General features: G+C 43.9%; 1 long non-coding RNA gene, 1 other non-coding gene and 1 pseudogene across 2 annotated transcripts; 1 reads left to right on the top strand and 2 right to left on the bottom strand.

Annotated features, from left to right (window-relative positions):
- The first annotated feature begins 1,493 nt into the window (after positions 1-1,493).
- LOC128579250 (small nucleolar RNA SNORA70) lies at positions 1,494-1,627 on the top strand. Its single transcript, XR_008378107.1, has one exon. It is a non-coding gene; the product is annotated as a small nucleolar RNA SNORA70 (small nucleolar RNA).
- A 23,137-nt stretch (positions 1,628-24,764) lies between these two features.
- LOC128579248 (uncharacterized) lies at positions 24,765-33,420 on the bottom strand. The gene is made up of 2 exons (XR_008378105.1): positions 33,126-33,420; positions 24,765-24,920 (listed from the first exon to the last, which is right to left on the bottom strand). It is a non-coding gene; the product is annotated as an uncharacterized LOC128579248 (long non-coding RNA).
- An 836-nt stretch (positions 33,421-34,256) lies between these two features.
- Positions 34,257-51,235, bottom strand: LOC128579247 (neurotrophin receptor-interacting factor homolog; annotated as a pseudogene).
- Positions 51,236-72,089: the final 20,854 nt, after the last annotated feature.

The raw sequence follows: 72,089 nt of genomic DNA, 5'->3' as shown, positions 1-72,089 counted from the left end.
TTATTTACCATCTATTACACTATCTCACAAAGCACCACTGCTGTAGTGGTGATATAGCCCTGATCACACAAACTTTTCAGCCTTCGTAGAGTTTGCCTGTTAATACATTCGTGTAAAATGAATCAAGTTGGCAGATTTCAAAACAGGACAGTTAACTGACAGAATGGAGTTTGCAGTATGGACACCATGAACTTTCAAATAGAAATCATTTTACACCTAAACCAAGACACATTGCTGTGCCAGTTTGCAGATGCCCCAATTTGCTCTTATTTTCAAAGACATTTTATGGTTTATAAATATTATGATCAGACAATAAAGTGGTCTTCCAACAATTGTTCTAGAACAACAGCTGACAGTTATATAGTCTTTTTTTAGTTATATAGTTTTTAATAAGTGGTATTAATGTAGATACATGTTCTATGGAATTTTTAATCTATGATTCATTTAAATATTACAGCAGCCCTGGGAGGCAGGCGCTACTATTATTCCTATGTTCAGATGAAAAAAAGTGAGGGTAAGTAACTTGTCCAACGTCAAACTGATGACTTGGGTGTCAGGAGTCACCCTCAGGCTATTTTGTGCTTAATCTGTTCCTAAATTTGGAACACACTATGTGCAATGCAAACAAAATATTTCCAGAATCTTTTGAGCAGTGCTAAAGACAGTGGGAGGTGCCTTTGACTCAGGGACCCAACACAAAGAGTCACAGGCACACAACCTCTGTTTCCTGCCCTCAGTCATGATGATAGGCCCAGTCTGGACACATAGGGGCACCAGAGCTTGTCTGTGTGACAGAAAAAGAGATGAACCAAAGCATAATCTTTTCTGATCTGTTTATTAGCCTGAAAACCCTCTGGATCATGTTGGTACTTACAAGGGTACTGCAGCAAAGACCCAGTGTACGAGGCTTAGGGCCTGTTTGGATGCTGATGTCAAGCTGAGGTAGCTTATGGCAGTTGTCACAGAGAGAGACCATGGAGGGTGGCCAGCAGCTAATGAGCAGCATCACACAGGATACAGATCCTTGGTGGGGTGCACAGAACCTGTCTGACCTATGGGCTTGCAGGGCTCATAACTTGATGATCTCAGAACACACGTGCTGTGAGGGCAGAGGGACCACCTACTGTTAACCAAGCTCCCCACGAAGGAGAGACTCAGTATCAAGGTGCTCGTTACAAAAGGGAGATACTGCTTTGTAGTGACAAGGATCTGGTGCCTCTTACCGAAGTGTGTGAGAGCCACGTTAATCATCAGTGGTTGTTGGTGGTCACCAAGAGACATATTTTCCAGAGTGTAGTAAGGCATCATTGCCACCCCACAATCCAGAAACAATGTTCCAGGAGCCTGACAGTTCCCACACGCAGGCCCAGGGGTGGATAAACCGGCCCTTTGTGCCCCAAACTGATGCAGAAAGTGCTCCTCCATGCAGACGGACTGGTGACTACCACTGTTTAGATGATCCTCAATGCTCTTTGGTGAAAAGCAAGAGAGAACTGCAGCTAATTAAGCCAACCATGCTCCTTTCTTCATGGAGGCCTGGTGTGCAATGGCTGCAAACAGCAGCCTCCTTGGTAGTGTATACAGCCTGTTGCTTTATAGGTTCCTCTAAGGGACTTCGGAGACATTCCTTTCCAATACATGTTCATGTGTTAGAACTTGTGCTGTCCACAATCTAGGGTCCAGACAGGTATGTGTGGTACCTTTGGAAAGTCCCACGGCACTGTGGCCAGGGTTCACACTGGTCAAGTAATCATGTCCCTCTGCACCAAACTACAGAATAAGGAACATGTGACTGAGGCCCTTTGCAGGGCCAAGTTCAAGTTCTCTGGCCTCTACTTCACATCTCCAGGAAGTGGGGTTTTACTGAGTTTACATCTAAATTTGATAAATTTGAAGACATGATGGCTGAGAAGCAGGTCATCCCAGATATCTGTGGGGTCAAATACATTCCAAGTCATAGCCCTGGACAAGTGGTGAGCCTTGCACTCACGAGGACTTCTACTGTGTTGCCTGTCATTTGTGCCTACCAATAATAAATCCTAGTTCCTGTCCAAGAAAAGGAAGAGAGAAATTGACCCTGCTCAAATAATTGGCATGTTGGATATTTAGGCTGCTGTACATGGACAGGTCTGGAGGGCCCCAAAACAGGGAGCTCAGGAGTGGTCTCACAGCCTGGCCAGTCTGGTCTGGAAACCACCACAAGTTCTGTTTCTCACTCGGGTTTCAAATGCCAATGAGTATCTAATTTTCAAGCTAATGTCTGACCTTGGCCTAGAGGAGGCCCATACATGAGTCTTCCTAGACTGGCATCCATGAAAAGAGCTAATTCTTCAGTGGAAGTCAGGGTGCTTCTCAGAACTGAAATCAGTGCTGAACTGCTCCAAAGCAATAGAAGCCCACAGCACGTTAACAAAGCTCATGAACCAAAGACCATCAAGAGCAAACTTATAATAAAGAGAAGCTGGGCTCACTGGGCCAGGGGGATGCCCCCAGAGGAACCAGGGGCACTGTGCTAAGAAGGAGTCTGCATGGGCTTATTCAACACCTGGGTGTTGTCTTGGTGATTTCAAGGATTTTAGGAAGAGAGGATCTCTTCTGGATTGGATGTGACTTGGAAGTGGTTGCAATTAATAATTAGATGTCTTAATACTTTTTATCTAGGAGGCAAGATGAAAGTGAGAGTAGAGATTCATTGGTGAAGGAGCCGTCATCACTGATGTTAGGCAGAGAGAGGAATGTTTAGTGATTTTTGTGATTGTTGAGTGTCCTCATCATTGTCTTATTTCAGACATGATCAGAGTGGCCTTGCCTTCTTCCATTCTGGAAGTATCTTCAGTGTCCCTTGTGAACCTTTTGCTCTGGCTGCCAGCTGTGAACTATCAGAGGAGACTCCAGGGAAGGCTGGGACAAATGGAGTTTCTCATTTTCTTAGTCTTTGACAGTCATCAAAATAGATCAGGGCCCCTTGCCCTGATGTTCCTCCTGGGGACTTAGAGAGTCACCAGAGTTTAAGGTGATTTCTGCAGCTAGCTGACCACATCCTTTGGGGCTGCTACCACCAGAAGTAGATAAAGGGGTGCTGGAGCAATGCCCTGCAGGTGTTGACCACATGACGCTCTGGGACTGCAGGGCACTTGGTTCAATTTTATTAATAAGTCTGAGGATGCCTTTAGATTTTACTAACTTGGTCCTTATGCCCCGTGAACCCAGTCTCTGACTGAAGGAATTTTTCCCCCCAAGTAAGAGTGTTGATATACAGAGATTTAGTGGTTTCCAAAACTGAATCATTAAACAACATAGCTGGCCCACAATTTAATGGTCAACAAGTATCCTTCATGCATCGATGCAACTTCTTCCTCTCATTGCTGATGGCCCAAATTCTCCTGAAAACCTTAATCTTGGGATGACGAACTGGGACATATGTATGGTCAGAGTCCTTGTAGGTGAGGGGCCTCACTGCCAGTGGAAGGGGCAAAGGAAAGAAAGGAGACACTGGGCCACTTTCCTTTGAATTATTTTGCTTCTCATGTTGTGACTGCTTGAGCTCTCTGTGTAGGCTCCAAATTATCACTGTCTCTTCTGACTGTTTCATGAAAACACCCCTGGGCCAGTTCCATAATGACCAGAGGAAACGCGGGTTCCTGCAGCAGGCTTCACCCCCTAACGCCCTGGGCGCTGTGCAGTGTGCTGTTGGCTGCTGTTTCCTGCTCCTCCCTTGTTCCTTCTGTCTCTGTTCACCCTCCTAGGCTCTTGGTGAATTTGTCTTGGTGGAAAGAGATGTCAAGATTAAGAAGAAAGGAAAGATTTACGGCCTCAATTATGGCTAGGCTTAGTATTTTGATGCTGTCACCACTGAATATGTGCAGAAAAAGAAATTCACTGAGGTGAGTGAAGCTAGTCCAGGCTACCAGCACAGAGCCTGCTATCACCGTGGGGTCCTGTTATGTGGCGGCTTAGGGAACCTGGCTGGAAGAAGTTGATGCCATTGTTTATAGCCCTGGTCACTGTAAGTGTGACAGACTCTGTCTTACTTCATAAGCAATCAATATTTTTTATAGCTAAAATTTACCTACCAAAGGTAATGCTTGCCTTTACAAATGAGTTTTTTTTGCAGGAGAAATTATTTCTAAAGAAGGTAGAATCTATACTTCCAAAATTCACCAATTCAGTCCAGAACCTCTCGTGTGCTCCAAACTATAGAGTTACTCACTCAGTTGTACTTGTTTTTCTGAATAACAGCACTACCTCATAGGCTATGTTTTAGAAAAGATGAAAGTGAGTTTGAGTTTTGTGCAATTTATATTTTAATTGTTCATTAGGAGTATGGGTGTGAGAGAGAGAAAGAGAGATCAAGTGAGAAACCAAGTGTTGAGTTTGTGCTGAGTGCTTCTTCATGTCTGAGGACACAGCAATGATCATTATTGACCTCATTCTCCTAGGTCTAGGAATAGACAGGAAAGACACGAATGGTATGATCCCTGCCCATAGGTCAGTAATTTTATTTCTATGCCAAGACTAATATGCAAGAAATTACTAAGGAAGAATATAAGAGAATATATAAGTGATACAAAAATTTACAGTATAGATGCAATAAGTAGGATGTCATGTCCCTTTGACTCACTTGGTAGAAGAGATAAAAAGAAACACTTGCAGAACACTGCACAATAGGAGCTTTTGAGTGCTAATGAAAATGGCATGTTTCCTTTGAAAGAATCAAGCTTTGGCTCAGCACCTGTAGCACAGTGGTTACACCACCAGCCACATACACCCAGGCTGGCGGGTTTGAACCCCACGCAGGGGGCAGGGGGACAACAATGACAACTGCATCAAAAAAATAGCCAGATGTTGTGGAAGCTGCCTGTAGCCCCAACTACTCAGGAGGCTAAGGCAAGGGACTTGCTTGAGCCCAAGAGTTAGAGGTTGCTGTGAGCTGTGATGCCACAGGACTCTACCAAGAGCAACATAGTGAGACCCTGTCTCAAAAAAAAAAAAAAAAAAAAAAAAAAAAAAGAGAAAGAAAGAAAGAAACAATCAAGCTTTCAGCCAATTATGTGGAAGGTTTAAAAAATATATGAAGATTGCTGCTCTTCTTTCTCTGGTTAAGTATTTCTTCCTTTTCTTTCTTTCTTTCTTTTTTTTTTTTTTTTTGAGACAGAGTCTCACTATATTTCTAACTTTACCACTCATCTGTCTGGCAGATGTGCTAAAGGAGATCACTCCTTAGAGAGTTGGTTGGATTTTCTGGTGGTTTGTGAATCCAGGGGTGACTCATTAACACCACTAGAGGCCTGGCTTTAAAAATATATCCAAAGCCTGGTCATTTCTTACTGGCTATGCTGTTAGTGCCTCCGAGGGCTAAGGCTGCAAGGGATCTCAGTTCCCACCTTTAGGCTGCTCAGTCACAATATTACAAGCTCCCACCTGATCCTTGCTCTGCGACCCTGAGGGCAGAACTTGACAGGGTACTTTTCTCACAATGGCTCTGTGTGGTCCATGGATGAACACTATTAGCTCAGTCTGGGGCCCCAGACAATACTCAAGTCCTCCACACTCTTGTCCAAATTCTCCCAAGGTAGTTCAATTGAGTGCCAATTCCAAAAAAACCAAAGCAGCTCACAGGTAAGGCCTTTCCAGTTTGCAATCTCACTGCCGCTTTACTTACAGCTGAGAGTAGGATTAGACCGAATGAACACATGCAACCACTTGCCAGTTTTACACTGCTTTTGACCTCCTCCTGGGGTCCAGAAGTCTCTCGCTGACTCCTTGTGTCCTCAAAGGGATGTTTATGGTTATATCCCACAAGTCAGAGATGCCTGGAATCTTGTCTCCCCAGACTCACCATGCCTGGTTGCAAGGAAGCTGTTAGTTGGCCACAATCTTGCCCCTCCTCTCCATTTTAAAATTTTATTACCAAACAGATAGAAATGTTTGATGAAACTTTTCTCCTTTTTCCTCGGGGTACAGACGTTCACCTTTCTGAGCCTATTCCACAGTTCACTGTGACCAGGAGACTGAGCTCCAGCCAATGGAATGTGGGTAGAAAGTGGGAATTCCATTTAGGCCTGACCCATAAAAACCTCTCACCACCATCCTCACTAATCTTTCCCCTTGTGCCTGGTGCAGATGACCATGTACCTAGGAAAGCCAGTTTTAAAGGTGGGGCTACAATAGAAGAAACTGTGATCCCCAAATCACTGCCAATCAGGAACAAAACACCCATTTAGGTTTCGGAGAGAGAGAAATGATCTCTTATGGTGTGAAACCACTGAGGCTATAGAAACCAGGTTACCTGAAAAAATGTGAGACAAGGTTTTTCCAACATTATTTACTGAAAGTTCATCCAGTCACCACTAATTTCAAATATTTATTTATTTATGCTTTGATTCAGTGATTTATTTTAGACAGAGTGTCATTCTCTTTCCCAGGCTAGAGTGCCATGTTATCAGCCTATCTCACAGCAATCTCAAACTCCTGGACTCAAGTGATCCTACTGCCTCAGCATCCAGAATACCTGCTCTGATAATTTTTCTATTTTCCGTAGAGACAGGGTCTTGTTCTTGCTCAGGCTGGACTTGAACTCCTGAATTCAAGTGATCTTGCTGCCTCGACACCCAGAGTGCTAGGATTACAAGCTTGAGCCACTGCTTCCATCCTATGAAATATGGTTACCTTTAGCAGACGCTAGAGCAGCACATAGAAGTATGGTTATGGCACTGTCCTGTGAACTATAAATTTTACTTGAGCCTTAGTTTTCTCATAAATGAACTGAAATCCATGAGAATATCATACATACTCAGCTTTCAATACATGATAATTTTAGTCAACATTGTTTTAATTATCATATGCTAAGCTCCCTTACATATGGGTCTATTCTTGTCCGTGATATATTTGTCTGTTCCATGTTTCCTTATTGTGTTCTAGGTCTTGCTTTTGGATTCAGTTTTCATGTGGTTAGCCTTAGTTCCACCCCAATATTTGGGCAACTGGGCCTCTACTGTGCATCTCAGATGTGATAAGGTCCTGCTTTGGCTTTTCTTTATCCCCTTCCAAGGCAGTGAAGAGTCTATGGGACCTACCCAGACTTCATCTCCTCTCCTTCAAGACTATGGACTGTGGTCAGGACAATCAAGAATTCCCTGTCCAGGGCGGCGCCTGTGGCTCAGTGAGTAGGGCGCCAGCCCCATATGCCGAGGGTGGCGGGTTCAGGCCCAGCCCCGGCCAAACTGCAACAACAAAAAAAAAAAATAGCCGGGCGTTGTGGCGGGCGCCTGTAGTCCCAGCTACTCGGGAGGCTGAGGCAAGAGAATCGCGTAAGCCCAGGAGTTGGAGGTTGCTGTGAGCTGTGTGAGGCCATGGCACTCTACCGAGGGCCATAAAGTGAGACTCTGTCTCTACAAAAAAAAAAAAAAAAAAAAAAAAAAAAAGAAAAAAAAAAAAAAAAAAGAATTCCCTGTCCACCTGGCCCCTAAGCCACTCGCAGAGCATGTGCAGGTCTATTCTCTGGCTTCTACCTCCTCAGGCAGATCACAGTTCTCGGGAGAGCTGAGGGCCAGGCAGAAAAAGCCTGCTTGAGGTGGTTTGGATGGATCTCAGACTTGTAGACTTTGGTTTCTGTATGGGTGGTGCGAGTTCCCTTGCTGAAGATAAAGATGGAGCCAATGTTAGGAAGAAAAAGGGCAGGGAGCAGAGAACATAATTTACAAATCTGCCTTTGCACTCCTAGGTAGCTTCTGCAAAGAGTAAGGAAGCCCTTGGCTGGATTATATACTTGGAAATATGTTGTTGTGTTTTTTTTTTGTTTTTTTTGTGAACATCTGTGGTAGGAAAGCTTCAGAGTCCTCACAACAAACAGATTTTTATTTTGTGATTTCATTTGACTGCTGATATAGCTGGGAATAAATCAGAAACTGGTTAAAGAAAAAGAATCAAGTTTGAAATAATTGCTCTGCTATATTCCAGAATTTGGCTTTCCTGGTGAGAGGCACAAGGCAATCGAATTCTTATCTCTCCCACTTACACATTCCCAGAAGCCTTTAGGATGTCCCCTTTACCTCTGGTATATTGAAATTATGACATTATAGGTGGACACCCAGCTCTGCATCCTTCTCCATTGTTCCTGTTTGACACTGATACACATGTTTTGATTCCGGCTCCTGTCTTGTTTCAGTACAATAACAATTCAGATGTTCTCTGGATAATGGTGTCTTAGTCCTTTAAAAAGCCAATGATAAGAATTAAAACTTCCTCAATTAATTCTCCTCAAAATTGAACTTTACTTTTATCCAGTTTCCCATTAGTGCTCTGAGGAATGCATCGTGTCCCTGGACAATGTCTACTACAAGGTCTTTCTGTGGGTTTGTAACTAATTAGAATATGTGACAGTTAGCTATAGCTGCATAAAAAATAACCACAGAATACAGGGATATTGAACAATGAAGATTTCTTGTGCATCAGCAGGATGGCTAGGAGATTGTTGTCATCTAGCCTTGGCTAGGGCAGCTCAGTGTCACAAATCTCTCATCCTACACAGACTAGATGGCTGGACCCCATATGCCTTCCCAGGAATGACAGAAAGTCAAGGTCAGCAGGCCAAATCGTACCTTCACTTGCATTTGGCTGATTTCCTATTGACCAAAATGCAAAATCGCTTGCATTTTGGCTGATTTCCTATTGACCAAAGCCAGACACATGCTGAACTCGGGGTTGGAAAATTACACCCACGTGCTGAGTAGTAGGGCAGTGCAAAGTTGCATAGCTGAGATGGTGGATACGACAATGGAGAAGAATCAGGCCATTAATTTCATCATAGGCCGAGTAGTGTGTATGCCCTCTTGTAGTACCCATGCTGTCAACACCAAAAACATTTGTGGAAAAGATGGACAACACTGCATATATACAGGCCGAGAGCGAGTGTCAGGGCCCTCCAGGATGTTTCTCCTCCACTTCTGTTCTACCTCCTGCCCTACTGCTATACCTGGTGCTGCCAGTAGGTGCTCAGGTCAGGCTGGTCACAGAGGCTCCTGATGCTGGAACTTAGAACCTGGAGTGCTGAGCGCGCTGCTCAGAACACAGAATGTCAGCGAAAACTGATCCCTTCACCTTGGTAAAGTCTGTAGTCAACACAAACCTCCCAGAGTAGCGGATCCTATTCGAAGAACCTGACTCTGCTGAACTGCCCTCATGGGCAGTTACCTGGACAAATCTGGCCCACAGCAGCCTGCGCCAGCTCAGGATGGCAGGGACCCACAGGAGAGGTGGGACCGCCCACCTGCCCGGACCTCACCTCCCGACTGGTTGACCTATCCTCTCTGGCATGTTTACTCTTTGCTCCCCACTCCTCTGCTCCCGGCCTCCAGGAGGCCTTGCCACGGGGACTGTGGGATGTCCTCAAAACGGTACGTGATGGTACCTCCAAGATGGGATCCACTTCCACAGAATAGGTATTTCCATGTGGGGGTACTTTCCAGGGTGTCCTGGGATGGCTGCCCCAACAAGAAGACCCTGCTACCTGTTTGTGATTTCAGGTGGGTGGGCCGCCTGGGGACTGTGAGGATCCCCCCTCCTGACAGAAAATGGACTCGCTCTGTAGGACCAGAGCAGGTGATCAGCTCAGCACTGTCCTCACCATCACATCACGTCCCAGACCCAAGTGCCAAGGAGACTGTCCCGAGTGCCCTCAAAGACAGGATGAAAAAGACACTGAGGGGAGAAGACCAAATATTTGCTGATGGCCAGGAAAAGAGAAGAAGTTGCCATAACAGAAGTGGGACTGGACATTCAGCCCTTGAGCCCCTGGTGGCCAAAGGAGTCCCCGCTCCTTTGGTGCCTAAGCCTGAGTGTCTGAAGAAAGGTCCCGATTCACAGAGCTCAGAGGACCCCTTGAATAAGAGATCGTGTACATCTTCTGCGAGCTCCTTGGCCAGCACGTACACATGTGGCATCCCCGTCCCTAGACGCAATGCCATTACCAGCTCCTACAGCTCTACCTGAGGCTTCTCAGGGCTCCAGAAGAGAAGCGGGCCCAGTTCCTCACCCTCCTTATCCCGCTCCCAGACACAACAGAGGCCAGCAAAGAAAATAATAGGAGAGGAGCTGTGTCATCATTCCAATTCCTCAACTCCACCTGTCACAGACAAGGAGTCCCAGGGAGAGAAGCCTGCAGAAACAACCATGCGGAAGGAACAAAACTCCTGGAGTTCCCCATCTACACCTCCCAGCTCTGGGCCGTGAAAAGAGAAGTTTCAGCTGCTGCATTGTAGGCGGGGGGAACCTCTAACATTGCCTCCACCTCCCGAGCTTGACTATTCAGTCACTGCTAAAGACCTGGACTTAGAAAAGAAAGCTTCATTCAATTTGTTTAACAAGCTTTTGGCAGACACGAATGAAGCTGCCTCCACCTGCCTCCCTGAAACCCCAGCTACTATGCAGCCTGCATTTACTTTGACCCCATCTCCTTCAGAGACTGCATCCTCCATGGCCTCCCTCCCAGCCCCAAGCACTAATCCACTGCTGGATAGCTGGATGGAAAGGCAGAATCCCCCAGGCCTCCCACCCTTCCCAGAATCTGCTAGATTGGGAACCACTGAGGACCATCTGTCTGCAACAACACTCAGCCTTCTGGCTGGGATGGGCTTTTCACAGTCAGGGCCCCTTCCAGACACCACTACAGACTTAATTTCCACAGTCAAGATGATAGAGGTGGACCCACCAGACACTGATACCAGGTCACCTGTAGCTTTTACAGCGGAGACGTTTACCAAATCCCAAGCCCTATCTGGCCCATCTGCCAGTGCCATGCAAGGATTTCAGTCTGGAAAGCTGAGCACCCCACCTTCTAACCCTCCATCTTCTGTGGCTCCTGCTGTGCCTTCCTCATCTCCCCTGAGCAGTGTGAACCGCACTCTGGCATATGGAAACTCTGCAGCCCTGGCCCGAGCTAAAAAGCCAAAAACAACCTCACTCCAGCCAGGCTTTGGCACTGCTGCTCATTTAGCTTCTGGAGGTTTGCTAACCATATCCTCTGCCTTGGGGACACCTGCTGGCACTCAGCCAGCCTTTTCTACCACCACGGCTGTTTTCTCCCTTGCTAGAGCCTCCACCCCCAGCTTTAGAGCCACAACCCAAACCAGCATCAGAGGCCCCATTAGTTCAATGTCTGGTCCCTTCCCACTGGGGACATCAGCTGCCCCACCTGCCAGTGAAGACGTTGAGATGAGTGAGGATACCTCAGGTGACAGCTCTGCTGCAGCCACCATCCCACCATCCCTGCCTCTGCAACTACAACCAAAACCACCAGAAGTAGGCGCCGTAGATCAGTGTCACGTGCCTTCTCCTTGGCGACATTGGCAGTCCCACCTGCCAGTCAAGACGTTGAGAAGAGTGAGGATACCCCAGACCACACAGCCACCACCTCTGGCTTGACAGCTGCAACCCAAACCACCAGCAGTGGGACCAGTGGCTCAGTGCTTGGCTCCTACACATTGGCAGCCTCAGCAGTTCCAGCTCGCAGCAGGCCCTTGGGAATCAGTGTGGCTACCCCAGGCTCTAGATCCACATCAGGAGAGTTTAGCATCGGAGCAGCACAGAATGGGACCACAAGCACTACCACCAGCTATGGGGGGAGCTTACATCAGAAAAGGCCACCAGCTATGGGGGGAGCTTACATCAGAAAAAGCTTACCCAACCTGACAAGCGAGGTCTTCAAGGTGCCCAGCCCGCCTGTCAAGAAACCTGCAGGCGGAGCCACCTCAAGCCTGGGCACTCCCATCCTGACAAGTGAGGTCTTCAAGGTGCTCAGCCCGCCTGCCAAGAAACCTGCACCTGGAGCCATCTTAAGGCCAGGCACACCCATCCCGACAAGCGAGGTCTTTCAGGTGCCCAGCCCGCCTGCCAAGAAACCAGCAGGCGGAGCCACCTCAAGCCTGGGCACACCCATCCCGACAAGTGAGCTCTTCAAGGTGCCCAGCCCGCCTATCAAGAAACCTGCACCTGGAGCCAATTCAAGGCCGGGCACACCCCATCCCGACAAGCGAGGTCTTCAAAGTGCCCAGCCCGCCTGTCAAGAAACGTACAGGTGAAGCCATCTCAAGGCCAGGCACACCCATCCCAACAAGCGAGGTCTTCAAGGTGCCCAGCCCACCTGCCAAAAAACCTGCACCTTGAGCCACCTCAAGGCTGGGCACACCCATCCTGACAAGCGAAGTCTTTCAGGTGCCCAGCCCGCCTGCCAAGAAACCTGTACCTGGATCCACCTCAAGGCCGGACACACCCATCCTGACAGGTGAGGTCTTCAAGGTGCCCAGCCCGCCTGTCAAGAAACCTCCATGTGGAGCCACCTCCAGTGCCACCTTCCATCAGAACACCGCCAGCACTGGAGTGGGCTCATCGGGCAGCAGCATCTCTGTTGGAGCGTCCTCAACACCCACCCAAGGCTTTGTTGGAGGTGGGCTTGTCATGTCTCCAGCCCCTGCATTTCCCATTAATGCAGGGTCCAAGGATACAGGTGCTCGGCGGCAACTGCATATCAGAAGGAGGCTCACCTCTAACAAGTTGCCTTTGTCCCTTGACTCTGGTCCCCCAGCATCTTTCCCAAATCTGGACCATGGAACCTATTAGGAAGAGGCTTTTACCCTTCAAGTTAGTACCTGCCTTGTGGGAAGGGAAGGCTGGTTACAGCAGGGCAGAGCCAGGGACCTTTACTTAGACAATCTCACTGGTGAGGCTGCAGAACATTCTGTACATTCAGTTCACTCACTTCCCTAATTCTTGCTTAGTGTGTAACCTTACTCGGGTGGCCTCCATGCCTACCTTTGCCCTGACAGCCGTCTTTGCTGGCAGCTATAAGGTGCAGCCCACTTGGATGTCTGTGCATTTGATAGGATTGGGAAAGACTTCTTCTTTCTAAAACATTTCCTTACTTGGCTTGGTTATCAGAAGTGGCTCTCTTCCCTGAGTTCCCTTAGGGCAGTGGTTCTCAACCTTCCTGATGCCGTGGCCCTTTAATACAGTTCTTGTGGGTCATGACGCACAGGTTGAGAACCACTGCCTTAGGGGACTCTTTCTCCATTTCCTGCTGCTTTGTCCCTTGTAGGATTTCATCACAGTGTATGCTGCCTTTGCCATTTTCCTCCTATCTATTCTGAGTCAATGCCTCATGTCCCAACCTCTCTGCCAGCTGGCCCCTAAAAGCTTGCTGGCAAAGGACTGTTAGCATGGCAGAGCCAGGGGTCAGCCACTTCCCTCTGAGAGGGCAAAGCTCTTACAGCAGGCAGGACACCCACGCCTGCGGTCAGCTGCCTCCTACCCCAACCTCCTTGGTGGCCTCATGGGGCCATTGTCTGCCTCTCCAAGATGATATGTACGAGGCCTTGTCCTGTTACTTGTCTGATGCTCCTGCCTATGTTTGAGGAGAAATTGAATTGTATGAGTGGCGCCATGTTGGGACTTAACTGCTTCAAGTTTTCTAGGACCCAGCTAACTGAAGGGGTGGACATTACAACCACTGTATGGCTGCAAGTGCTGCCCCTGAATTTCAAAAGGTTTTTGCCTTTAAGGGCTGGCAGACCTGGAGGGTAGGGGTGGGGAGGAGGGGAGTAAATACCTCCCGGTAGAGAGCTGGGTGCCCATAAACTTGAAGCAGTTAAGCCTGGCACTCCCAACATGCCAACACTCATACAATTCAATTCTTCCTCAAACATTCATAGGCATGAGACTCGCACAAATAACACAGGACAAGGCCACTCACATATAATCTCAGAGAGGCAGACAATGGCCCCATGAGGCCCCCAGGGAGGTGGGGTAGGAGGCAGCAGACAGCAGGCCTGGGTGTCCTGCCTGCTCTAAGAGCTTTGCCTTCATGGTGGGAAATAGCTCACCTCTGGCTCTGCCATGCTAACAGTCTTTTGCCACCAAGCTCTTAGGGGCCAAACTGCCAGAGAGGACTGGAAATGAGACATTGACTGAGAAATGGCAGAAAGAAAATGGCAAAGGCAGCACACACCCTGGTCTCCAAGATAAAGCTTAACTTCAAGATAATTTTCAAACAATGAAATTCTACAAGGGATGAGGGAGTATTACCCTCCACTTATGAGACCTCACTGGGGGCTACCTCACTCATACTCTAAGTCACAAAACCTACCTTAATGAACCATACTTTCAGGTTGCAACTTAGTTATTTTCCCTCCAAGAGCCCTGTCCAGTCATTTCCCCTTTCCTGCTTTATACTACAACCACATGCCCAGGCCCAAGAACCCCACTGTCATGCCCATCCTCTGGGAGAAGACTGAAAATGAGTGTCATGCCAACTTTTCTGAAGAGTGTTCTATGGTTGGGATTTTGCCCATCACCTGTTAAGAAGACCAAAATTTGCGGTCAAATACTAATGTAGAGTATAGTTTGTTAACACTATTTTCATTGTTTTAAGGTGTTTACTATATTTCTTTAAAAGCTGAGGATGCTGAATGATCTTAAGTGAAATGTTAATAACTTTAGTTTTGATGTATTAGAATTTAGGGTTATAAAATCATAATAGCTGTTATAAAATCATAAAACAATAAGAAATATACCTGCGTTTCTGTCACCACTTCCAAAATAGGAATGTTTCCAGAGAATGCTTTATAGTCATCATGTTTGTGACAGAAGCCCTACTTCCAATTTATCTCTTTCTTATAGAGTGGTTCTGTATATTCCAGTTACCTAGATGCTCTTTGGAGATTTTTGATACAATTTAAGAAAGATGGCTAGCTATCTGCTTTTGGAATCAGAAAAAAGTGAAATATTTATCATATTTATGTATCCGTATGTATTTTTACACTATCTTTGATGTCTTACACATTGTTTTCACAATTTACGTTGCCATCACCCTTAAGAAGTAAAAGCACTTCCAAAAGGCAGGTTTTTAAAAACAAAATTCTGAGAACAAATTTTAACTTTGGAAGATAAATAGTCAGAAATCGAACCCTCAGTAATAATCAACATTGGGAATATTGATATATTAGTTTGCAATTTTGATTCTTCATTTGCATGGAAGTTGATGGTCAGGTACATAAAGTTGTTTTTTGCTGATCAAAATAAGTTATGTGAAAAGATGTCATTTTATTTTCAAATGTATGCATTGTAACCCTCAGGTTCAAGCTGTATAAAAAATTAAATTGGAATGTATTATTGAAAAGTGAATTTTGAAATTCTACTTTGTCAAATGATACCTAATTTGGAATGAGGGAAAGAGCAACAACTAAAAGATGGGTTCTGTTCTCTAAATGGAACTGTCTCAGCAGAGCAATAGAATAAAGTGTTACGTTGAGTATAAATATTTAAAAAATGAAAATAAAAAAACAGATAAACACCTAGAAGTTCAGGGGATCCCAGGGCCACCCTAGTTCAGACCAGCTGGCTACAAATTTGGGGGGTTCCCACAACCACCTTTTTGGTTGATAATTCTCTAGAATGACTCACAGAACTCCGGAAAGTGTTATTTGTGAGCATAGTTTCTTAGAGTGAAAGGATGCACATTAGAACTGTGGAAGGAAGAGACACCTCGAGCAGAATCTGGAGCATTCCAGATGTGCAGTCTCGTGTCCTGGGAGCACTTTCCCCTCCTAGAATCAACAAGGTGAGGCAGTACACAGAGTCCCGCCAACCCAGGAAGCTCAGCTGAGCCAGGTGTTCAGGCCTTTTCGTGAACTTGATCACATGATGTTTGTGTAGCTGACCATTAGTCTTCAGCCCTTCTGGTGGTCAGAAGTCATATGGCATGTCACAAAGCACCCAACATACATCACCTTCTTAGACTGTCTGATGACTAAAGCCCCCAGGCAGATAACGATGCTGTGATGAGGCAGGACACTCCAGGGACTCTGAGATTCCCTCTAAGTAGCTGAATCCAGGGACCAGACATCTCTTCAGGTGAAGAGAATTCTCTGCCCCACACTGCCCTGCCTGTATCGGGGAAGACATGTTTGCCCTGAGCTTGCTTGCCCCGTGTAGATGCCATGACACTATCCATAAACATCCTGGTTTCCCTCTCCTTCTGGGCACATGGTGGGATTATGCTTCCTTCCTTTAGCCCTTTGAAGACAGATGTGCCCTAATGACTTGCTTAGTAGAGGAAATGTAAGAGGAAATGATGAGAAGGCAGAAACTTCAAAGTCAACATAGGTTCACCACGTTCCCATCCCTGATCTCAGGAGCCTGTGTAAAAAGGTTGGGATGAAGGGGCCATGAGACTGGGTCCCTGAGAAACTAGGAATAAGTACCCTTCACCAACCCTTGATACACTGTCCACATCAGTGAGCGGGAACCCTTTGTTGTGTTAACCGGCTAAGATTGGGGGATTTTTATGTTAGCACAGCATATCCTGGTAGCCGGATGTTATACTGTGGTGGATTGCAGGCAAGTTATTTATCTTCTCTGTGCCTCAGGTTTCTTCTTATAAAAAGCATACAGAAATACCTGCCTTTTGAGGCTATGGCAAGAATAAATGTTACACATGGTAGTAGTTTGCTAGACAAGTCCTAAAAAGTACTACTGATCTGGTGGCATAAGCAATTATTTTCCTAGAGTTCTGTAGGCTGGAAGTTCAAGATCATAAGCACAGGGTTGGCCTCCTCTGAAGCTCTCTCCCTGCCTTGTACGTGGCTGTCTTCTTTATCCCTCTTCACATAATGACCCTTTGTGTGTGTCTGTGTGCTCATGTCCTAGTCTCCACCGTTTATAAGGAGAACAGTCATGTTGGATTAAAGTTCACCCTGATGACCTCATTGTAACTTCAATACCTCCTTTTAAAGGTCCTATGTCTGTGTACAATCACATTATGACATACTGAGGGTTAGCACGTCAACATGTGCTCTTCAGGGGGACACAATTCAGCCCATATTACAAGTGGAAAACAGTTACAGTAGAACAGTGCATGGCACAGTAAATGATCAAGTCAGTTAGTGATTATTGTGGTTGATACCCTAATCTTTGGACATACTGTTGAGAAAATATGGTCAAGACTTACTTTTACTGGAAGAAAGTTGCTAAACACTGTTTGATATTATCCCTAGGTAATGAATATATAATAAACAAATAGTCATGTATGCTTAGTCGCAAGACATTTTAAAAATACAAACAAGCCACTCTGAAATTGCTATATGCCATACTAGCTGAAATATGATATTCTGGACAAACATAAAACTAGAGACAGTTAAAAGATTAGTAGTTGTTAGGGGTTGTGAAGAAGGTTGAAAAGAACAGGCAGAGCACAAAGGATCTTTAGAGCAGTAAAACTACTCTGTATGATACTATAATGGGGGATACAGGACATGTGTCCAAACTCAGGGAACATACAACATCAAGTTGTTGCCTTAATGTAAACTATAACTTTGGATAATAATGGCATATCAATGTGCGTTATTCAATTGTTCCAGATGTGCCTTTCCAGTGGGGGATGTTGGTAGTGTGAAGGCTCTGAGGGAGTGGGGACAGGCACCATATGGAACTCCCTATCCTTTCTGCTGAATTTTGCTGAGCACCTGACTTTGCCTAGGAAATAGTCCATTACAATTTTAAAAATACAAAACAGCATGCCAAACACTTACTTATAATTGCAAAGAGAGGATAATAGCTTGAAGATTGTCTTGGTTACATATTGCCATGATGTTTCAGGGTCTTTGTGCATGTATTTTTGTGTGTGTTCTGTGTAAATCTGAAATTGAGAAAAATATATAAATTAACAAAAGTAAAGGATGACTGGCTCTTCTGGGAAGCAATAATCAAAGACATAGGTGGGTGATCCCCATCCTGTACTTCTGCCTGATGCTCAGGAAAGGTTGGTGAAACCTTCACTGCTTGTTGGTACTCTCTGCCAGGTAACATCTCTAAGAGATGCACCATGCGGGAAGGGCCTGACTCTTGGAAGGAAGCACCGCACCTTGATTAATAACACCTGTCTGGATCAAGAACTCCAAACACAACGGTGCCTTTGAGAAACAAAGACTTAGGAAAGATCCTCTGTATGTGTGACCAGGTGTTCAGGCGACCATGGGAAGCGTCAGTGGAGGAAGCCACAACCAGGGTCAGAACTAACAGGGAAGGACTTCCTTAGGAGCCACCAGAGACCATAGGGCAGGGTGAGGCCCTTTGAGGCAGGACAGAGCCCACTGGCCCTTTCCCCCTTCCACTAATTACAATATTTTCTAAAACGTGGCCATGCTTTGGGCTTCCACTGGGGAATCTGGTGTCACAGTCAAGCTTTACTATTTAAAGCTCTGTCACCTGAGAATCCATTTAGGCTTTTACCCATAGTTTCCATGTGTACAAAATGAACACAACAGCATCTGTCCTTCAGGATCCTTATACGGACTGCCTGGCATAATGAGGGTGCTTAGCTGATGAATGGATTAAAGTATGTCTTCAAGCAGTGACCACCCATAGGCTGAATTGGAGGGATTTCTGGGTGAGAATGTGTTGAGGATAAAGGGGCAAAAGAAATGAAGAATGGACAAGCCTTCCATGCAGGATACAGGGCCTTCTAGACCCCCTGGTTCTGTTTACAAACACCTGAACATGTTTCAAATAGCACAAGACAAATATAGAAATATCCCCAAGGGTGAAAAATAGGCTCTTCAGGTACCAAATAAAGAAGGAATTGTACGAGCTATGATGGTCCTCTGGTGTGGCAGGGTAGGGGTGTGTTATCCTGGGAGAGCCCCCAATGGCTAAGACCATTCAGAGATGAAAGAGGAAACCTGGGGCCTATGAAGTTTTAGTAAATATCTATTCTTTTATCTACAGTGAATCTTAAAATAGCAATGGTGCCCAACTCCCAATAAGGCCTTTGACCATCCTTGAGTAATCTGGGCAGCTGCTGATTTCTATGTTTTCACCTGCAATCTTCAGCCCAGGACTTACTTGATTAACACTAGAATGGGATGCAAAACTCCTCATGCTCCTCTCTGCAATTTCAAATTCTCATGTAACAATCATTCAAGTGTGAGAATCGGTATGCCTACGGTCACTCATAGCAACATGGTTGAGAATAGTGAAAAACGGGAAACACCAACATGTCCGCTAATAGGAAACTAGTTAAATTCATCCTAGTGTGCCGTTATTATTGCCTATCAGCTCCAAATTCATGCTTCATTGCCTGCTCTATGACAATGGATCTGGACCTTTGAAATAGTTTTCCTTTGCCAGCAGCAGGGATGTCAAGCCTTGTCAGCAGAGGGTACCATTCTCCTCCTAGTCCAGGGGTGGTTTGCTCACCAAGCTCCTGGAGAGCTCACTGCTTACTCCAGTGCCTTGCCCCAAGTGGTTTTTCTTTCTGCTGCCTGATAGGCTTCTGCTTTTTCCACCTGTCAACCCCGACCACTTTAGGATAGCCAGGAGCCCCAGATTGCGTTCCACGGAATCTCTGTCCTTCTTTGTGGTCAGGCTAGCCTTTTCTAATTATGTGTCAGGATCTCAGGCTGAACAGAATCTGAATGTCCAGACTGCCAGATAAGGGTAAACTGCTTCAGCCACTAAGGACAATCAGGATTCATCAGATGATGCTGACAGATCCAACTGCTGCCTTTCTATTTTTACTTTGGCTCCAATTTTACTGTGTTCAGGCATCTCCTAAGAATCTCATGAAAGGTATGTTCTGATTCAGTAGCTCTGAGGTGGCGCTGAAATTCTGCATTTCTAGAAAGTTCTGAGATGATGTGGAAGCTCCTGGTCCACATACCATCCTTAGAGAAATGAGGTTTTAGCTTAGTTTTGAGCTCATTTCTGTAATATAATCTTTTATTTCCTTTTTTTTTTTTTTTAACAAAATCTGCTGCTAAAAGCCACCACCTGAGTGCAGAATTCTATTAGGAACAGATGAATGCCAAGTTGGCTTTTTTAGTATACATAAATATGAGGAAAGAAATCAGAAGGCTCTGGATTAACAACCATCCCCAGCTGATGATGACCTTTCCCACTAAGTACACTGAAACAAGAGAAAATTATTTTCAACATAATATACCTAACCCGTCTCTCCCCTCAACCCACCCATGGTCTTTTGAACCACAGATCAGCAGTAGTTGAAGTGTATCTGTAAATATGCTCCCATCAGTTTGGTTTTTATCACGGTATGATCCAATTTGTTTCTCTGTAAAAGGCAGAGGGGTCAGGAAATAATTGTCACATTGGTGTCATATTGACATGCGGTGCAAATGACCGGAATCACTGTTCCTCTGACATGGAATTTGCCTTATCTCCTACCAAAGCCTATACTCACAATTGATAATACTAATAATTATAATGTTCACATTCAGATGCAACGCCTTTATATTTGCATGTTATATTTGATCCTTGGAAAACAATCAGTAAGTAAATAAATATCTTCTTCAGTTCTTTTTATTTTTTTGAGTATGTTTTTTATGTTTTTTTTAAATTAATATGAGGGTACAATATTTATATTACAGTGTTCCCATTTCAGGGTAAAGATCCTGAAGAACTGTGTAGAAGAACCCCTCACCAGGGTGTGTTATACGCCCCAACAATGTGCACGTTAGGTGAGATCCTGCCTCATTCTCTCCCTCCTTCTGCCAAATGCCCACACCCTGCTTCCCTCTACCCCTGAACTGGACAATATTAGTGTTTTATTAAACTTTACATCTTTTATATTTACCTGGATGGAGTGGAAATGCATTCTTCTTAGTAAAGTATGGCAAGAATGGAAAAATAAATATACAATGTACTCCATACATTGCAACCTAGTGTGCCTGTTATTAAGGTAATATGAAATCAATATATAAATAATTACATGCTCCTAAGAACCATTTCTCAAATATAGTCTAATCGTAAGACTAGTCAGTCCTATGTCAACATTAATCCAACCTTAGCACAAACATAGTAAAGCATTCACCACACAGTATGACATTGGGAGGTTCTAAGTACACCACTTTGCCCCAATATGGCCTAAGTAAGTGAGCATGCCCTCACACAATATCTTTTAGTGATATGGACCAACACACAGCTCCCCTTTAGGGCTGTTCTGACAACAAGCACTTTTCACATGTATGCACATGATGTCTGCCTCCTTTTTGCACAAGTCTTTAAAATGGGAGACTCTGTCCTACTCACATGGCAGGCTTCAGCTCAGTGCCTGACAGTAATACACAGCGGTAAAGACTGTGGAATCCAGCAGCACCTGTGGCTCAAAGGAGTAGGGCACTGGTTCTGTATATGGATGTGGTGGGTTCAAACCCAGTCCCGACCAAAAACTGCAAAAAAAAAAAAAGACTGTGGACTCCAGCCAGACTCCCCACCTTCATAGGCCCAGCTCTCACTCTTACTGAGTCATTCATCTTACTGAAACATAAGACTGTAAAGGCATCTATTGATATTTCATTGGATTGTTATAAAGATTAAATGAACAGATAGAAAATGCTGGCACCTAAGATGCGCTATATAAGATTCAGCTATGATTATCAGCAGATATGTAAAATAACTAGTCTTTGAGAAACAAGAAGAGGATCATATTTATCAGATTATATAATGTTCATTTCTCAGATTATCTTGTGTTTATGGATGTATTGTATTTTCATTATTTACACACACCAATCTATGAGTCATGAGTGTAAAAAAATCATTCATCAAAACAAGACATCTTTCCAGGATTGGTCACTTTCCAAACACTGAAGATGAGTCTGGAAAGAAGGGAAAGTAGGTATCTAGAAATGAATTTGGTATGACTTCTAACCTGAAGGAGGAGAAATAAGGACAAAGAATTCTATTGCAGTGCAGAGGAGGCAAACTAAAACATGTTCATGCTGATCATCACCTGTGAGGGCTTCTGTTTGTCACCTGCCCAGCATCTACTTCTATCAGCTGGTATTGGAAGCCTGATTTCATCGGGGAACCTCCCCTCTGCTCAGTCCCAATGCTTCACAGGGAGTTCACTGCAATGAGATTCAGCTGGGCTGGTGACTGGGTCTGGCTGATATGAGAATTCAATTCCCTCCACAATAGCACCTGGTTCAAGAGCGTACATGTGCCCAAGACAGGGCAAAGTTTCAATTCTGACACTTCTATGCACGTGTTGAAAGTAAAATCCTCTTTTTTTCCTTGGTCACGTTACAACTGTAAGGCTTTAAATATGCAGTGGAGCCATCCCTGGAGGGAAACTGGCCAAAGAGAAGCCAATACAACAGAAAATAAAGCAAAGGGACTGTGGTGGAGGAGAAAATAGAGATTGGGTCCTCGATATAGCTATGCCTGATTCACTGGTGGACTTTGTTTCCCCTGAGACAACGAAGTACTTTGTTTTACTTATTCCAAATGGGGTTTCTGCTGTTCTAAACTTGCAGAATGCAGAAGAAATAAGGAATGAAAAAATTCTAAATCTCAAACTATTTTATTCAGCCTTGATTAACATTACTCAAAAATGCCTAAAAACAAAACAAAGCAAAACCCCAAACCACAACACCCTCCATCAGTATTGTATTTCAACAGGACACAAAACCAGTAGAAGAAGCTCTCAAGGGCAAAAGCTTTAACGATTTAAGCAACAAAAATGTAGTATAGGATTATAACTCATAAGATAAGCTAAATATCTTTGAGTCCATAGATATTTACTCCATAGATAAATTAATAAGTGAGGGAGAAGAGACAAATCTCCCATTTTGAATAATTTTAATTAAATAGTGTAGATATTGTACCCTAATATGCGGGACCACAACACCCCATTTCATAAGTGTGGGACATACTGACTTCCTTCCAACGAGCACTTGCTGGAAGAGGGAACAAAGAATAGCTTGACATTGGAGAAATCACACAAACACTATGGCAGCCAGATGAGCAAGGTCCATGTCAAGAGTCATAGATCATGTTGACAGTATGTATCCTGATACAATGTGATGAAAATGGCACTTTCTTTCTGTGATATTCCTCCCACAAATGGGTACTTAATGATGTTATCAATATTGGTTTTTTAATAAAAACAAATGTACCATAAAAGTTCTTAATGTAAGGATTACATTACACCTGTACGGGGGGGGGTATTTGGAAACTCTACATTATCTGCTGAATTTCTTTGTAAATATAAAACTGTTCTAAAAGGAAGTCTGTTAATACAAGATTCCATGTACAATACCATCAAAATACTAAATACTTAGGAAGAAGTTTGAAAAAAGTCGTGTAAGACCTGGTGGACACTGATAAAATATTACTTATTTACACTTGCAAAATGTGAAAATTTTAAAGTAATTTTTACAAACAATAAATAGAAACACTGAGACAAAAACAAAACCAATGATTTCTGCTTCATTTAGGCAGTTTGCAAGTAAGTCATATCCAAAGACATCAGAATTGCATTTCAAGAATCCGATTGAAATGTTGGGAGGTAGAGAGAATATTGATCTATGTGTGGTTAACTTATGTTCATTCATAGTTCATTCAATAAAGATTTTTTTTTTTTTTTGCAGTTTTTGGTTGGGGCTGGGTTTGAACCTGCCACCTCCGGCACATGGGACAGGCACCCTACTCCATTGAGTCACAGGTGCCACCCTCAATAAAGATGTTTTTTAGCTTCTCTAAAAATTTATTGAAATAGAACTGTAAACAGATGGGATTGTATTATTTTCCTAAGATATACCAATTAATGTGTATTTGGGATGACAAAAGCAATTAAAAAATTCTAGAAAGACACAAGCTAATAACACTGAGTAAACTAGAGGTAAAATAGTTGAACACACCTAAAATACCAAGAGATCAAATTCATAAACAACAGAATTTGCACAAAGAAAACCCAGGACCATATGCCTTCTTAAAGCATTCTGCCCAATGCTTAAAGAAGAGTTCATACCCAAATCTTCCAAAAAATAGAAAAGGAGGAAACACCAACTCATTCTATGAGGTCCATATTATCCTTATACCAAAACCAGACAGAACCATCATAAAAATAGAATATTCTAAACCAATACCCATCATGAATGTAGGTAAAAAAAAAAAAAAAAAAATTCCTTGCCATAATACTAGCAGATTGAATCTGGCAAAATATAAAAAGAATTATATACGTATACCAAGTAGGATTTCATCCAGGAGTGCAAAATTGGTCAGAATACAAAATTCAGTCAATGTAATACATCATGTTAACACAATAAAAGGAAGAATATTAAATCTCAGGATCAGAATTTTAATAAACACAGAAAAGTTATGGGACAAATACAACTCCCATTCACATTTAAAATCTCAACCAACTAGGAACAGGGTTGCTTTGAGAAGAAGGGTTTCTTGCCTTGACTCTTTTGCAACTGACCTTGTCAATAGCTTTACCCAACAGCTGTAGCCTTTTTGCTTAATTATTTCATAAATGGCTAACACGACCCCGCAATTTGCAGATTCTTCCAGAACACCTAGAATCTATTTAACTCCCAAAGGGGAAATCTTAGATCCTAAGTTAATCAAGAGTACTCTCAAGCTTCTTGCTGTGTGAATGAATTAGAAGAGCATTTTGGCCAAGGAGAAATGAGCCAGGAGTTTCTAGGGAAGTTTGCTTCAGTCTTAAAAATGGACAAAAGACAGCACTGTGCCCCCTTTCATTGCCTCTGGACAGTGTTGTCTCCATGTGATATGTGGAACAGTCACAACTATGCCAGCACCATGGCAAAGCCAGCCCAGGAGGCAAAGTCAACATGCCAGGAATGGCAGAGCAAAAAGATGAAAAGAACTGGAGTCAGAGGTGGAATCCTCCTTGAGCCACTCAATCAGTATTGCTTAAACCAACCTCACAAAACTCATTATGAGATAACGAATGACCTTGTTTGTTTTTATTATAGAAAATTTCAAACATACAGGGTAGAGAGAATAGAATTGAGAGGCCGAATGAACTAATTTGCACTTTATTTCCCCGTCCTGTTCAGCACCCCCTTCACGTTGGCCTTGCAGAAATGGGCTGTTAAATAAATATCCTGCAGAAACAGAAATAAATGTCCTGTTAAATATCCTGCAGAAACAGGGGATTAGCCCAGAGTCACAGCAGACCCTTGTAAAACCACATTCCTATCCTTGGTTCCCCAAGTAACTGACCAACCCCCAACCCTGTAAATCTAATCTTTCAAAGATTCCACCTACTACCCTCACCCCTCAACTGAAAAGGTATAAAACCCCCATTTTTATGGGAAGAGGGAGGGTAATTAATGGGTCCACACCTACAGTGCATCTTGGAAGGGTACAGGTGAAACTTACTAAATGTAGAATATAAAGGTCTGAGCACAATAACTAAGAAAATGCCATGGAAGCTATGTTAACCAGTTGTTGTACTCATTGCCACCTGAAGAATGACTCGGACCTCACTTCAGGTATAAATCAGATGGTGATTTATTACACCTGTGCAGGAGGGTTGCTGCAAACGGCAAATGGCCCTGAAGAGAAAAGCAGGTTGTTTTTTATACCATTTTTGTGATATGTTGGCAGGCAAGCTGGCAAGGGCAGAAGCAGAACGTGGCCAGTTAGCTCAGGGTGTAGTTCGAGGTGGGATTACAGTCAGGGTGGGGCGGGGCTGGTTGGTTCAGGGGGTTACATCATGGCAGCTGGCATGGGGACAAACTTGGCTTTGGAAATTTTGCTTGAGTAAGCTTTCCACCATTGTTTAGCCATTGCTAAGGGGTTGGGGTAAGTTCTACCATTGTTTTACCTGTGGCTAGGAGTTTTTTTGGAACTCACGGAACTTCCTTGTTCTGAAACCTGTTCTCAGAATTAACCCAAGGGGGGGCGGGTTTGAGACATGCAAGGACTCAGGCTGAGACAGGGGCCCTCAGCGGTCCTTTTGCTGGGTGCTACACAGTTTGATAAAAATATTTCAAACTGTATATAAAACCAGCACATTGTACCTCATGATTGTATTATTGTACACAGCTGTGATTTAATTAAAAAAACATTATTTTTGTCATGCAGACATTGAGAATTTGGGATATGAATCCATCTTGGTGGGCTAGCCAATAAAGGACCCCATACCTAATTTGAACTAAGTGTGCTGGCGTTTTCTCTAAAATTGGAGAATTCATTTGAATTGGGTACAACAGTATAATGAAACACATTTCACCAATGCATCAATCTCAGCTTCACTGCCTGTCAGTATTCTAATTTTAAATTTTAATCTATCTTCACCTCCTTCCTTCCCCTAACACTGGATTATTTTGAAGTAAATCCCAGGCATATTTTTCCATTCATAAATACTTAACAATGTATCTCTATGGCTTGGCATCCACAGCACAGTGGTTACAGTGTCAGCCACATAAACCAAGGCTAGCAGTTTTGAACAAAGCCGGTGCAGCCAGGTGTTGTGGTGGGCACCTGTAGTTCCAGCTACTTGGTAGGCTGAGGCAAAAGAATCGCTTAAGCCCAAGAGTTTGACGTTGCTGTGAGCTGTGATGCCATAGCAATCTACCGAGGGTGACATACTGAGACCCTGTCTCAAAAATAAAAGAAAGAAAGGAAAAAGAATGTATTTCTAAAACATAATGCTTTGTTCCCTCACCCCCATCCCCGTAGGCAATCCAAAAACACAAAAGTGTTGCCTAGGGCTAGGAAATATTGAAGGGAAATTCAAGTGAATGGAAGTTTGTAAAAACTCTCGTTTCTTTTGGGGGGTAAAGTTTTTAAAACTGTTCTAATCCCTCATCCTGTTTTAGACCCCTCATCATTCTCATAGCTCTGAAGTTATTGATGGAATTACTGTTTTCTGTGGTATGCCCTCTCCCCCAACCTGAGCCACACATAGACAGGGACTTGGTCTGAATGTTGGCTACAGTCCCTGTTGACCCCTCAAAAATTATTTGCTGCATGCATCAATTAACTTGATCTCCAGACCACAAGCATCTCCCCCTCCTGACATTCCATGATGGCCTCACTCCTTGGTGTGGATGACAGGATTGCATTCCTCCCCCAGTGTAACTTGTCAGAATCACCTTGAACTGTGTAGATGAGCAACTAAATCAACTGTACCCCTAAATGTGACCAAAGCTCAAAGTGAGGAAAAATTGTATTCTTTTGGTTTCCTTTCTGAAATTACCAATGTCATCAAGGAGAGGGTGGAGATTTGGTGCCAGCTGGTTTTTATATCTCACGCTTTGCTAATATATTATTATTAATAATAATTATAGTATTATTATTCTAAGGCAGGGTATCAGGCTGGAATGTAATGGTAGGATCACAGCTCACTGTAACCTCAAAGTTCAGGTTCAAGCAATCCTACAAACTCAGCCTCCTGAGTCGGTGTGTGGGACTACCACCACACCAAACTAATTTTTCTGGAGTTAGGGGTCTCCCTATGTTGCCCAGGCCTGGTCTCAAACTCCTGCAATTAAGTAAGGGATCCTTCTGCTTAGGCCTCCCAAAGTGCTGAGATTACAGGCATGAGCCACTGTGCCTGGCCCCAACATAACTTTTGAATCAAAAGAGAACATCTTTTGAAGGCAACAATATCTGGGTAAAACTTTTAACTGAGTGTATTAAGACTAATGGTACTGGATATAGCAAAATCAAAAGTATCGTTGCAGATACCTACTTTGGGAAAGAGTTTACCAGCAGTCTCTGGCTTTGGCCTTTGCTGTTCCCCCAGCTGGCCTGCCCTTAGAAGTATGCTTTGTCATAGTTTTTTCAAATTCTTGTTGGTACTCTAGTTCCCCCTGTGCACTGCCACCACCATCACCAATGGCCCAAGGAAGCTCAACCCCATTCTTCAGCAAACACCCCTGGCCTGTGCCAGGTGGTCAAGGGAAGCTGGAGGGGCAGTGGACATACCGGAACAAGGCACGCACCAGGGCTGCGCATAATTCTGGCCCTAAGGAAGGAGTGGCGCCTCCAGCGTTTGGGATGGAAAGCCCCACCCTGCAGCCTGCCTCAAGGGACTGAAGGATTGGGGTGGTAGGAGGCAGGTGCGTTGGAGATCTTGGGACAATTGGGCTCCCGCAGGCCTGGGCCCTCTGTCCTTGCAGCCACCCCCCAGACTCCTCAGCCTGCTGCTTTGGTCTGGGGTTTTAGCCATACAGCTTGCACCCTGTCCTCACCAGGCCCTGGGCACCGGAACTGAGGGACAGCAATTTATTGGGTAGGGCAAGGTGATGATTGGGAGGAGGGGGCTAATTGGGCAGGATAAAGGGCTGATTGGGTGGGGCAGGGAGCTGATAGGGCATACCTGGCATGGATTGGGCAAGCCAAACAAGGCCTGTCTGGGCAATGTACATTGAAGCTTGGACAGAGTGGCACAGTGATTGGACAGTTCAGCTCTGGAGGAGCTGCATGGTCTTTAGGGAGTTTTAACCCCCCCCTGCCCCCACTTCGGTGTCCAGTGGTATCTCACTGTAGGTATTCGGAAGGGTTGGGCTTGGGGCCTCCAGCAAAGTTTGGGTCTACGCTTTGGGAGGGAAACAGAACTGGTCTCCCAGAGCCATGGGATTGGCTAGATCACGATGCCCTGCCTTCTCAGCCTGGGAGGCACTTCGCATATAACACCCAGACTGGGCGGCTACCTGGACAAGCTACCCTGCCGGCTTGTCCGCAGAATACGGAGCCTCTGCACGGCCACAGTGTGGAGATGCTCAGTGGCTGGGCAGATCTCTCAGCATTGAAGGAGAATCCTGAGTCACGAGGGAAAAGTGAAATTTTAAGTACGATGGCAAATACGAAAAATCTATGTGCAGTTTTAGGCTTTGAGAAAAGATTGTGAAGCCACAGTTTGGAAGAAAAGGTACTTTTGTGTGGTGGAAATACAGGTTTTTTTTTTTTTTTTTTTTTTTTTGAGGGGGTCTCAATCTGCTACACTAATCTAGAGTGCAGTGGCATCAGCCTAGCTCACAGCAACTTCAAACTCTTGTGCTCAAGCCATCCTCTTACCTCAGCCTCCCAAGTAGCTGGGACTACTGGCGCCCACTGTGACCACCTGTTAGGTACTTGCCCCAGAGAAAGCCCCTTTCTGACTGACTGAACAAGACTAGCTGGCTCACCCTTAAAGATACAGTTACTCACTGAAATTTTCAAACTTACAGCCTGCCCCTAATGGGTCTTTCCTCCAGAGCAGTAACTCCTTATTGGCTATTCTACCATCCCGTCACCATTCTAAGACTTCCCCTAACTGAACTTATATAAAGGGGTACACGCTCTCTTTCTCTCCTCTCTCTCCTTTTCTCTCTTAGTTGGTGCTGCTCTGCAGCATCCCTCCCTCACCAATAAAAACCTTTTATACAAGCCTTGGTGGTCTGTGAAATCTCTGCCGGTCGAGTGCCACCCTTTCGTCTGGCGTCAGAAGTGGGATCTAATTAGGAAACACTTCCAAGGGTAGCTTCCACCCTTTCCATGGGGTTTTAGCTCCTGGGGGCTCCCTATCCTCTTCTTGCAGACTGGGCGCTCATCACTGCATCGGCTTGTGTCCATCTGCCAACGCGCTCTCATCAGCACTCAACACCGGCCTCATCCAGGCTTGGTGAGTACCCCTATGGGAGTGAGTTTTCCCTATTTGTGGGCTGGGTTGCTTACATTCCTGGTGATTCACCCATTTCTCGAGGCTTGAGTTCCCTATTCCCATTGACCTTGTGTGGGCTCAGTGCCTGTGGTTCAAGCGGCTAAGGTGCCAGCCACATACACCTCAGCTGGCAGGTTCGAATACAGCCAGAGCTCGCCAAACAACAATGATGGCTGCAACCAAAAAATAGACTGGCGTTGTGGCGGGGACCTGTGGTCCCAGATACTTGGGAGGCAGAGGCAGGAGAATCACTTGAGCCCAGGAGCTGGAGGTTGCTGTGAGCTGTGATGCCACAGCACTGTATCTAGGGCGACAGCTTGAGGCTCTGTCTCAAAAAAAAAAAAAAAATTGATCTTGGGCGGCGCCTGTGGCTCAAGGAGTAGGGCGCCTGTCCCATATGCCGGAGGTGGTGGGTTCAAACCCAGCCCCGGCCAAAAAATATCACAAAAAAAAAAAAAAATGATCTTTGGCTCAGCGCCCACAGCTCAGTAGTTAGGGCACCAGCCACATACACCAGGGCTGGCAGGTTTAAACCCTGCCTGGGTCTGCTAAACAACAATAACAACAACAAAATAGTGGAGTGTTATGACGGGCTCCTGTATTCCCAGTTACTTGGGAGGCTGAGGCAAGAGAATCTCTTAAGCCCAAGAGTTGGAGGTTGCTGTGATGCCACTACACTCTACCAAGGGCAACATAGTGAGACTCTGTTTCAAAAAAAAAAAAAATATATATCTTCCCTGACTTTGTATGCAGAAAAAAAATATGAAAGCATAAGAAATGTCATAAAATTATCTCTAAAATGGGCAGCGCCTGTGGCTCAAGGAGTAGGGCGCCGGTCCCATACGCCGGAGGTGGTGGATTCAAACCCAGCCCCGGCCAAAAAAAAAAAAAAATATCTCTAAAAGACTGGTAATCCAAGACATTTTAGCAAAACCTACTAAAATTAATCTTGTCAACTGGCTGGATCAAAGATGTATAAATAATCTTTATAGTAAAATCAGCTACAAAGGAACAAAGAAAAAAATGTTTGTGTAGCAAGTAAGTGGAAGTACTGGAATTAATCATGTACCTGTCAACAGTATACTGGACTCATCACATCTGGACCTTTTTGGCATTAATCCCCTTTTTTGAAAATCACAGTCCCAGTGAGGAACCGACCCAAGCTTGCAGCCACATTTAACTGTGTCCAGAGTGTCAGCTCCCACATGTGCAGCCTGCCTTCCTCGTCCTGCCTTGCATGCACAAGTGATATGCATCCAGGTATTTAAAGGCAAAAGCTGGTCCATTCGTGTGGACTTTCTTATCCAGAGATGTCCTCTATGCTCTCTTGTTTTCCCTAACCTTGCTACTCACTCTTCAAAAGACTGAATTTAACTCCTCTCCCATTGAGTCTGGGCTGGCCTTAGTGACTGACTTATAAAGAACAGACTGGCATAGGTGACACCATGTGATTTCCTTACAATGGATTACAAAAGACCATGCTGCATGTGCCTGGTTCTAGTGGAACCCTGGCTCTCTGGATGGTCCTTTTCAGAACCCAAGCACAACTAAACCTAGCTTTGGCTCCACCTCAACCCAGGTGCCAGCTATGAGATGAAGAATCTGGAATGGGCCCAATGGCCTCGTACGTTCTAGTCCCAATGAGCTCTCCCACAACATAGAACGTTCTCATCCCTGCCTGCTCCTACCTTCTTTATCTCCCAGCTCAAGTCATCACCTCAGTTCCTGAAGCCATCACCAAAGTATTTGACTTACTGTGGGGGAAACTGACCCCATATATTTTTTTTTTTTTGAGACAGAGCCTCAAGCTGTCGCCCTAGATACAGTGCTGTGGCATCACAGCTCACAGCAACCTCCAGCTCCTGGGCTCAAGTGATTCTCCTGCCTCCACCTCCCAAGAAGCTGGGACTACATGCACCTGCCACAATACCCAGCTTTTTTTTGGTTGCAGCTGTCATTGTTGATTGGCGGGCCCTGGCTGGATTTGAACCCACCAGCTCAGGTGTGTGAGGCTGGCCCCTTAGCCACTTGAGCCACAGGTGCTGAGCCTTGACCCCTTATCTTTAGCATAAAATTTGCTTCCTACTTGAAAGAATCATGAGACTGGCGGGTAAGTTGTGTATATGCAGGATATCAGAACACTGCCCTCCAAGAGAAAATGTGTTTGTAAGGTGTGGCAGTAATATTATGGTAAAGATTCTCTAGATTCCAAAGATCTTTTTCTTTAGAGACAGTCTCTGTTCCCTTCAGTAGAGTGCTGTTCTGTCATAGCTCACAGCAATCTCCAGCTCTTGGGTTTAAGCCAATTCTCTTGCCTCAGCTTCCCGAGTAGCTGGGACTAGAGGCGCCCGCCACAACACCTGGCTATTTTTTTTTTTTTTGCAGTTTGGCTGGGGCCGGGTTTGAAACTGCCACTCTTGGTATATGGGGCCAGTGCCATACTCACTGAGCTACAGGCACTGCCCCCCAAAAATCTTTTGATGCTGGAGGCAGAGGTTGGCTCAAAGTCTGTGGTTTTGAAAAAACAAAAGTGGAGACATTATATCTGACCATTTTCATATCCTCCCTAATCAGTGCTAATGTCAGGCAAGTAGCTTTTTTTTTTTTTTTTTTTTTAAGAGTTTCACTTTGTCACCCTTGGCAGAGTGCCTCTGGTCACAGCTCACAGTAACCTCAAACTCTTGGGCTTCAGAGATTCTCTAGCCTCAGCCTCTCAAGTAGGTGGGATTATAGCCGCTCACAATGGTCCACTATGTTTTTGAGACAGGGCCTTGCTCTGGCTCAGGCTGGTCTTGAACTTGTGAACTCAGGCAATCCGCCAGCCTCAGCCTCCCAATTGCTGAGATTACAGACGTGAGCCACCACGCCAGTGGGGAAGCAGCTTTTCTCTACTTCTTCCTGTTTTATACTAATAAATATGGACCTGAGGTTTACTTGGGAGGGCTCCTCCCAGAGTTCCTCAGTCCCCCCAGCACAGACTGTGTCAAGCCCCTTCATTCCTTGCGCCAAGACTCCCTCATCTGGTGACCCCTAACCCCTTCAACTTACCCCTTCTAGGATTGAGAATCATGGCATAAAAGATTACCAAGTTCTGATCTCAAAGGTGCTACTCTTTGATTCATTCTTGAGGGGTGATATTGTAGAGTTCTGAACAGAATAAGTGACTGTGATATGCCACTAACACATCCCTGGGCAAGTTCAATACAGATATTTTACTCTCTGAATCATTGAAACAGGGGCTCTATTAGGTGTTTAAGGTTTTTAAAACAATGTAGCTACAAGAAGGGAGGAGTTTAAAACAAAGAAACAATATAGCAGCCACAATCTCTATGGTCAGTATGTGAAAAGTTACACTACTGTCAGTCTTCGGGCATTTGGGCTCAAGGAGTCTACTTTGGTCATGTCACCAAAAGCTGTTGACTTCTGCGGTGAAAGGAGATGCCCTCAGCTTAGAAGGCATGACCCCAAGGACTCTTAAGGAGCTATGCAGAGCAGCACTCAACATCTGTTGAATCTAAGTATTTTTTGTCCAGCTTTAAGAGGGTGTTTTTAAGTGTCATGCAGAACTCAATATATGTGCAGCTGTGGAGGGACTGAATGGGCATGTGCTGTACAGGTTGTGTGACTTGGAGAATATTTAATATGGGTATCTTACCTTAATGCTGCCAATGTACTGTTGTTTAACTTCCTGGCTGGCACCTGGCCAGAGCCATTACCTCCTTGGTAGGGGTCTTAGGAAAAATGGAAACAAAATAAATGTATATTCCCAGAAAGCAACACATACTTGCCTGGACTTTCTAGTCCTCTGGGTTCTTCAAGGATTCCCTTCTCTATACAAACTGTATCATAATACCCTAAAGAGTGGAATGAACTGGTCATCCCAACAAAGGTAGAACTTTAGGCCCAAGGTACTGCAGCCTTGCACAGAATTTGCTAAAAATATCTGGCAATTTTCCTTTTTATATATATATATATATATTTTTTTTTGGTTTTTGGCCGGAGCTGGGTTTGAACCCACCACCTCCGGCATATGGGACCGGCCCCCTACTCCTTGAGCCACAGGCGCTGCCCAATATTGCTTTTTTTAGACAGAGTCTCACTATGTTGCCCTTGATAGAATGCTGTGGTGTCACAGCTCACAGCAACCTCCAACTCTTAAGCTTAAGCGATTCTCTTGCCTGAGCCTCCCAAGTATCTGTGACTACAGGCACCCACAACACCCAGCTATTTTTTGTTGTAGTTATACTTGTTTAGCAGCCCTGGTGTATGTGTCCGGTGCCCTTATCACTGAGCTACAGGCACTGAGCTGGTTGCTTTAATTAAAAAAATTATATAATTTTTTTCTTTGTGTTTGAGAAGTGTTATTTTAAATATGAAAACATTACCGTAAGAATATTTAAGTAGATGAAGGAAAGAAATCCTTTTTTTTTTTTTTTTTTGAGTATGAAGCTGTCACCCTGAGTAGAGTGCCGTGGTGTCATAGTTCACAGCAACCTCCAACTCACGTTCAAGTGATCCTCTTGCCTCAGGTTTTCTATTTTTAGTAGATATAGGGTCTCACTTTTTTGCTCAGGCTAGTCTCAAACCTGTGAGCTCAAGTAATCCACCCACCTCAGCCTCCCACAGCACTCGGGTTACAGGAGTGAGCCACCATTCCTGGTCAAGGAAAGAAATTCTATACAGAAATATATAGTTTAACCACATTCTTTTTAAAGTCCTAGGCCACATACTCAAATTTTTACTGTGGATACAAAATCAGTGGACAGATTATTAAGTACCTGTCTTTTTAAATTCATAAGCATTTTTGGCTGGGTGGGGTGGCTCATGTCTGTAATCCTAGCATTCTGGGAGGCTGAGGTGGGTGGATTGCTTGAGCTCACAAGTTTGAGACCAGCCCGAGCAAGAGTGAGACTTTGTCTCTACTAAAAAGGAAAAACTGACACAACAGGATCACGTGAGCCAAACAGTTTGAAGTTGCTGTGAGTTATAATGCAGGGCACTATTCCAAGGGTGACAAAGTGAGACTCTGTCTCAAAAAAAAAAAAAAAAAATTACAAGCATTTTCAGATTTTACTAATATAACTTTTATTTTTATCATTATTTTTTGAGACAGAGTCTCACTATGTTGCCCTTGGTAGAGTGCTGTGGTATTATAGCTCATAGCAACCTCAAACTCCTGGGCTTAAGTGATTCTTTTGCCTCCCAAGTAGCTGGGACTACAGGCACCAGCCACAATGCCTGGCTATTTTTTGTTGTTATTGCAGTTGTCATTGTTTACCTGGCCGGGCAGGTTTGAACCTTCCAACTTGGGTGCTTGTGGCCGGTGCTCTAGCCACTAGCGCCACCTTTTTTCTTGTTGCACTTGTCATTGTTGTCTAGCTGGCCCAGGCTGGGTTCGAACCCACCTGCCTCAGTGTATGTGGCCAGCTGGCCACCCACGGAGCAACGGGCACTGCCACTAATATAATTTTTAAGGACTAAATGAATGAGCAAACAGTAGCACATCAACTGATTGAAAAATTAAATCTTTTTCCCAAACATTGACAACTCCTCATTTTCTTTACTCTAATTAAAAGAATGGTGGTGTCCCCAGTGGTTCTTTGGTTTGGGGAATGTCCTCCCTCTGCTTCTTTCACATTCAGTCCCAATTCCCAACCATCCAAATGCATGTTCTATTGCAGAATCAAGTTGAAAAGGCACTGTCTCTTCAACTGGCCTAAGAGCTATGACGTAGGCTGTTTCTTCTTCCACTTTGTCCTATTGTGGGTTTTCTGGTGCCAAATAAGGTGTGAGCTCTGGGTGAATGCCTTTCCACACTGGTGGCAGACATATGGGCGCTCCCCAGTGTGAGTCCTCTGATGCCGAATGAGGTGGGAGCTCTGGCGGAAGGCTTTTCCACAGTCCTGACATGGGTAGGGCTTAGCTCCAGTGTGAGTTCTCAGGTGCTGGGAGATGGCTGAGCGATCATTGAAGTTCCTCCCACACTCTTGACATTCAAATGGTCTCTCTCCAGAATGAACTCTCTGATGCTGAGTGACAGGAATGATCCCCAAGGAATAATAACCAGTCCTAGTTCTCAGCCCACAGAAGGGGAAACCGCAACTTGGAGTCCCTAAGGCAGATCAGCCCTAGGACAGGGAAAGGGAGGGTTTGGCCTTACCCACAGAGACCAGGTGCCCGAATGTCTCCAGCATCACATATGGTACTCAGTCCTTTGTGTTGGGCCCAGCAGCCCCCACTCCTCCTGGGTAAAGTCCACAGCAACATCCTGGAAAGTCACTCTCTCCTGTGAAGTCACATGTGTTGTCTGCTCAGGAGGGTTCCTAATGGGGGCAGAAGAAAAGCTGGCTGAGTATTCCTACAAACCCCACTGTGATAGGGACTCTCCTGCTTTGGGGATTTGTTTTGATACTCACTTGTGGCTAAAGAGGTCTACTGGGTCCTTTCTCCAGGAACCAAAGCTCCTACTTCACAAAGAGCCCCAAGTATATGCAAGCTATTCCCTTTTATCCACATCTGTATCTACCCTGCCCTGGGTTGACAACTTCCCACTGCAGAGCCTTCTCCTTGTATGAATTCTACCTCCCCACTTGAGCTAGAGTAGGACGGTCTCTCTGGCTGTGCTATGATTGGTCCTATCTGGGAAGATGAGATCTCCTCCACTTTGCTTTGCTTGGACGAGAGGCACCTTGCCCATATGGGACATAGCCTTCCTGAGAAGAAATGAGAGAAAGCAGAGCCATGAGACTGGAGATAGTCAGAGATTCTTTCCATCACCTGGAAGCACCTGGATGCAGCCTTGCCTTAAGCCTAATCCAGAATACATGAAAGCCAATAAATTTACTTCTATGCTTGAGTCAGTATCAGTCACTTGCAAATAATTCTGACCAATGCCACATATACACCCTTACCCTGATGGTCAGCAAGACAGGACCTACCTGTGTTACCCAGACCCTAGCTCTGGGTTATTCAGAAGCAAATCCCAGAAATGCATTTCTGAAGGATGAGGGCTCTTACTCTAACTGGGATATAAATGTCCACACACCCCTGGCCTGAAGTTGTTCTATCTCTCAAGTCTATGGAAACATTTGGTCAGTCCTCTCCCTTGTCTCATGCCTCAACTCCCAGGTCACCATGCACTCTCTCTAGTGATGCCACTGTGGCTAGAGGGCAGGGATTCTCTTCAGATTCAGGTCGCTTCAGAGTCCAGCACAGACCTAAGAGCTGAGATTTGGAATGGCTCAACCTGTGGAAAGCCTCAAGTGTGGGCCTGCTTCACAAGGGATGCTGGGACCAGAAGAGGGTGATTTTCCCCACTCACCTCAGGCAGGGCCATCTCTGGCTGGATGGCTGTAGCCTTCTGCTGCTTCTTTTCCTGCTGGGCAGGGACTTTGAGACAGCAGGTGGGGTCCTGTGAAGGCTGGGCAGGTGGTGCTGGGAGGACATCAGTAGGTGTGGTCATCCTCCAGAAGGGCAAGCGCAGCCTATCTCTGCTATCGCATACCAGCATTCTGCCACACCCTGTGATGTCCCTGGTCCTGCCTTCTCTTCTCCTAGGCTCAGCCCCTCTACTCTCAACCCTCCAGTCTTTTCAAGGTACTTGTCTTCCCACATCTGGATGGGTACAAGATGCTTTACTCTGCACAGGCCACAGGGAGCAGTGCTCCCACTGCTGAGACTCCTGGTCCCACTCTTTCCCTGGGAAATAAGTCATACCAGACTTATGATATCTAGAACTGTGAGCTAACAAATATGCTCATCTGAGCCACCTAGTTTGCAGCAGTTTATTACACCAGCAATAAGAAACTAAATATAGGTTCTGGCTGGGGCGCAGTGGCTCATGCCTATAATCCTAGCACTCTGGAAGGCCAAGGTGGGTGGATTGCCTGAGCTCATAAGTTTGAGACTAGCCTGAGCCAGAGCAAGACCCCATCTCTAAAAGTAGCTGGGTGTTGTGACGGGTGCCTGCAGTCCCAGCTACTTGGGAGACTCAGAAAAGAGAATCACTTGTGCCCAAGAGTTTGAGGTTGCTGTGAAATATGATGCCACGGCACACTACCTAGGGTGACATAGTGAGACTCGGTCACAAAAAAAATAAATAAATAAAAAAGCAGGATAGAACATTACATTATTCAATGTATTTCTCTCTAGCATAAGTTTCTTTCTTTGTTGAGGCAGAGTCTCACTTAGTTGCCCTGGCATCATAGCTTACAGCAGCCTCAAAGTCTTGGGCTCAAGCAGTCCATTTGCCTCAGCCTCCTAGGCCCATGGGGCCTAGCTATTTTTAGAGATGGGGGTCTCGTTTTTCCTCAGGCTGGTCTCAAACTCCTGAGTGCAAACAATCCACCTGTCTTGTCCAGGTGAGACTCTGTATCAAAAAAAAAAAAAAAAAGAGAAAGAAAGAAATACAGCTACCAAGGAGACAGCTGTGGAGTTCCTGATATCCAAGTCAGTGAGTTCATCCTGGGACTATCAGTGAGTTTCATCCTGGGACTATCTTGGGCCCCAGCCCCGACAAGATGGCTGCCTCATGCCTTCTGTGAAGCTAAGCCCCCATTTCTAGCATCCAAGCCCTCCACCCTGCCCATGTGGGCACTCCTTTCTTCCATCACTCCTGCCACCTCATGGACTTCCCCAGCGTTCAGGACATGTACCAATCTTGACACAAACTTCATCAACTTTCTTCCACCTTAGAAAACAGGCCAATCTGGTCCCATGACCCCTCAACCATGGCTCCTGCTTGTGATCTTCTTTACATGGCACCACACATTTTGCAAGCTTGTATCATACTGGCTCCACTTGCAACATCAAGGGGTACCTGATGTAACCTAGCCTGGCCAGTGATTGAATCTGGGATGAACACAGCCCACAACCAAACAATCAGAGCCAACAGGCTTGGGAATGTTTGGGAAAGAGAAATTACACAATGGGAGGACCTGCAGAGAGATAGACTGCCTGTGGGTGAAGCCAACCAAGGGCAAAAAAAGTGACATATGGGAGAGAAGATGAGTTCTGAGGACACTATGAGCTCCTGGGTTCAGCTGTGTCTGATGCTACGTCATCCAAGAAGTTTTTCAATAAACTTTCCTCCTCCCTGAGCCATTCTACGAAAGTGTTTTGTGGCAGTCACACCGAAGAGTCCCAAGTGATGTGATCATCACTAAGAGAGGGATTCTGAGGGTTTCCTGGAAGACTTCTGTTTTCTGTGATATTAATTGATTCCATCCATCTGTGAGGTTAAACACAGGATGAACTCACTGACTTGGATATCAGGAACTCCACAGCTGTCTCCTTGGTAGCTGTATTTCTTTCTTTCTCTTTTTTTTTTTTTTTTTTTTTTTGATACAGAGTCTCACCTGGACAAGACAGGTGGATTGTTTGCACTCAGGAGTTTGAGACCAGCCTGAGGAAAAACGAGACCCCCATCTCTAAAAATAGCTAGGCCCCATGGGCCTAGGAGGCTGAGGCAAATGGACTGCTTGAGCCCAAGACTTTGAGGCTGCTGTAAGCTATGATGCCAGGGCAACTAAGTGAGACTCTGCCTCAACAAAGAAAGAAACTTATGCTAGAGAGAAATACATTGAATAATGTAATGTTCTATCCTGCTTTTTTATTTATTTATTTTTTTTGTGACCGAGTCTCACTATGTCACCCTAGGTAGTGTGCCGTGGCATCATATTTCACAGCAACCTCAAACTCTTGGGCACGAGTGATTCTCTTTTCTGAGTCTCCCAAGTAGCTGGGACTGCAGGCACCCGTCACAACACCCAGCTACTTTTAGAGATGGGGTCTTGCTCTGGCTCAGGCTAGTCTCGAACTTATGAGCTCAGGCAATCCACCCACCTTGGCCTTCCAGAGTGCTAGGATTATAGGCATGAGCCACTGCGCCCCAGCCAGAACCTATATTTAGTTTCTTATTGCTGGTGTAATAAACTGCTGCAAACTAGGTGGCTCAGATGAGCATATTTGTTAGTTCACAGTTCTAGATATCATAAGTCTGGTATGATATGTACCTCACTGGGCTAATATCAATGTGTCAGTAGGGCTGTTCCACTGACTCACCTTCCTCCTCAGATATCCAAGTTGCATCCTCCACCAAGGCTGCCACATTTTTGCAGTCCTTTGGGTGCTGTGATTCCACCAACATCCGGAGTTTCCCAGGTAGTGCACCCAGGAACTGCTCTAGCACCAGCACTCCAGCATCTGCTCCTTGGAGTGAACGTCAGGCTCCAGCCACTGGTGACACAGTTCACGAAGGTAGGTGAGGGCTTCTCGGGGACCTACCACATTCCCATAATGAAATTGCCAAAATTTCTGACGAGCAGCCTCAGGATCAGCTGGATGCTGCCCAGCAGTTATACCAGCTCCTTGAGAATGTCAAGACTCAGGACCCCATCTTCAGCATGGACAGCGCAAATCTGGGCATTCCAGGCACCAGCTACCTCCTGGTTCAGTGTGAGGACCTCAACAACCTCAATGTTCATCAGGGGATTCTCAGCAGGAAGAGGATCCAGCTGAATTTTGATTTGAGGCCCAAGATATTCTTCAGGTTAAGAACAGAACAAGACAAATGGTCAAAAAGCATATGGGAAGATGCTCAGTATCATTACCCATCAGAAGACTGCAAATCAAAATCATCATAACATATACTTTATAACTACAATGACGGTTTTTATCAAAGATGGATCGTAACAAGTAAGAATATGGAAAAACTGCTACACCTACAAACTCCTGGTGGCAATACAGAATGCTGTACCACTTTGCAAAATACTTTGGTAAAACCTCAAAAACGTAAATATAAAGTTACATATAACCCCCCAACTCTCCATCTAGTAAATATTCCTAAAAGAACTATTTCTTATAGAACTGAAAGCATATGCTTACAAAAACCTGTCTCAGAATGCAGTATTATTCATAACAGGACATCTGTGTTATTTCCCCTTTTTGGCTGTCAACTGACGACCATATAAAGAAATTGTGATCCCCTTGTACAACGAAGTATCTGGCAACAAGAAAAAATCAACTGATAGGCTCAGCGCCTGTAGCTCAAGCAGCTAAGATGGCAGCCACATACACCAGAACTGTTTGAATCCAGCCTGAGCCCACCAAACAACAATGACAACTACAACCAAAAAATAGCTGGGCATTGAGGCAGGTGCCTATAATTCCAGCTACTTGGGAGGCTGACACAAGAGAATCACTTAAGTGCAAGAGTTGGAGGTTGCTGTGAGCTGTGACGCCACAGCACTCTATCCAGGGCAACTGCTTGAGACTGTCTCAAAAAAAAAAAAAAATCAACTGATACATGCCACAACACAGATGAACTTTGAAAGCATCATGCTAAAGTGAAAGAAATCGGATATAAAAGGCCACATTATTACATTTATATGAAATAGCAAAATCCATACAGACAAAAACTTGATTGGTGATTGCCAGGAGATGGAAGAATTGAGGGAATAGAAAGGGGATTGCTAACTGACATGGGTTCCCTGCCATGGTGATTAAAATGTTTTGCAGTTAGATAGTGGTGATGGTTCCAGAACCTTGTGAAAATAGTTTTAAAATCCCTGAATTATACACTTTAGGAGTAAACCTTGGCTGAGTGCCCATAGCAAAGTGGTTATGGCACCAGCCACATGCACGGAGGGTGGTGGGTTCGAATCTGACCTGGGACAGCTAAAAAATAATGACAACTGCAACAAAAATATAGCCGGGCATTGTGGTGGCCACCTGTAGTCCCAGCAACTTAAGAGGCTGAGGCAAGAGACTCGTTTAAGCCCAAGAGTTAAAGGTTGCTGTGAGCAGGTTGCTGTGAGCTGTGACACCACAGCACTCTACCAAGGGTGACATAGTAAGACTGTCTCAAATAAAACAAACAAAAAAGTAAACCTTCCGGTGAGTTACCAATTTATACAGCACTTTATTTCTTTTTTAATTACTAAAACCCTTAGTAATTTCTTTTTTTTCTTTTTCTTTTTTTTTTTTTTTTTGAGACAGAGTCTCACTATGTTTCCCTCGGTACAGTGCTATGGTATCACAGCTCATAGCAACCTCCAACTCTTGGGCTGAAGCGATTCTCTTGCCTTAGCCTCCCAAGTAGCTAGGATCACAAGTGCTCACCACGACGCTTGGCTATTTTCTTTTTCCTTATTATTGTAGTTGTCATCATTGTTGTTTGGCAGGCCTGGGCTGGATTTGAACCCACTAGCTCCACTGTATGTGGACACTAGAGCAACAAGCGCCAAGGTGAGGAAGTGTTCTTCTTTTTTCTATAAAATGTCTGCCTCAAAAGTTTAGTCTGTTTTCCTTCATATTCAGATAAAGGTTAAAGACAATTCAGCCCTTGCATTTAGCCCTGGGTGCCAACACTGGATGCCAGAGAGTGTTTGTTCCCTAGACAAGAGGCTCACATTTTATACAGGTCTTATAAGACAAATATGGGAGGTGAGAGTAAAACAAACTAGTAAAGATCTTTTTTACTACATTTATACACTTATGTTACCGAACCTTTAGGTAGGGCTTATGTTCTGTATGATATAAAAAATAGGATAAGTTTCGGCTCCTGTAACTCAGTGAGTAGGGTGCCGGCCACATACATTGAGGCTGTTGGGTTAGAGCCCAGCTTGGGCCTGCTACACAACAATGACAACTGCAACCAAAAAATAGCAGGGCATTATGGTGGGCACCTGAAGTCCCAGCTACTCAGGAGGCTGAGGCAAGAGAATCACTTAAGCCCAAGAGTTTGAGGTTGTTGTGAGCCATGATGCCACAGCACACTACCTAGGGTGACATAGTGAGACTCGGTCTCAAAAAAAAAAAAAAAACAAAAAAAAAAACAAGATAAAACATTACCTTTACATTATTCAAAATGTTTCTTTCTATCATAAGTTTCTTTCTTTTTTGAGGCAGTCTCACTTAGTCACCCTAGCATCATAGCTTATAGCAACCTCAAACTCTTGGGCTCAAGCAGTCCACTTGCCTCAGCCTCCCCGGCGCACAGGGCCTGGCTATTTATTGAGACCAGGGTCTTGCTTTTCCTCAGGCTGGTCTCGAACTCCTGAGCTCAAGCAATCCACCTGTCTTGTCCAGGGTAAATTTATTTGTTCTATTAAATAAAGTGAGGGCTAAGGCAGTTAATTTGCCTGAAGAGATTCAATTCAGAACATCTCCACTCATAAGAGTCCTCTTATGCTGAAAACAATGAGGACTCCTACTAAAGGGGTTCCCACTTTGTCATTCTCTGGGCACCCTGCTAGTGACTTCTATAACACCTGAAGCATTCCCAACACTGATTACATTCTTAGGCTATTTTAGTATGACTTCTATGATGCTGAGTAGGAGAGCTATGCATACAACTTTTCCCACAGCAATTGCATGTTATCATCATTTCAGAATTCTCAGACAGAATCACTGCCTGTTAAGAACTTTTACAGTATGAATTCTCTCAAGTCTGTGTTATACCAGAATCTTTCCTGATGTGATATTACTGAGATTTTTTTTCCCTGTGTGAGTTCTCAGATGCTAAAAAACTCATGAAAAGAACTTCATTCATAGTCTTTGAAGGTTAATCTCCCATGTGAGTCTTTCCTTAAAGGACAAGCTGAGCTGAAAGTGGCCTTTATTCCATTCTGTTTGTAGATGAGTTGTCTTTTCTGTCAAACAAGTGTATTCCACTCATTTCCTACATTATCTATGTATCTATCTATATCTATATATCTATATCTATATCTATATATATATATGTTAACTCTATGGTCTATGTGATTCTGTTGGGCTACATGAAGGATGGAATCTACAGAGGCATCTCTCTCCCAATTAAACTACTTCCTTCCTTAAATTATTTTTTTGCAAAAATTTAGATTTGAAAAGAATGCCATATTCTTATTTTTAGAGCTCATTTCCTACTAAATGACTTGACACGTAAAAAGTGTTAAATTCTTGTAGGATTTCCTATAAGCATAACCTTCATTAATAGTCCCTTCCCTGCCTTGCTTCCCTAATGACTAAATCTAGTTTATATTTCAAGTATTCTACCCAATAGCCACACAGAGCAATGCCTTCTTGGGATGAACACTAACTGAAAGCTGAAGTGTGACTGCCATAAAATTTACTTCAGCACATTTTTTACCTTCACAGCATCACTACCCATTCAGTGTTTTCTTGAGAATATGGCATTTATCGAGTTTTCTTTGTACTTCAACAACCAGGGCCTAGGCTGTCATTCTTGTGAACACAGAAAGCTAGAAAAGTACACAAGTTGAGTTGCCAAAAAGGCCCACCTTTGAATTCACTGTCCATTAATGAGGGATAGCCATGCTAGTGGTAGGATGAAGAGACCTCTGTGAGGGATAAATGTCTCAGCCAACAATAAAGGCTGCCATTCCAAACACATTTTTATGTGCTGACTGGATCTCCTTCTGAGGTCAAATGGGTGCACTCAACTGGCTTTGCAAACCTCTTTTTTATTATTATTATTATTTTTAGAAGTATAGAGCTTTTAATTATTTATTTTTTAGAGACAGAGTCTCACTGTGTCGCCCTGAGTAGAGCACTGTCATGTCATAGTTCACAACAATCTCCTGCTCTTGGGCTTAGGTGATTCTCTTGCCTCAGCCACCTGAGTAGCTGGGACTACAGGCACCGCCATAATGCCCGGCTATGAGACAGAGTTTCACTTTCTTGTCCTCTGTAGAGTACCACGGCATCACAGCTCACAGCAACCTCCAGCACTTGGGCTTAGCTGATTCTCTTGCCTCATCCTCCGGAGTAGCTGGGACTACAGGCACCCACTACAACACCTACCTATTTTTTTGTTGTTGCAGTTTGGCCAGGACTGGTTTGAACCCGCCAACCTTGGTATATGGGCTGGTGCCCTACTCACTGAGCCACAGGCGCCGTCCTGCAAACCTCTTTAGCTGTCTCTTACTTCCTTCTCATGCAAACTCTTTATTAACAGAACCAGTCAAGACATGGGATAGTTCAAAATCAAGGCAAAAGCTGTGACTTTGTAGTGTTATGTAAACAGTTTGTTTAAAATTATTTAAACATTAAAAAGTAGACTGGGCACCTATAGCTCAATGGTTAGAATGTCAGCCCTGTGCAGCAAGAGTGGCAGGCTTGAACCAGGCAGGCAAGGGCCTGCCAAACAAATAAACAAAAACCCCAAAGACAAGAAAAAAAAAAAAAAAACCTGTACTTTTACCCCTTGAAAAAGTCCATGCGTTTACCAGCTCTCCTTGGTTCATGCCAAAAATTCAGAAGTAAATTTTCTCCCTTATCACATTTTAAAAATACGATAATGACATATAAGAAAGAATGTAAAGATGGTCTTCTATATCCATGGGTTCTGTATTTGTTGATTCAAACTACTGTGGACTGAATGTATTGGGGGAAATCAATGGATGGTTGTGTCCATACTAAACATTTCCAGAATCTTCCCCTTGTTAATATTCCCCAAACAACACAGTATTAACAACTACTTTACTTATCATTTACATTGTATTAAGCATTATGAGTGATGATTTGAGATTGATTTAAACCATATGAGAGGCTGTGCATAAGTTATATGTCAATACTAAACCATTTCATATAAGTGACTTGAACATCTGTGGATTTTGGTATCTTGTGTGAAGGTTGGTCCTGGAACTAATCCCACATCGATATTGGGGGACCACTGTATGTAGTAAGTACATGTTATAAATAATCACAGGAACTCAGTCTTCCTTTCACTTATGAAGAATTCTTGGCTGCTATTCCTTCACCATCCTCAACCAATTACTCACCTACCCCCACTGAGTCCACTCATGAATCACCCACACTTGCTTCTCCCTAAACCTGCTCTTACTCTCAAGCCTGGTACTAGGACCTCTCTCTTAGGTGCTACTGTGGCCCTCCTGCCCCATGCCCTTATCACCAAGGTGTTAATAGTACCAAGATGTTACAGGTGTTTCTTATAATTGCTGAGTGTTTCCAAGCTTAGCCCTTGCTTCTCCTTTCCTTAAAGGCGTATGGTCTACTACAGTGCTGTACCTCAGTTCTTTCTTCACAAGCTACCCAGAGGGAGCCGTGAAAAGGTACGTCTCAACCCCTCTCAAGAATGCAAAGCAGTCCCCTCACAGCCAATGAGACTTTGACTATACCAAACCACATGCCCCTCTTTATACTTGTTATCTACTCCTGCCCCACTGGGCAACTTACTGTTCTTCAGAAAGCCAAGCTCTTTCCCATCTCATGGTCACTACAAATGACGTCTCCAAGTCTGGAAGCTCTTTTCACCAACACTCTTGCATGTTGGCACACTTATTTTCCCTTATTGGCTTAAATCTCACCCCTGCAGAGTCTCTCTTCCCTAATTTCTCATAGCTCTCCCCTTTCCACTGAGTTCTTTTACTTTTCAGTACTTACTACAACTTATTCTATCTGTGCTATTGGCTTACAAACAGCCATCAAATTGATTATGAACTGTATGGTGGCAGGGTTTAAGTTAAGGCTTTAGTTTCTCATACAAGTGTTTAGTATACTGCATGGGACAGAAAGAGACTCTCTGTAAATATTTGGGAGGTGAAAGAAGGAAAGGAGAGGAAGTAAAACATCTAACAAATAACTCTGTGACAAAGCAGAGATTAACTGGGCACCCATCATCTCAGGCACAGAATACAAGAGCTCCCTAACCTCACACAACTTCCCCTCACACAGCCTATAACTCTGAGACACCAACCCTCAATCTGTCACCTGTGAAGCCACCTTTCCCCTTTGTATAGAACCATAGGCACGCACAGTGTCCCACAGAGCAGCTAGATTTAGGGAACTATATCCAGAAGTACATGACCTGGAGGTTTCCCATGCAGGATATGGGACTTAAGCTCTAGGGAGGATGAGACACTAACTTGTCCCATCCAGAGTAATCTAGAACCATAAAGACCAGAAGGGAAATTAGGAGTCTAGATGATCAAGGTTGAAACCAATGGGCAGACAGACACAAAGTGCTTGCATTGCAGGGTACCTTGCAGAGGACATATAGTTCGGTTACCTGTGCCAATGGGTAGAAACATTTTCAGTGAAGAGAAGAGAAAGGCCTCTGAATGTGGAGAAGAAAAAAACAAACAAAAAAAAAAAAAACATCGAGATGTCAAGCTAAAACATGGAAAAACCTGAAATAGAGTTGAGAAAAAGAGGAAAAGGAGTCACAGAGACCACACACCCACTATTCTGTGGTGAACAGTTCATCATCAAAAATGGGGGCCAGATACAGATTTCAAATACAGATTTCACATAGTAACCATAAGTGGGTAATTACAGTGGTATTTAAATCAGAGCACAGAGAACAAAGAGAAAGCAAAGCATGCAGTGTGCTTTCTAGCCAGCACACCTTGATGATAGAAAAGCTAAAAAAGATAGCAAAGAAAAACCCACCTCCCTAAAGTAATTTATCAGCATTGACATGAAAAAAAAAAAAAAGTCAACAGACTCCAGCTACACATTACACTAAGGGTACTTCTATGTCTATTATGTCCCCATGCTAACTGCTTAAAGGAAAAAAATATCCCTATGACCACCATGGTAGGTTCTGGGTGGGAAACTGGGGATATTACTGATTTCATTCATTAGAAAAGACTAGATGACTATTTCTTCATCCAGATAAAAATTGTTTTGAATCAAAGCAGAATCCAGTGTCATGCGCATGAAAATATGGAAATCAGACATCCACTCTTCACACTCTCAGCTTCACAATGCTTTGGAAGTTCATGTGAATGCAATTACATAACTTCTTCCAAAAAGTAAAAACAATTAACATCCAATGAACAAAGAACATAGACAGTAAACAGTGCTGAAAGAACTTGTACCCCACAACAAGTATCAGAGGAAACTCCAGATAAACTGAACTAACCAAAAAACAAATTTGAAAATACTAGAATACACAAAAGTATGTGTACTATTGGCGTACTTATGATACAAAACCTAGAACGGTAATAAAAGCAGACCTGAAAAAAAAATACTTGAAATTATAGAACTTCTGTAGAGAGACTACATAAAGATAGAAGGTCTGGAATATAGTATTTCAATATTAACATCCAGAAAATATTAATTACCACGTATAAAAGGAGACAAACAAGGGAAAATACACAAACTCACAGAAGAAAAAATTGCCAAGAGTATATAAATTTATAAAACATGCAATTCTGGCAGCTGTGAGAAAAATGTGAACTAAACCTAATATGCTATTTTTTTTTTACACATCAAACCCACAAATCTTAAAAAAAATTAAGGCTCGGCACCCATAGCACAGTTATGGCGCTAGCCACATACACCAAGACTGGTGGGTTCCAACCAGGCATGGGCCAGCTAAACAATAATGACAACTACAACAAAAAATAGCCAGGCGTTGTGGCAGGTGCCTGTAATCCCAGCTACTTGGGAGGCTGAGGCAAGAGAATCGCTTGATTATAGGAGTTGGCGGTTGCTGTGAGCTGTGACACAACAGCACTCTACCGAGGGTGACATAATGAAACTTTGTTTCAGGGAAAAAAAAAAAAAATTAAAATTCCCCTGGTGATGGAGAGGGCAAAAAGCACTCATGCGCCTGAGCTATACATACTTTATAGGATTTTAGATAGCTATTTATTGCTACCAGATTTTTAGCTTACACTTTAGTCAATCCTACAGTTAACTGGTATCAACCATGTTTCTTGCACAGATAACTGATGCACCCAGGATTGCCACCACACCTGCTAAAGCAGCCTTACTTGTGACACGTGCCCTAGGTCTGCATGATTGTTTGCCTATTTGGATTCAGTTCAGGGAGAATGTAACCAAATTTATGGCAAGTACATCAAGCTCCAGTATCCAAAAAAAAAAAAAAAGAAAAAAGAAAAAAATCTAGCCGACAGAAAAACTAACTTGTATGTGCAAAAAACTGTATACAAGCAAGTTTTTTCCAACTGGAATGTCTCCCAAGGGGAGAGAAGAAAAATAAAACATGGACTACAATGAATCTGTTAAAGAGTGAAGCAGACCTGTCTGTATAGAGTATAATACACCCCCAAAACATCTATATAAATTTATACATGTGCACTAAACCCGTAAAAAGAAGTCTGGCTACAGACACACCAGACTTAAAAATGATTACATGAGGGGGAGGCATGCAGACAATGAATGGAACAGTGTGAGGGAGCCCCTACTGTCAACACATATACCACCTGCCTAGTAACAGGTTCCCTTTCAACCAAGTAGGACACTAACTTTGGAGCCACAGAAAAACTTGGTTCTGCATATCTGTGGTTACTTACTATATCACTCCAACCTTCTCCAACTCTTTTCCAAAACATTGGTCCCAGACTAAGCAATTGATCCATTCCCTGTGAGGTCTTCCCATGTGCCTGGTTCTCACCTGGAAAGGTATCTTGAGGCATTCCTCTCTCCAACGGCCAGAATTCTTCTGCTTCCTCTAACTGAGATACCACATCTGGCTTGGAAAGCTGATATTCTGCTCAAAGGAAAAGAGACAGGGCTTGCAGGGGTGGTCTGTGTTTGGGAGAAAATGCTGCCCTGCTGCTGTACAAGCTGTTTCCACCTTCCTCCCTGTGATGGCATGACATAACTTCTGATGACCACAATCCTATCCATCCCCTTTCTTAGCCCAGTTCCAGTCACTCACACAAAGGGAGATGGGTTAGCTGAGACTTTTCGGAAAAGCTTGTGTTTTCTTGTTAAATGCAAAGCTGTGAAAAGGAGCAGGCCAGCGCTACCCCCTTCCCTTATTTCTGCCTGGAATGCAGAATTGTTTGAAGCCACAGGCATACAATGACTAAACAGAAGATGGAAAGATTCACAGTAGCCAGAGATGCAACGGATTAGGTTCTTTGATGATGATACACTTGACCTGGTAGAACATTTTATACCACATCCTATGTAATTCTTATTATAAAAACAGGAATCATACACTACTGCAGCTGCAAACATCCTTAACAGACTCACATGCCTAGTACTCGGGGGCTCTGAGCAATGGATTAGGCAGTAGTAAGTCCTTATCCTACAGGTGAAAACTTACACTTGTTTCCTCGGGCTCCAGGGCCATAACACTTCCACTGTGATCCCTGCAGTTTAATCCCAAATAGACCCACATTTCACACAAAGCACAGATCTTCACTGACATAGAGGCCAGCCTTACCCACTGATACCAGGTTGCTGTAGTTCTCTAGCATCACTTCCCTGTACAGATATTTTTGTTCCAGGTCCAGCAGTCCCTACTCTTCCCCAGTAAAACCCAGTGTAACATCTTCAAAAGTCACTGGTTCCTAAAATCCAGGTTTTTGTTCAGTCAGGGCATGTCCTCATCCATGGCAAAGAAAGACAAAGGAGGATGACAGAGCCCATGAAATCACAGAATGGTGTACAAGATGATGATCATCTTGGGAGTCACATCCTGAGATTCTGTGCCAGTCTGAGCAAACACAAGCTTAGACCCTATTCAGGTCACCAGACCTTGCTGGCATATGAAATCCTGCCCATTTCTTATTAATCTGAGCATTGGAGTATAAGAATTCCTAGGGAATTCCCTGAGCTGAATCATCACATGCAAGACTTCAGCCCATGGCTCCAGGCTTGTAGCTCAGCAGCTAGGGTGCCAGCCACGTACACGGGAGCTGGCGGGTTCGGCAGGGGCGGGCCAAACAACAATGACAACTGCAGCAAAAAACAGCCAGTCATTGTGATGGGCGCCTGTATTCCCAGCTACTTGGGAGGCTGAGGCAAGAGAATCTCTAAAGCCCAAGAGACTGAGGCTGCTAAGAGCTGTGATGCGACGGCTCTCTACCTAAGGCAACATAGTGAGACTATGTCTCAAAAAAATAGACTTCAGCCCCTACTGTTTCTTTTCTTTCTTTTCTTTTTTTTTTTTTCCTCAAGACAGAGTCTCACTATGTTGCCCACGGTACAGTGCTATGGCCTCACAGCTCACAGCAACCTCAAACTCTTGCCTCAGCCTCCCAAGTAGCTGGGACTACAGGCGCCAGACACAAGCCCGGTTTTTTTTGTTGTTGTTGCAGTTGTCATTGTTGTGTTGCAGGCCTGTGCCGGTTCGAACCGGCCAGCTTCGGTCACGTGGCCGGCGCCGTAACCGCTGTGCTACAGGAGACTAGCTGAGCCGAGCCCCTTCTGTTTCTATCTCATTTATTTTCAGGGATCCATCCACTGTTCTCTTTTCCTTTTTTGCTAAACTGAGCTCATGTCACGTCTTGTTTGAAACCTCAACAGAAGCCTAATCCTCACTTATACCTGTCAGTTACTCAGCTCAGTATAGATGAGAGTAAACTGGAATCACCTCAGCCTGCCCTTCAGAATCACCCCCAATCTGGCCACTAATCTAACCACACCCCTTAGAAAGCAAAGCAACCTGCGGACTGTCTCACGCCCAACCAACCCCTTGCAGCTTCCTGAGGTGCTCTGGGGCCCGAGGAAATCTCACAGAAGGGGGCCTCTCCCCACCACACCCCCATAAAGGAATGGATTCAAAACTAAAAGAAGCCTCTACTCACCCAGGACCAGGTCGTCCGAAGCCTGGAGGCCATACTTTTCTCCCTCTCAGTCTGTCTGTCTCGGGAATGGGTGAAGTCCTGAGAAAACCGAAGTGGGGTTCAGGGGAAATCGCCAGGGAGCTCTCCCCGGGTGTGCTCGCAACTGGCTTCATCCACAGGAAATGGCAAGTCCACCCTCACAGGAGGAGCCCAGAATGTCTCAAAAGCCCACTGCAGCACGATTGGAGAGGACCCCGGCCAACAGGAGCGCGCTGTTCCCAGCTCCCACGTACCCGCAGGGGGTCGTCCGCCTTCCCGGGCCCCGCGCTCCCAAGCACAGTCGGCTCCCTCAGCCCTCAAGTCCCGAGACCGCCGTCTCCCCTCGGGGTTCCAGGTCACACCATGTCCCATAGCACGTCGTCAGGACGGCAGGCAGGTCTGACTCCGGGCTCCCAAGCTCCGCAGGGCAGGGCCCCAGGCTGTGCCCGCTCGCAAGTAGCGACCCCACACCCGCCCAGGGAGCTCCCGCCGGACACGACTTTCTAGCCCCACTCACCGGGTACACGCCTCACAATGGCGCCTGTCGGGCCCCGCCGCGAAGTGCGTCTGCGCGCCAGCCGGACTACAACTCCCAGAAGCCCCCGCGGCGCGCCACGCGGCCTCGCCCCGGCGGCCATTTTGTTCAGCCCGCTGCGTGAGGCAGGAGAAGGTGGGAGCAGGGGGGAGAAAAGAGGCTCCGGGAAGTAGGCCCCAACGGTGCAACTGAGCGGGGGTGGGAGGGAGGGGAGGTCTCTGGTGAGAGAAGCTAGGCCTCAGGTCCCCAGCACTTCTGTGCATGGCAACCCAGGTTGAGAGAAAGTCGTGCCCCACCATGTGGGCGACCCCTCGTGGGGTTGATTGGAAGCAGGAGAAAGGGAAGGCGCGGGAAGGGGGAGTCAAGCCGGAAGTTATGCTGGGGGCGAGGCTGCGTGGGCGGGGCTCATTTTGACATTGCTCTGGGGTGGAGGAAGGCCAGGCAGGTCTGGAAGTTCAGGGGCTGGACCTAGAGGCCACCATGCCCCTTGAGTGGGAGAGCCTGGGCAGAGCGAATAACCAACTACATTTTGTGGGGAGGAAGGTAAGACCAAAGGGATGAACTCGTGGGTGGCAGTGCTCATTGGTGCTGAAGGCCCGCCCACTTTAGAGGAGTGGGAGCTGGGTGTTGGGACTCAAATCCGCCCGGGCCTGGGAGCAGAGGGCCGGTCTACCCCGGGTGTGGGTAGGTGGGGTGGGGCGAGCAGTCTGTCACCGGAAGTGCGGAGGGAGAGAGGCGAAGCATTCACCCTGGTTCTTGTGTGTGTGAGGGGGGGTGGGGGTGTTAAAGAGAAGGGATTGACTGTCACCAAGGCAGGGTGGCTGGGCCTGAATGTCCTCACAGTTGTAGGGAGTAGAACAGGACTGACTGCGCCCATGGTATGTGGAAAGGGTGGGCAGGCCAGGATCCTCTGCTCAGCTCCTGAAGTCGAGTTTGCTTCTGGGTGCCAGGTACACATTTCCAGGAAGAGGAAACCGGAGGTGGGAACTGGACGGTGTAGTTTGCTGGTCTTCCTTAAGTCCAGGATGGTCTGTAATCTATTCGCTTTTTCAGGGACTGGCATGTGGTATTTTGCCTTCCCAATTTGTGGTCTTGTCTTCCTTGGGGCCCTAGCCTAAGGGCTCTGATGTTCTCTTCCTGGGGCTCAGGGTCCGTTAATCTATCATCGATTTCTTTCTGTGCTCCTCTTCCTTGAGGTTTCTTGGCGTTTCTCAAAGCCTTGTGCCTCCCTCTAGTGGTCCTGCATACTGCCTGCTAATTTTTTCCTTTTTTTTTTTTGACACAGAATCTCACGTTGTCACCCTCTGTGGTGTTCCATAGTGTCGGAGCTTACAGCAACCTCAAACTCTTGGGCTCAAGTGATTCTCTTACCTCAGCCTCCCGATTAGCTGGGAATACAGGCACCCAGCTGTTTTTAGAGGTTGTGGGGAGTCTGGCTGAGGCTGGTCTCCAGGTGTTCTTGAGCTCAAGCAATCCACCTGCCTCAGCCTCCCCGACTGCTAGGATTACATGTCTGAGCCATCGTGTGCCTACGAAGCTTGTTACAGGGATTGTTAATTTGGGGGCCAGTGTGGTACACTCTCAGGCTACACATTATCTTAATCTTTGTTGCAATTAGTAAGTCTGTTGGGTTTTGTATATTAGTTGTTTAGTCAGAGACCAGGCAGATGTCTTTTATTCTTATGTTTCCTTGGATTTTTCTTGGCTTTTGTAAATATCATATCCATTTATATTTCAACTTAAAAAAAACTAAAGTTGTATAGTCATAGCTAGTGTGACAGAGCCATGTTAAATAGTCGTGTTTACTAACGATCATTCTTGTTTTGTTTTGGATGTAAACGGGGATGTTTCTAGTTCTTAACCTTCATGTTTGATGAAGGTCTTTTACATATTGAGGAAGCAAGTCCCCTAGGAAATTATTTTAATATCTTTTTCTGTTTATATGGTATAGAGTAAAAGCATTATTTATGATTAAAGGTGGGTGCTTCAAAATAAGTGCATTATTAGAGATTGAATTATGAAATCTATTTTGATGCAACTTTTAATAATTGTATACTTATTTATCAAACTAAACATGGTGTTTACTGTAATTTGTAAAAAAAAACATAATCTCTAAACAAATGTTAACTATTGACATGTAAAATGTCAGAAATGTTGTGCATTTTTTTTGTTTGCTTGTTTGTTTTCAGCAACATTCAGTGCCCTGATCCCTTCTTCAAAGCCTTCAGGGCCACAAGTATTTTGGAATTCACAATTACTCGGATGTTAGTAGGATAGTAATGTGTATCCACCATGAGGTATATAACCTCCCTAATATGTCTGAAGTAATCCCTAGTCATCAAACACATGAGTATATCCATAGCAAAATACAAGATTTACACAAGTTTGAAGAAAGACAAAATATAAATAACATTAGTTCATACATATTTTGCAGATTCATAACAGGGAAAAAATTTTCATTAGAAAATGTTTTGGGATTTGAACTTGCAATGAAGGCATTGTGGATATATAGGAAAATGGCTGAATTTGCAATACCCTGTTTCCCCAAAAATAAGACAGTGTCTTATATTAAGGTGTGCTCCCAAAGATGTGCTAGGTCTTATTTTCAGGGGACGTCTTATCTTTCCTGTGAGTAGGTCTTATTTTCGGAGGATGTCTTATTTTGGGGGAAACAGGGTAGTAGTTATTCAATTATAAAGTTTAACATTTAGTTTTCCTCATATAGTTCACACAGAAATGTCAGGCTCTAGCACACAGCTCTGAACTTCTCAGAGCTTGAGAACTTCAGGTTGGAGAAGTATTAACATGGATAAATTAATCAGTGTTTTTACCTGTAAATTATTAGCATCATAGCTTTTTCCCAGAAAAGAAGTTCTTTGTTCTATTTATTACTGCTACTCATTTATTCTTCATTTGTTTCCCCAACATCAAAGATAAGGTAATAGCAAAATAACCCACACCGGACATAGCATATGGGAACGTGCGGAATGTGAGCTCTGACCAGAGGCTGACCACAGACAGCCACTAGAAAATGGGTTGCCTCAAAGAAGAATTCAGGAAGTCCTCAGAATGCAAGATAAACCAGTGAGGCAGGTTTGGAATAACCTACTCCACACCTTTGCAACCTGTTTCCACTGGATGTGTTTGGTTGTAAATAAAAAGAAAACCCAAATAATCAACATTGTCTCCTCACAGAATGGAAAATCTCCAAGGAGGTGGTTCCTGGTGCTGGTTTAACTGCCCACTGATGTCACCCAGGACTGGGCTCCCACTGTTCCTCCCACTATCCTCAGTGTGATGGTGTTTTGTCCTTTCTCCACTAGGGTATGGACAAGGAAGAAGCCAACCAGCCACTTCCTGCTGGTCCTGAACACAACTCATCTCAGAATTTCTGTCTGCCCTAGGAAGTTGACTTTTTTTTCTCTTGATGAAAATTAACTCCCATCTTTCTTCTTGGGTCTTGTTCTTGTTTACTTCTCTCTTCAACAACCATGGACAGGTAGATATACATACATTCCAAAACCAAAGAAAGAAATCCATTCTCAGCAATATTAATTTTAGAATTTCTGGATCTTCTTGTTAATGCAAAAAAGATGAAACAATTAAATGCTATAACTATTGGGAAAAAGACATAAAAATGAATTTACTAACAAATAACGTTAACGTATTTAAAAAACTCAAAGGAATATTTTAAAAATCAGCGAGATAAGCCAGGCAGAAAAAGAACTAAAAATGTACAGGTCAAAGCACCCAAGTGAACACACAAAATCTCTATCATTTTAACACATATTGCAAAAGCAATTCCTTTAAAGTAGAAATTATAAACAAAATATTTGAGATTAATCTAATAGGAAATGAAGAGGACTTATGTTAAGATACATTTTGGAAAGAATTACATGTAAACTTACATAAATGAACATGCTTACTGTATTCCAGGATGCCAATGCCAATGTTCATCACTGGATATGATAAAAGTACAAATACGATTACAACAGAGCCTTTTTGGCAGCTTAGCCCTTGAACTTTGCTGTATACTTCCCTCCTCATCCAAATATGAAGGAAAGAACTATTTTTCATGAAAACAAATTGGGTTAAACTCACCTGAAGGAGGAATTCCTGCAGAAATTACTATAGGCAGTGCCAGAGCTACAAACATCTATCTGAAGTATGACTTGCACTTACAAATGGAGGCTATTACATGTAATAGGTGAATGTACCTGGTCCAACTTACATTTACAAATTAAACTTAAGGACAAACCTACGGAGCCTACCTATCTTGTTTATAACCTGAAACTGCCTGTAATCTAAAACTATGCTTTTTCCAATAAATTTAGTCTTAAAAGCCATCAGTAGCATACAGTTGTAATCACAGAACTTTCACACCAAGGGATGGTGACAGAAGGAATCATTCTGTAATTCAGCAAGTTGGCATGATTTATTTTGGTAGGAGGTGTGTGGGTTGTTCTGAGCAACTTTTTTCACCCAGAGGGGATTCTTATGCTGCCCAAAATGAAGGTCATGGAATAAGTGGGAGATGGACCCACATCTGCCTGTGTAACTTGAATCCACCACATCTGGAGCTCGTTCACACATTACACCTTGGGACCTCTGGGTTGTCCCCTTGCTGTACCTATAACCCCTTGGCCATGCCTCTGAGACTACAGCTGAGATTATGTGGCCCTTCCTGCTCAGTAAGTGGGTCCCTGCTCATCATGGGGCATCCCCCTCCTAAGGAGTGATTCTGAGTCAGCTCCACAGGGGTCATCTGGAGCCTGCAGGGCCTGGTTACCTCTAGGAGTCCTCACATCGTGACTCATCATGACTGAGGGAGAGACTTGAGAGCAGAGCTGGGCGGAGCAGGAAAGGGTTGTCACATAAGATGTATTTTTGGCACAAATCACAGAATATGCCACCATTCATTGACTTAAATTGCATTTAAATATGCAGGCAAGGGCTTCTAGGGCTGACTGCTGGGCTCAACTATAGCTAGTAGCTAGGTACTGTTTATCTTTGGCTCACCCTCCTCAGCATATTATTCTGATTTTTCCTAAGGCTCACGTCCTTGTGGTCTCAAGTGGTTGTCATAGATCCAAGTGTTGAATGTAACCACAAAACTTTTGGCTGAAGAAATTGACATCAAGGAGTGTGATTGTTTTCTAGTGCCACTGTAACAAATTATCAGAACTTTATGGCTTGAAGTGATTCCAATTTATTATCTCACAACTCTGGAGGTCAGAATTCCAAAATGTATCTTACTGGGATAACATCAAGGTGTAGGCAAGGCTGCATTTATTCTTGGGAGTCTAGGAAACAATTCATGCCTTTGCTTTTTCCAGTTTCTGGAAACCACCTATCTCCCTTGGCTTATGGCCCCATCCTGATATTTAAACCCATCACTGCACTATGTTCATATCTTTCTTGGACTCCAACATCTGATTATGTCATCATGTTGCTTTCTGTGATCCTAACTCCTACCTTGCATTATACAAGGACATTTGTGATTGTGTTGGTCCTACCACAAGTAAGGATAACTCCCCATCTGAAACCCTTCATGACATCTGCAAAGTCCCTTCTGCAATTTGAAGTAACATGCACAGGCTCCAGGGATTAGGATGTGGACATCTGTGAGGAAGAGACATTACTCTTCCTGCCACAAGGAAGGGATAAAACAATTTCAGAAGTTTTGTCTGTTGTAGACTTGCTCAGGCCCCAGTAGCCAGGATTGACACATCTGTGTCCTGACCTTGAGAAAAGCTGGAAAAGAGCATGGCTGGTATTTTGGCATCTGAGCAAAGAGGGTGAGAGGCATAGCCACAGTAACTTGCACAAAAATCTACTTAGAGCACATCTGCCCTGGAGGCCTCTTTGTGTTACCCATATAAGGCCACAAACTGGATCTCAGTGCAGCTCATGTCAGAACTCTGGATTTGCTGTTGGCAGAGATCTGGAATGAAATGAAGTCTCAAAATCCAGGTAGCAGCTAGCAAGTGGAGACCCAGATTGAGGATTTGATGGGAGTCTTGGAAAGGAAAGGTAGCATTGCACTAATGTAAGGGGAAAAACATGAGGTCTTGCTTGGATTTTTGAGAAAGCCAGCATTTTTAAAGAGTTCTCATGTAGGGAGAGAGAGAGGAGAACATTCAGGCTCATGTGGGAGAACTTTCCACATATCCAGTTATCCTTTTAGGCAGCAATGGGTGAGGTGGCCCCTTGAGCTCAGCCCCAGAGGATGAGTTCAGTGGGCAGAGTCAGATGGCCTCATTCCATGACCATTGCCAGAGTAATTAATCCAGGGATATATGAGCACCTTGGACCAAACAAGTCAATGTAAGGCACTCTCCTGCCCATGACAATTGGCTCAAAAGTATGATTTGGAGCAGTGGTTCATGCCTGTAATCCCAACACTCTGGGAAGTTGAAGTGGATAGATTACTTAAACTCAGAAGCTCAAGACCAGCCTGAGAAAGAGTGAGACCCCATCTCTACTAAAAATATGAAAAACTAGCTGTGCCTTGTGGAAGGCACCTGTAATGCCAGCTACTTGGGAGGCTGAGGCAAGAGGATCACTTGGGCCCAAGAGATTGAGGTTGCTGTGAGCTATGATGCCATGGTACTCTACCCAGAGAGACAGACTGAGACTCTCTCTTAATTAATTAATAGTTAAATAAAATTGCAGCATGAGTCCTCTGTATCCTGTCAACTGGCATATAGTTTTGTTGTTGTTGCATTTTGGTCAGGGCTGGGTTCGAACCTGCCACTCTCAGTATATAGGGCCAACACCCTACTCACTGAGCCACAGGCGCCACCCAACTGGCACATAGTTTAAAAAGTCTGTTTTTGGTTTTGTTTTTGTTTTTGAGACAGAGTCTCACTATATCACCTTCAGTAGAGTGCCATGGTGTCACAGGTCACTGCAACAAGCTCTTGAGCTTAAGTGATTCTCTTGCATCAGCCTCCCAAGTAGCTGGGACTACAGGCACCTGCCACAATGCCTGGCTATTGTTGTTCTTGTTGTTCTTGTTGTCATTGTTGTTTGGCAGGCCTGGGCCAGGTTCGAACTCTCCAGCTCCACTATATATGGCTGGAACCCTAGCCACTGAGCTACAGGCGCCAAGCCAGTTTTAAAAGTCTTTAAATTAAAGGGTGAGATGTAATCCTAATCCACTTCTTTCTCCAACCCCAATATCTCATACTTCAATTTGAAAATATATGTAGTATACATAGGCATAAGGTCCTAATATTTAAAGCTCAGTGAATTTTATATATATAGACATGTATATATACATACGTGGATATATACAAATATATATATACATGTATATATACAGGATGGACACATCTGTGTCCTGACCTTGAGAAAAGATGGAAAAGAGCATGGCTGGTATTTTGGCATCTGAGCAAGGAGGGTGGGAGGCACAGCCACAGAAACTTGCACAAAAATCTACTTAGAGTGCATCTTCCCTGGAGGCCTCTTTGACTTACCCATATAAGGCCACAAACTGGATTTCAGTGAAGCTGAAATCATCACTCCAGTCAAGAAAAAATATATTTTTAAAACTAGCCAGAGTGAGACCTTATCTCTAATAATAGCCAGGCATTGTGGTGAGCACCTGTAAGTCCCAGCTACTTGGGAGGCGGAGGCAAGAAAATCACCTGAGCCCAAGAGTTTGAAGTTGCTGTGAGCTATGATGCCACGGCATTCTACCAAGGGTGATAAAGTGAGACTGTCTAAAAAAAAAGGAAACTCTGTACCACTTCCTGGGCAGTATCATCTCCCAGAGGTAACCAATGTCTGTTTATCACAATCAACTAGTTTTTTTTTGTTTGGTTTTTTATTTTTTTATTTTTTTATTGGCAGAGTCTTACTTTGTTGCCCTCAGTAGAGTTCCGTGGCATCACAGCTCACAGCAACCTCCAGCTCGTGGACTTGCGTGATTCTCTTGCCTCAGCCTCCCAAGTAGCTGGGATTACAGGTGCCTGCCACAACACCCGGCTATTTGTTGTTTTTGTTGTTGTTGTTGCAATTTGGCAAGGGCTGAGTTTGAACTTGCCACCCTTGGTATATGGGGCCGGCACCCTACTCACTGAGCCACAGGCACCACCCAGTTTTTTGTTCTTTTTAAGACAGAATGTCACTCTGTTGTCCTGTGTAGATTGCTGTGGCAACATAGCTCACACCAACCTCAAACTCTGGAGCTCAAGTGATTCTCCTGCTGCAGCCTCTCATGTAGCTGGGGAAAAGTAGCTGGGCTAGTTTCTCTATTTTTAGCAGAGATGGCATCTGGCTCTTGGTCAGGCTGATCTCAAACTCCTGAGCTTAGGCAATCCACCTGCCTCAGCCTCCTAGAGTGCTAGGATTACAAGTGTGAACACCTGTGCCTGGCCCATCAACTAGTTTTTCCCTCTTTCAGACTTTTTATAATTGGAACCATGCAGTCTATAGTTTTTTATGCCTATCCTCTTTCACTCAAAATAATTTTTTTGAGATTTATCCAAGTTGCTACATATATCAGTAGTCAATTCTTTTTAAATTGCGTAGTAGTATTCAATTATGTGGATGTACCACATTTTATTTGCCTATTTTATTAATGATGGATTTCTGGGCTGTATATGTTTTGTCCCTGTTATAACTAAAGCTTCTTGGTGTATGACCTTCCTCTTATATGTCTTTTGAAGACATTACTTATACTTCTGTTTTAAGTAATTCCTGTTAAGTTATCTTGGGGAAATTATTACAGAAGGAATATAGTGTTTGAACTGTTGCAATTCTTCCATCATACATGAGTTATATTTTTGTTGAGCATAAGATTCTGAAATCAGAGTCATTTTGTTTCTGGAATATTTACTTGTCTTCTAATGTCCAGGGTTTCAGAAAAGATAGCCAATGCTGCTTAGACCCTCTGCTTTTTGTGAGGGAGTTGGGTTGGAGCTAGTGAGGTCTGTGTTATTATCACAGACATGTCAATAGCAGTAGTAATATGACTTTTGAATCCTACTTGAACACTGGCAATGCCTTTAGAAAGCATCTTTTTATGATACATCTCTGTAAGTTACAAATAGAATGTCATTGGTGAAACATTGATAAGATAGTATAAATCTCTCACATTTGTTTGAATGACAACATTTGGATTAATTAGGGATAAAATGGATGGCATAGCCTCTGGCCTGCTTCTATAAATATTGTAAAACTATACATATTTGATCCCAGTGATGTTAAAAGATACACAATTTCTTCTTTGATTCATATATGATGTACAAAGATAAGTATGTTGTTGTCACTAATAACATTTACATTTGATTATCTATGGCAAACATGTCTATGTGACATTGTCCATTAGGCATAGACACTGAAACCCCATTAAATGCTCCTATGGCAAATTAAAGATACATCTAGAGTAGAACTGCTAAAATCTGTTATGCGAGTGCAGAAAGTCACAAGTACAGACTTACTATGTTCAGGTACTTCTTTTTTTTTTTTTTTTTTGCAGTTGTTTTGCCGGGTCCGAGCTTGAACCTGCCACCTCCAGTACATGGGCTGGCGCACCACTCCTTTGAGGCACAGGCGCCGCCCTATTCAGGTACTTCTAATTTATACTTCAAAAGTAACTTGTGGACTTTGCCTCTTTCATGGTTTGTCTCTGATGTCAAACAAAATGGAATCACAACCAATATATTTTCCATGTTGATTTTGTTCACTGAAATTTTCTTATCTCTATGATTTTCTGGGTGTCAAATAAGGTAAAAGCCATGGTTGCAAGCTTGCCAACAATGACTATATTTGTAGTGTTCTCCAGTATGTGTCCTCTCATGCTGAATAATGTGAGAACACCTCCTGAAGTCTCTTCCACACTAATAGCATAGATATGGGCTTTCCCCAATATGAGTTCTCTGCTGCTGCATCATAAGGGCTAAGCAAAATATGAAGCCTTTCTCATGGTGACAACATCCATTATTTTTCTCTTTAGCGTACATTCCGCGTGATTTTGAGTAAGGGAGGACCAAAGGGCTAAACTTTTCCCTGAATGAACACATTCAAAGGGTGTCTCCCTCATGGATATATAGCCAGACACTTCATAATCAGATTGCCAAGAACAAAAATAAATAGAAGGAAAGAAAACAATCAGAAAAAATTACACATATCCTATCAGAGAACAATATTCGAAGTGTTGGTAGATTTTACATTATATACAATAGAGAATAGAAGAGAGACAAAAATGTTTTTAAAGTTCTGAAAGGAAAAATCTCAGTTTTATACCCAGAAAAAAATACTTTTCAAGAATGAAGGAAAGAAAGGGATTCTCAGATGAAGAAAAACTAAGATAATTCATCACCAGCATAGGTGCTCTATAAAAAGGATGAGGGGAAGTCTGCAGGATGAAGGGAAATGATACCAGAGGAATTCCTGGAACTTCAGGAATGAAGATACAGCAACAGAAATAATAACTATCTAAGTAAATATCAATATAATAATTTTTCTCTTACCTTCTTTAAAATATGCATGGATGAAAGCAAAAGTTATAAAATTGCCTGCTCATTTTTCAATGTATATAGATGTACTACATATACATATAACTGTAAGTCCTCTAAATTTTACAGGATATGTTAAATCTTAACTATAAGTAGACTGAAAACTTAGATATGTATATCATAATCCCTAAAGCAACCATTAGAGGAAAAACAATGTATGTCTTTGTCCATGCAGGCTGCTATAACAAAAAATACTGCAAACTAGTTTACTTGTAAAACAACAAAAATTTATTTCTCACAATTCTATAGGCTAGGAAGTATAAGATCAAGGCACTGGCACATTCTGGTTCATATATGATACCTTCTTTCTGTGTCGTTACGTGGAGCAAGGGAGAAGGATTTCTCTGAGGTCTCAATAATCCCATTATAGTAGGTGTCTATCCTCATGATGCAGTCACCTCTCATAGTCTCCTACCTCCAAATACCTTTATATTGGGGATTAGGCTTTAACATATGAATTGTGTTGGCTCAGCATTTGTAGCTCAGTCGTTACAGTGCCAGCCAAATACACTAGGGCTGGTGGGTTCCAGCCCAGCCTGGGCCTGCTAAATAACAATTATAACAATAAACAAAAATAGCTGAGTGTTGTGTCGGGCACCTGTAGTCCCAGCTACTTGGGATACTGAGGCAAAAGAATCACTTAAGCCCAAGAGTTTGTGTTTGCTGTGAGCCGTGATGCCATGGCACTCTACTGAGGGTAACATAATGAGATGCTGTCTCAATCCTCCCCACCGGAAAAACAAACAAACAAAAAACATATGAATTGTGTTTGGGGAGCACAAACATTCTGTCCATTCAATCCATTGCAATCACAATCAGTAAAAAGTGATACAGGTCAGATGCAGTGGATGACACCTATGATCCTAGTAAGAGGGACCCTGAGGCAGGTGGATTGTTTGGGTTCAGTTGTTTGAGACCAGGTTGAGCAAGAGGGAGACCCTGCTTCTACTAAAAATAGAAAAACTTGCCCTGCATTGTGGCCCATGCCTGTAATCCCAACTACAAGGGAGGCTGAGGCAAGAAGATTGCTCAAGCCCAAGAGTTTGAGGTTGCTGTGAACTATGATACCATGGCACTTAACCCCACAGTGACAGACTGAGACTCTGTCTGAAAAAAAAAACAAAACAAAATACAAAGATATATAGCTAAAATTTAAATAGATAAGCAAAAACATATTCAAATGATTTAAGAAGGCAGAAAAAGAGAAATAGGAACAAAAAAATACAAGAAATAGAAAACAAATATTAAAATGCTACACCTAAATCAACTATATCAATAATGACATTAAATGTGAATGATCTAAACATACCAATTGAAAAATAGGAATTGTCAATTTGGATAAACCAACAAAACCTAGACCCAACTGTATGCTAGCTACAAGAATTCCACCTTAAATATAGCTCAGGTTAAATGTAAAAGTATGAAAAACTATACGTGGCAAACACTAATCAAAAGAAATATGGAGAGGCTATGTTATCATCATACAAAGTTCTGAGCAAAGAAAATTACTAGGGCTGAAAGAGGATAGTAGGTGATAATGAAAGGTCAAAGGCCAGTCGTGGTGGCTCACGCCTGTCATCCCAGCATTTGGGAGGCTGAGGTGGGTGGATTGCCTGAGCTCACATGTTCCAGACCAGCCTGAGCCAGAGTGAGACCTCCTGTCTAAAAATAGCCAGGCATTGTGGCAGGTGCCTGTAGTCCCTGCTACTCAGGAGACTGATACAAGAGAATTGCTTGAGCCAAAGAGTTTGAGGTTCTTGTGAGCTAGGATGTCACTTCACTCTACCAAGGGCAACAAAGTGAGACTCTGTATAAAAAAAAAAAAAAAAGTCATATTCGGTTTCACTCATTTGTGATTTTCAAAATATAATTCAGGGCTTGGCACCTGTGGCTCAAGCGGCTAAGGCGCCAGCCACATACCTCTGAGCTGGCAGGTTCAAATCCAGCCTGGGCCTGCCAAACAACAATGATGGCTGCAACCAAAAAAATAGCCTGGCATTGTGGTAGGCGCCTGTAATCCCAGCTACTTGGGAGGGTGAGGCAGGAGAATTGCTTGAGCCCATGAGTTGGAGGTTGCTGTGAGCTGTGATGTCAGAGCACTCTACTAAGTGTGACAGCTTGAGACTCTGTCTCAAAAAAACCCAAAATAAACAAAAACATAATTCAGTTATTTTCCTATACTCTTCATATAATAACTGGATCACAACAATATTTAACATTTTTCTTAGTATATGGTGAACTTATTTTTGTATGAATATAGGAAAAGGGCTTTTATCCTGAGCTATTTATGTATGTATGTATTTGTTTAGAGACAGAGTCTCACTTTGTTGCCCTCGGTAGAGTGCCATGGCATCACAGCAACCTCAAAACACTTGGGCTCAAGCAATCCCCTTGTCACAACCTCCAGAGTAGCTGGGACTACAGTCACCCACCACAACACCCAGCTATTTTTTGAGACTGGGTCTTGCTCAGGCTGGTCTTGAACTCTTTAGTAAAGGTGATCCACCTGCCTTGGGCTCCCAGAGTGTTAGGATTATAGGTGTGAGCAACCATGCCCAGCCTATCCTGAGCTTTTTAGAAATCATTTTAATTTTACAGAAAAGTTGGCTCAGTGCCTATAGCTCAAGTAGCTAAGGCACCAGTCACATGCACCAGAGCTGGCAGGTTCGAATCCAGCCCGGGCCTGCCAAACAACAATGATAACTACAACCAAAAAAATAGCTGGGTGTTGCCATGGGCACCTGCAGTCCCAGCTACTTGAGAGGCTGAGGCAAGAGAATCGCTTAAGCTCAGGAGTTGGAGGTTACTGTGAGCTGTGACGCCATGGCATTGTACCTGGGGCAACAGCTTTAGGCTCTGTCTTAAAAAAAAATAAAAGAAAGAAAGAAAGAAAAAAAGAAAGAAAAGTTGCAAAAATACTTAGTAGAGTTCCTATGCACCTTTCACCTAGCTTTTCCTAATGTGAACATTTTACATAACCCTCATATATTTAGCATAGTAAATATTGATTTAGTACTAATGGAACTGTGCAACTAGGAAATTAACATTAGTTTAATACTAATGAATAAACCACAGACTGTATTTAAATTTTACCAGTTTTTCTCCAAATGTCCATTTTTTTTCTTTTTTTTTTTTTTTTGAGACAGAATCTCACTATCTTGCCCTCATTAGAGTGCAGTGGCATCATAGCTCACTGTAACCTCAAACTCCTGGGCTTAAGCAATTGTCTTGGCTCAGTGTGCAATGTACAGGTGCTTGCCACAACACCTGGCTATTTTTTTTTTCTTTGGTTGTTGTTTTTGTAGTAGTTGTTGTTGTTTGACAGGCCTGGGCTGGGTTTGAAACCACCAGCTCTGGTGTATGTGCCTGGAGCCCTAAACACTGAGTTACAGGTGCTGAGCCCAAATGTTCTTTTTTTGTTCCAGGATCCCACATTCATTTGTCATAACTCCTCAGTCTACTCCAATCTATGACAGGTTCTCAGTCTCTCCTTGTGTTTCATGACTTTGACACTTTTACAGAATAGAGGGCAGTTTTGTATAAGGTTTATCTTTGGGTTTGTCTGATGTTTTTCATGATTAGAGTGTTATGATGCACTTTTGGCACAAAAGTGATGGTTAAGGTGGTACCTTCCAGGTTTCTCCACTGTAAAATGACCCTTTTCCCTTTTATAATTAAAAAAATTTGGGCAGTGCCTATGGCTCAGTGAGTAGGGCACCGGCTCTATATGCTGAGACGGGCAGGTTCAAACCCAGCCCCAGCCAAACTGCAAACAAAAAAAATAAAAAATAGCCGGGCGTTGTGGCGGATGCCTGTAGTCCCAGCTACTCAGGAGGCTGAGGCATGAGAATCGCCTAAGCCCAAGAGCTGAAAGTTGCTATGAGCTGTGATGCCACCGCAGTCTACTGAGGGCAAGTGACTCTCTGTCTCTTAAAAAAAAGAGACTCTATGACTCTCTTTAGTGAGTCTCTGTCTCTTAAAAAAAATAATAATGGTCTGGGCACAGTGGCTCACGTACTCTGGGAGGCTAAGGCTGGTGGATTGCGTGAGCTCACGAGTTCGAGACCAGAATGAGCAAGAACAAGATTTCGTCTCAAAAAAATAGCCATGCATTGTGGCAGGTACCTATAGTCCCAGCTACTTAGAAGTCAACAGGATCACTTGAGCCCAAGAGTTTGAGGTTGCTATGAGCTATGATGCCATGGCACTCTACCAAGAGTGACAAAGTAAGACTCTGTATCAAAAAAAAAAAAATGCTGAAGATTCTTTAAGAGTCCCCACCTCACCCCTGTGCTGGTGGTAGTCTGCCCTATCAACTAGGCCTCATCCTATGGCCTCCTCTGGGTGGGTCCCACATTCCAATCTTATAGTAAACATAGGATTTGTTGTTTGTTTATTTTTGTATTCATATGAATATTTTTGTTATTGGAATTATTTTGTATACACATATAAAATTGAGAACATTATTATTTATTTTATTTTTTATTTCCAATTGAGGAAGGAGAAATAAATCTTACACTTCTTGAGAAAGTAGCAGGCGGTTGCAGAACTACTCCAAAGAGCAAACTTTACACTGAGCTAAAGGAACCTCAAAAAGCAAAATGACAATACCCTGATTTCTACCATCTGTAGCCATAACTATGTAGCTGATATTGAACTAAAGAAAAAAATGGTATAGAGTTTGGAAAAAAACTGTTCCCCAGAATTCAGCATTTTAAAGCTTGAGGCACCTGAGTTCTCACTGGAAATTGAATCTCCCTTCTATATTTTTAGTGTAAGTGTCTGTCAGTTTTAATTTGCTGTTTTCCTATAACATGATTAGTATGAGGTTACAGATGATTAGGTTACACTTTTTCTGTTTTGGGGTAAAGTCCCTGTGGTAGTTCTGCTCCTTATCCAGCAGCTTTGCCGTGTACTCTTACATTGTGCCTGTTATGTGAGAGGACACCAGTCCTCTTCTCTCCTTTCCTCTCCCCACTCCATCCTCTCCCCTTCACGTAACTTGAATTGAGTTTTTCTCTTGTGTGGGTATATTCATTACTGCCTCCATGTTAGTATTGAGTACATTAAATCCTTGTGTTAGGTAGTTGCCCCAGAGAAAGCCCCTCCTCCAGAAAAGCCCCTCCTGCTTTCTACAGACCAAGACCGGCTGTCTCACTCTTAAAGTTACAGCTACCCACTGAAAATTTCAAACTTATGGCCTGTCCCTAATGCCTCTTCCGGCCAGAGAAGTAACTCCTTATTAGCTATTCTACCATCCCATCACCATTCTAAGACTTCCCCTAATCTATATAGCTCTCTCTCTCTCTCTCCCCTCCTCTCTCCTCTTCTCTCTTTCTCTGTTTCTGTCAGTCTCTCCTCTCTCCCCCTCTCCTTTTCTCCCTTTCCTCTCTCTCTTTTCTCCCCCCCTCTCCTTTTCTCTCCTTCTTGGTGCTGCTCTACAGCATCCCTCTCTCACCAATAAAAACATTTCATGCAAGCCTTGGTGGTCTGTGAGATCTCTGCCAGTCGAGTGCCCCCCCTTTCAACTTGCTTTTCCATTCTTAAGATACTAAATGTTCTCCAACTCCATCCAGGAGTTAATGCAAAAAATGTAAAGTCTCCATTTTGCATGGTGTATTCCATGGTATATATATATACCACAGTTTATCAATCCATTCACGGGCTGGTGTGGACCTGAGTTACTTACACATCTTGGTGATTGTAAATTGAGCTGCAATAATTTTTTTTCTTTTCTTTTCCTTTTTTTGAGACAGAGTCTCACTCAGTTGCCCTGAGTGCCCTGGTGTCACAGCTCACAGCAACCTCCATTTCTTGGGCTTAAGCAATTTTCTTGCCTCAGCCTCCCAAGTAGCTGGGACTATAAGTACCTGCCACAACGCCTGGCTATTTTTTATTTTTTTATTTTTTTTTTGAGAAAGAGTCTCACTTTGTCACCCTCAGTAGAGTGCTGTTGCGTCACAGCTCATGATGCTCGGCTATTTTTTTTCCATTTGTTTGTTTGCAGTTTGGCCGGGGCCGGGTTTGAACCCACCCTTGGTATATGGGGCTGGCTGTCTACTCACTGAGTCACAGGCGCCATCCAGTCCAGCTATTTTTTGTAGCAATTGTCATTGTTTTTAGATGGCCTGCACTGGTTCCAACCTGCCAGCCTCAGTGTATGTGGCCGGTGCTTTAAACACTGTGCTACAGGAGCGAAGCCCACACCTGGCTATTTTTTTAGACACGAGGTCTCGCTCTGGCTCAGGCTAAGCTTGAATTCTTGAGCTCAGGCAATCCACCCATCTGAGCCTCCCAGAGAGGTAGTATTATAGGTGTGAGCTACCATGCCCAGCCTTAATGCTATCTTTTCTATGTACATTTTCTTTATCTTTTTTCCTGTCTTTTCCTTTTTTTTTTTTCAATTTTTTTTTTTTTTATTGTTGGGGATTCATTGAGGGTACAATAAGCCAGGTTACACTGATTGCAATTGTTAGGTAAAGTCCCTCTTGCAATCATGTCTTGCCCCCATAAAGTGTGACACACACCAAGACCCCACCCACCTCCCTCCTTCCCTCTTTCTGTTCCCCCCCATAACCTTAATTGTCATTAATTGTCCTCATATCAAAATTGAGTACATAGGATTCATGCTTCTCCATTCTTGTGATGCTTTACTAAGAATAATGTCTTCCACTTCCATCCAGGTTAATACGAAGGATGTAAAGTCTCCATTTTTTTAATGGCTGAATAGTATTCCATGGTATACATATACCACAGCTTGTTAATCCATTCCTGGGTTGGTGGGCATTTAGGCTCCTTTTTTTTTCTGTCTCACCCCCTCTTTTGGAGTTTATTTTCCACTTGGTGCAAAGCAAATAATTGCAAGGTTTGATGTGTTGAGAAGAAGATGCACAGAGCTGCTGCTGCCATGCAGACACCCAGGTGCAGATGCTGAAATCACATTTACCATCTGCTTATTATTGATCCTATATCTTTTTTTATGTTATTCATGTATTGATTTGTATGGTTAAACTATGTGATACCCTTTACCTATTAATTCTACAGATGTGTAACTTCTGTTTGGCTAATTTATATTGTCAATGAATAATGAGTACTTATCTGAATTTTGACCCATTATTCTCAAAATAAAAAAAGGCATATAAATATTTTGGAAAATTACACAGTAAATAAAATTAAGACAAATTTTGTGGGGTCCTCCACAAAATAATGATACCATAGGATTAAAACCATAGGATTGAATCAGGTAAGAAAAGTAAGTGGCCGGTTGCAGTGGCTCACGCCCGTAATCCTAGCACTCTGGGAAGCCAAGGAGGATGGACTGGTTGAGCAAGAGGGAGACCCCGTCTCTAAATAAAAACAACTGGGCATTGTGGCAGGCACCAGTAGACCTAGCTACCAGGGAAGCTAACACAAGAGAATCGCCCAAGAGTTCGACGTTGCCTTGCGGTATGACGCCAGCGCACCCTGAGGGCAGTAAAGTGAGATTCTGTCTCAAAAAAAAAGAAAGAAAGAAAGAAAAGAAAAGAAGTAGAAAGAAGGGCAGCAGGACCCAGGCCAGGGACCAGGAAGCCCGGGACGCTGGGGCAGCAATGAAAGGTGGGTGGGTTTCTGGGAGAGAGCGAGAAGTCAAGGGGGAGAGGTCTGGAGCGCTCAACTGCCAGTCAAACCGCGCCGGGGGAAGTGGGAGGAAAAGGAAGGACCCAGGATGCCTTCGGGAATGCGCACATCCGGGTCGGCCAATCGCGCATGCGCATCCACTCTGAGCAAGGGTGCTGCTGTCTCCCTCCGGTGAGCCTCGCTGCTCGGTGCCTCCATTTCTCACCAGAGGACGGAGTTTGGGGGTGGGTTCCTCCAGGTCCCAGTGGGGTGGTGAGAAGCACTTCTGCGGGGGTTTCACGCGGCTGTAGGGCCCGCCAGGGGAGCGGTCAGGCCGGTGCGCTGCTTTCTTCTCTGGTGTGGACGACACTGACGGGTGTGGCGGGTCCCTGGCGAGTTGGTTTGCCACGGGCGAGTGCGAACGCTCCCGCCTGGCATGGGTGCCCCCTACCTTGAGGTTTCCCCTGGGCCTGCGTGGACTCACCACTGCGGGTGGGTCTCCCGGAGCTGGTGCACGCACCCCTGCCCTTTCCTTTGCATCGCTCTGAATTCTGCTCTATGGGGACTGTGTCGTTAGACCCTGCAGGGTGCCATGGCCTGGTCGTGGCGGAGGCCTAGGTCGACCTCTTCTGCTGCTAAGTGGAAGGAACTGGCGACCTTGAGCCCTAGAACTGTTCCATTTCCCGCTGAGTCCTGACGGTGTCAGTTCACCTGTCTTCTTTTTTCCATCTCATAATTGCAATATTACAGTTTACTACTGTTTCCTGTGAGGTGGCGCGATTTTCCTCCATTTGTTTATTGGCCATTTCGCTGTCTTCCCTGGTTTAATGGTTTATTTTCTTTGCCTGCTCCCTATATATTGTTAACTTTATAATAAAGTAATTATATATATATATATATATATAGAGAGAGAGAGAGAGAGAGAGAGAAAAGCTGAAAGGCTTGTGTAGTGACAACCCGATAATGTCTCTTTTATTTGCTGTATCCCATATTTTTCTTTTGTCCATCCTTTTAGACATCCATTAATCCAGCTTTGTTTGGATACGTTTCAGAGTAAATTGCTTCTATCACTGTACTTCCCCTTCGAACAGTTCACTATGCTCAACATGGATTAGACTTAAATATTGCTTTTTAAAAAATTTCTGAGCCAAAGTTGGCTTTCAGTGAAGTGCACAGATCTTCAGCGCACCATTGGATGAGTTTTGACAAATGCAACCTAAACCTTTATCAAAATTACCATCACTCAGGAAACAGCCATTATTCTTTGCCAATTAAAAAAAATTTAGTTGTTTTAGTGACTCAGGCCTATAAAAACTACGTTTTTGAATACTCAGCTTTTGTCTGTTTTTCCTTTTCTTCACAACAGATGACTTGCCTCCATTCTAATGTTGTTTCCTTCAATCTCCACCCAACTTTTTTTTTTTTTAGACAGTCTCAAGCTGCCCTAGATAGAGTGTCTTAGCTACAGCAAACTTCAACCCTTGTGCTTAAGCGATTCTCTTCCCTCACCCTCAACAGACACCTGCCACAGCGCCTGGCTATATCTCTTCACCTAACTTTTTATTTGGAATGGTGTCATACTTACATAAAAGTTGTTGGAATAACTTCAAGGTAAAATAAGTTATTTGCATTCTGCCACCTTGGCTTTATCTTTTTCTTCTGTCTCAAACACATGCATATATGATCTATTTTTATGTTGTACACACACAAATATGCAGGATGTATGTACAAGCGGGTGTAATTCACACATGTATTTATGTATACTTTATGTATGTATAATTCAGTTTTTTTGCTGAATTACTGAAAGTATTTTAGACACCATGACTCTTAACCCTGGATCTCCTAAGACCAAGAACATCCTTAAACATAACTGAGGTGTTATGATCACAACTAAGTACTTTACTATTATTATTTGAGACAGAGTCTCACTATGTCGCCCTTGTTAGACTGCTGTGGTGTCACAGCTCACAGCAACCTCAAACTCCTGGGATTAAGCGATTCTCTTGCTTCAGCCTCCCAAGTAGCTGGGACTACAGGCGCCTGCCACAACACCCGGCTATTTTTTGGTTGGGGTTGTCCTTGTTTGGCAGGCCAGGGCTGGGTTTGAACCCGAGAGCTCTGCTGTATGTGGCTGGTGCCCTAGCCACTGAGCGACAGGAGATGATCCACCCAAGTACTTTATTATTAATATAGAACTCTATATGTGGGTGGATTGGTTTCTTTGTATTTGTTTTGATCTAGGATCCCGTGCAAAATCCTGTTCCTCTGTGCCCCTCACTTCCTTCTCCTCCCCTCCCCTCCCTTCCCTCTCCTCTCCCCACTCTTGTTCTGTTGCCCAGGCTAGAGTACAGTGGCATACCTCACTGCAATCTCAAATTCGTGGGCTCAAGTGATCCTCCTCCCTCAGCCTC

The sequence above is a fragment of the Nycticebus coucang genome, unplaced genomic scaffold, assembly GCF_027406575.1.
Source record: "Nycticebus coucang isolate mNycCou1 unplaced genomic scaffold, mNycCou1.pri scaffold_71, whole genome shotgun sequence".
In the NCBI taxonomy this organism is placed as follows: domain Eukaryota; kingdom Metazoa; phylum Chordata; class Mammalia; order Primates; family Lorisidae; genus Nycticebus; species Nycticebus coucang.
Note: the sequence above shows the minus strand (reverse complement) of the source record. Positions and strands in the feature narration are given on the sequence as shown.